This window comes from Lytechinus pictus, chromosome 15 (assembly GCF_037042905.1).
Source record: "Lytechinus pictus isolate F3 Inbred chromosome 15, Lp3.0, whole genome shotgun sequence".
Lineage (NCBI taxonomy): Eukaryota > Metazoa > Echinodermata > Echinoidea > Temnopleuroida > Toxopneustidae > Lytechinus > Lytechinus pictus.
Genome location: NC_087259.1, coordinates 31,198,507 through 31,270,595, shown reverse-complemented (window position 1 = coordinate 31,270,595; position 72,089 = coordinate 31,198,507). Strand labels below are relative to the sequence as shown.

Genomic DNA, 72,089 nt, shown 5'->3' with positions numbered 1-72,089 from the left:
CCCCCCCCCCCTCCACCTCTATTTCCCAGGCTCCCTCTCTCCCCATCCCTCTCTCTCTCTCTCTCACTTCCTGGATTGTAGCCTATTCAAAACTTAACTGCCAAGTGACCGGTGGCTGATGGTAATTTCTTTTTCATTGAATGATTACCAAGAAATTGACTAAATGATGATTTATGAAATAATTTATTGAAAAAACATGAATGTTTGATTGATCACATTGCACATTGAATGAGTTGATTTATTGATAAATTGTTGATTAAATGATTGATAGGAAAAAGTTGATGCCCCAATTCAGAATTCATCATTAAATCAACATTCTGCTCTGGACTTCACGTGTACATGACAATAGCAATCAGTCTCTCAACAGGAGGGGAGGGCGGGAGAGAGGGAGGGGGAGGGGGCTAAATGTTCTTTTGACCCTTATTCCATCAACCTTTTTCTCCCACTTAAGTCCTATCTCACCCCCTATTTCCCGACTCTCATGAACACATTGCTGAGATACACATGATAAAATTCAAATGCTGCCAAAAAAGTAAAATTTGTGTTCACTCATGCATTAAAGTCCAATTTACTAATTTATGAAATTTGCTTAAACAACCAAATCTGGTCACATTTGGTCATTAATTTATCACAATGCCCTTAACTTTGCAAGTTCCAAAGGATTTGGCTCTCTAAAACTGACATATCTTTTCCCCAAAGTGACATATCTTTATTTGGCAGCCATTTCAAAAGTGTATATTTTTTAGATGCACTGTAGTACCGATCTGCGAATGTTTAAAGAAATGACCTCTTTGGAACAAATTCTCATGATGGGCATTTTCACGGTAACTGACATTACACGGCACAATTTTACACACTTTTCATTGTGTGTATGATTATCTCTAAAACAAAAAATGATGGGAGTTTGCTTAAATGGCGCGACGCTGAAGCACGTCTGAGAAGATAAAATTGTCTTCCCGCAGGATCCTGCACCACTTTTGTGATACGCGTAAGCTGCATAGCGCGCAATCAGCATCAAGGAGGATTGCCCCGGAACCCTGCGGCGCGACGCTGATGATAATTTGAACGGATATCCTAAAGCAATAGCTCATAGACCTAACTGGCAACTTCCATCTTGATTCAGGCTGATAAAAAAAAAATTCTTTCAAATCATGAAAAGGACCCCCCAAATCATGAATAAGTTTGTTATGAATGATTCAATAACTTATTGGATTATCCATTGGTATAAAATGATTTGATATTGCTCAAATTATCAGACTTTGTCATGGAATTGTTTATTAACCAACAGCCCCCCCCCCCCACAAAAAAAATGACAGTACAATAATGAAAATTTCATGTTTTTTCTCCCTGTTCAATTCTTAGGAAACTTGTTAAGAATCAGAGGGTAAGATGTCTCAGTACACCCGAAAAGACCCTCCATGGAGTCATGTTAGTGCTGCAAGTGCTGGGCTAAGTAAGTTCTTTTTAAGACTTCTAATACTTGTAGTTGGCCACCTTATCTTTAAATAGGAATCCAAAATATATGTTATGTATTTGATGTGCTAAAGAAATTTCCAATATTACTGGTAACATTCTCATTTCTGTATGGATATTATTATTGTCTAGCTTCAATTTCTTTATGATATTAAGATGTTTCTTAGAGTTAATTTTGATATTATTAGCATCTTCTTTGGAATTGATGTGCATGTACCAAAGCATAGTCTTGATAGTGAGGATACCCTTGCAAATGGCGGTTATTTTTACTTTGTTGATATCAGATCAGATACAGCAGAACCAATCATTATTTGGTGCCCAGGCTGGTGTAGTAGGTACCCCTACTACTGTCTATGGTCAATCTATGGTGAGCAGTGATGGGTTAGCAGGAGCTACAACATCATACTCTACTCCACAGCAAACCATGCAACAAAGACAAAATATTGCCATACAACAGGTAAAAGTCATTTAATTGTTCAGACATACAAGGTCCCAAGGAATTAAGTGAACACTTAACATTAACAACATTTTTAAAGTTGAAGATGAACTATGCTGGATATCAAAAAGTATCTGGCAATCATCAAGTGTAAAAAACTGAAAAAGAAAAGTATCTTGGTATTCCAATCGGTATTACTCATAATAATAATAATAATGTCATATTCTACCCAGTGTAGCAACTTCATTTCCAAAAGCTCTTCTCCCAGCGGGCCCTGCTTATGAATGAAACCTTTGGAACAAGATAGCTCGTGTGAAAACAGAAAAATCAAAGAAACAGATAAACGAAAATTTGAAGAAGAAAAAAGCAGACAAATAATGAGAATGTTATGAGCATTTGAATATTGCAATCACTAATGCTATGGAGATCCTCCCATTGGCAATGCGACAAAGATGTGTGGTGTCACTTGTGAACAACTCTCCCCATTACTTAAGTATATATTTCAATTAAACTGCCTCTTTATCTATCAGTAGATCATGTGTTTTTTCTCTAGGAGAGCATGTAATACAGATTTTTAATGAATACATCATGGATGAAGAGTTTGGATCACCATAAGAAAAAGCAAAAAGATACACTTTGGGTGTATTTTGTAGTTCATCAAAGGGAAAATTGTTCACATGTGACATCACACATCCTTGTCACATTGCCAATAGGAGGATCTCCATAGCATTAGTGATTGCAATATTCAAATGCTCAAAACTTTCTCATTATTTGTCTGATTTTTCTCAAACTTTCTTTGTTCTTATTCTTTGATTTTTCTGTTTCGACACAAGCCAACTTGTTCCAAAGGTTTCGTTTCCCTTTAACATGATAACGTTATTATCATTTCACTCATTTCGCAAACAATTCTAAATGAATAAATGTCTGACTGGTGTTGGTTTATTGACTTTTTACTGGGTTGCAATTAATAGTGCAATCCTTGTGTACAGCGTTGTTAATATATAGTGTACAAATACTTCCTGTATGCACTGTACATCTAGCACGACAAAGATACAGTGTATGCAACTTTTTTGTTTACATCGGATTCATGAGAAACTTTTTTTAGGTTTAACCCTAACTTACCGGGGCAATTTTTTTTAGATTAAATTCCTGGGTGGGGTAAGGGGGTGTATTATGCCCTCTGAGATCTCTGCCATGGATCGTGACAAAAACTTGCTCGAAATTAGATGATATAATAAATTGCACTACATTCATATGATATGAATTATGCTTTAATATTTATACATAATTCCTACTTTTTGCTCTAATTCACTAAATGAAGTTACGAGAAGGCTACTTTTTGGTAAAAATGTTATTTATATCATTCCTAACAGAGTTTTTTTGTTGTAGTTTTTTTAGACAATGTGAAAAAAATAAATAGTAAATGAAGAGTACTTGATTGTTTTAATATAATTTTTTCAGGATAAATTGATATTCTAAGCAAGCCCTGATAATTTTAGAGCATTTTGTTCACGAATGGTGAAAATATGAGGCGATGAATTTTACATAAAGAAAATTAACTCTGTTTCTACGTTTGTAGATGTTGGTTAGATATTTAAAACATTTTGGATGTTATTGCGGAGTTCCGCTGGGCCTGCTTTCTCTTCCTGACTCCCCCTTTCTTACCCCCCCCCCCCCTCCCTGATTCTCAACCTTCTAGTCTGGGGGCTCAGGGAGTTTATTCAGCTGATCGGGTACATAAAGTTTGATGGTCCCAACATGTTGGCATGATATCAGTGGTCAAGAAAATGTGTTGCTGCCGGGTCATATCCTGTACGGAAGGCCCAGAGGACCCCTTTTTTGTCAGCCATCTTGGATTGTTCATGAAAATCAATTATTTTCATATTTTTGCACGAACAATGGAAAAATATTAAATAAATACGCATTTCACAATGATTTAGATAGTAGAAATCGATTGCAATCGTTTTCTGGGCAGTCCGGTTAATATTTTAGTTACATTATTAGTTACACTATTAGTTACATATAAAGGGGTGCTGGTACAGCAAAGCCTACCCCCGTCAGGGGCTCCTGAAATTACCCACCCCTTTTCTTTATTTTACCTTTTTATTAGAAAATCTGCGAATTTGGAGCCCACACTGAGGCAAAAAGATGTTTCTTCTATATAGCAAATCATTTTCATTGTCTTAAAACCACTTGGATAAGAAAAAGTAGTATTTTCTCTATCTGCTACATATAACGAAGTGCTGGCACATCGAAGCCTATCCCCTCAGGGGGCGGCTGAAGTCACCCAACCCCTATTTCACATTTTAACAATTTATAGGAAAATCTGTCAATTTGGAGCCCCCACTGAGGCTAAAGGGTGTTTCTGCTAAAAAGCAATCCATTTTCATTGCGTTAATCCACTTGGAGACAAAATAGTCGCATTTATTCTATCAGTTACATATAAAGAAGTACTGGTACAGCAAAGCCTACCCCCGGCAAGGGCTCCTCAAATTACCCAAACCCTTTTCCGTATTTTACCTATTTATTAGAAAATCTGCAAATTTGGAGCCCACATTGAGTCACAAAGATGTTTCTCTTAAATAGCAAAACACTTTCCTTGTCTTAAAACCACTTGGATGCAAAAAAGTTGTATTTTCTCTATCTGCTACATTATAACGAAGTGCTGGCACATCGAAGCCTACCCCCTCAGGGGGCAGCTGAAGTCACCCAACCCCTACTTCATATTTTGCCCATTTCTAGGAAAATTCTCCATTTTGGAGCCCCATTGAGACAAACAAAGTTTCTGCTTTGCAGAAAAGTCACTTTTATTGTTTCGTCACTCCTGGGAGACGAAAAGATAGGATTTTTTCCATCAGCTTCATTTGAAGACGCGCTCGGCTCGCACACTGAAGCCTACCCCCGTCAGGGGCTCCCGAAATCACCCACCCCTTTTCCATATTTTACCTTTTTATTAGAAAATCTGCCAATTTGGAGCCCACATTGAGGCAAAAATATGTTTCTCCAGTATAGCAAACCACTTACTTTGTCTTTAAACCACTTGGATACGAAAAAGTAGTATTTTCTCTATCTGCTACATAATAACGAAGTGCTGGCACATCGAAGCATTACCCCCTCAGGGCAGGCTAAAGTCACTCAATCCCTATTTCGTATATTGCCCATTTCTAGGAAAATTCACAATTTGAAGCCCTATTAGACCAACTGCGTCACTTTTAGTCACTTTTATTGTTTTGTAACTCCTGGGAGACATAAAGGTAGGATTTTCTCCATCAGCTTCATTTGAAGACGTGCTCGTACACAGAAGCCTACCCCCAACAGAGGCTGCCGAATCCCTATTTTCCCACTTTATTTAATAATTCGCAGTTTTTGACCCCCTCGTTCAGGCAAATTAACATTCCTGCTATATAATGAAGTCAATTCAATTTTTTTGAAGCAACTTAAAGATGAAAGAATAGGCTTTCTTCTATTAGCTACATGCAAAAAACGTGCTGGCGCATCGAAGCTACTCAATTCTGAAGTCACCTCACCTTTTTGCCTATTTTCCCTCTTTATTGGAAAATTCGCAGTGTGTAAAAAAGGTATTTCTGCTATGAAGTAAAACCTTGGATGAAAGAGTAGGCTTTTTATACAAAGAAGTGCTGGCACGTCGATGCCTACCCTCTTCAGGGGCTGCCGAATATTAAGTCACCCCATCCTGTTTGTCCATTTTGTCTAATTAGAAAATTCGTCATTTTGGAGTCACCATTGAGGCAAACGGCGTTTCTGATATAATAGTAAAGTCACTATTATTTTTTAAACCACCTGGAATTTAAAAAGAATGTTTTTTCTATATCAGCTACATAAAAAAAGATGCTGACACATCAACGCCTACCCTCTGGCAGAGTTTTTCCCATAAATTGGCAAAATACGGAAAGGGGGCGGGTGACATCAGCAGCCCCCTGACGGGGTAGGCTTCCATGTGCCAGCACTTCGTTATACGTAGCATATAGAAACATACTTCTTTTTCCTATCCAAGTGGTTTTAAGACAATGAAAGTGGTTTGCAATATAGGAGAAACATCTTTTTGCCTCAATGTGGGCTCCAAATTCGCAGATTTTCTAATAAAAAGGTAAAATACAGAAAAGGGGTGGGTGATTTCTGAAGCCCCTGACGGGGGTAGGCTTTGCTATACCAGCACTTCTTTATAATTATGCAACTGATAGAATAAATGCTATTCTTTCGTCTCCAATTGATTTAAGACAATGAAAGTGGTTTGCTATACAGTGCGTATCAAAAAAAAGTTTACACTTTGAAAAAGCCCTGGGAATTAAAAAATATACAACATGTTGGTAATTTATTCACATATAATCTTGGGTTGGGTCTCATCTATCCAATGAAAGTAAAAGCTTTGACAGAATGTTACACTTGAGTGAGCACTGTCCATTTTTGTAAAGCTCGCAGAAATCTGTTTGCGCAGAAATGCTGGTTTTCACGCTGTGTCAAGGGGAAAGGGCAATATCAAACTTACCCTGCGAAACATTTCTCACAAAATTCGCTTGCACTTTTAGTCAATTGAAATAAAAACGGATACATTCAAGCATTTTGTAACAAATTTGCCACCCAATTTGAAATTTCAACACTTAGTAAGCACAACCTTTACCCATTTTGTGCCAGCTGGATCTGAGGACTTAACTGAATCTGAACAAAAACTTATATCAGACATCTCCAGCATTTTATCACTAAGTTTTTATCATTTAAAATGGGTTTACATTTCATTTTTCATTTAATACTTGTTTCTCCACACTTTTTCCAAGCTTGACGATGATTAACAAAATGAAAATCAAGCCTTAGCCATTTCTTGTAAATCACAGCTCAGTGTAAAGCAAATATCGTCACGATGGCCTCGGTGTGTGGGGGAGTGATGGGGTGCAATGCACTCTTCGAAGTGTTTTGGGCAAGGAAACAAGTTAAAAAAGGTAAAAGATATCTTCAAATCAATTTTACTAGCTAAATTCCACGTGTTCTTCATGATTAAGGTTACTTTTATTTGCATAACTATGTCAAAGTTCTGCGCAAATCATTTTTCACTAACTTTTCAAAAGTAAGTGGTGCTCACTCAAGCGGAAATATTTTTCGACAGTTATATCGTCATTTGCTTAAATGGATCTGTACTAATGTTAGAATGTGGAAAATTCTTCAGGATATTACAAATGTACAATTTTACAGGATTTTTTCTTAATGTAAACTTTTTTTGATACGCACTGTATAGGAGAAACATCTTTTTGCCTCAATATGGGCTCCAAATTCGCAGATTTTCTAATAAAAAAGTAAAATACGGAAAAACGGTGGGTGATTTCGGGAGCCCCTGACAGGGGTAGGCTCCAGTGTGCGAGCACGTCTGCAAATGAAGCTGATAGAGAAAATCCTACCTTTTGTCTCCAAGGAGTTACAAAACAATAAAAGTGACTTTTCTGCAAAGCAGAAATGCTGTTTGTCTCAATGGGGCTCCAAAATGGCAATTTGTCCTAGAAATGGGCAGTATACGAAATAAGGGTTGGGTGACTTCAGCTGCCCCCTGAGGTGGTAGGCTTCGATGTGCCAGCACTTCATTACAATGTAGCAGATAGAGAAAATACTACTTTTTTATGCATCTTTTCAGGTAAAAAAATCACTTATTTATCAAAATATTTTATTCAAAAGAAATGATCAATATAAAAGAGTAACATTTACTCTTTCCCATGGTACAAAAATTATCAATATTACTCAAGGAGAAAGTGGTTAAATTCTTTGAGAAAGAAAGTCTCACAATTCACGAGATTTTGCAGGGACATGAATTTAGCCACGAGAGGACTTGGATAAATCTTGCTCATTTGCTCATTAACACAGGGGCTTGCCGACTGACTGGGGTGGGTAATTTCACGAGCCCCTGATGGGGGTAGGCTTTGCTGTACCAGCACCCCTTTATATGTAAATAACAGCCACCTTTTGCAAACCTCACCGACGCTAATATTAGGGTCCCTATCACAAAAGTTAACGCTTAATCATACACTTGATTTTAAGATTGATTGTACATTATAGTCAATAGAATCAAACGTAGAAAACTGCTCTACAATCATTGCTAAGCTTTGTGTTACAGGGGGGGTCACATTTCCTACAGATCTGCTTTTCGTGTGCAAAATTCTTTCCCGCGACACCCGCACCATACATGCATGTACATTACAACTGATGGTCATCATCGTATATGCCCCCTGAGCCGGCGGCGAGCCTCTACTATGACAGCTGGCTGGAGATATTCGAAATGCAGGGCCTACAATCAATTATGACATGGATAAGAAAGTGGTTTTTCAAACAAATCAAGTATATATTGAGTGAGGAAAAAGTTACTGAATTAAGCCTTAGATATAGATCATTACAGTCCATCGAATCGATATTGCATTTAATGTGGATTATTGGTGGATCACTGGCAATTGATTCCATGGGTCAAATCACCTCTCCCATGTCTCCAGTCGAAACCATTTCGCATGCGTTGATATGTACACGGCATAGGCAATAGGCCTAAACATGCTAAACGTCTGAACACAAGCCAAATTTGTGGGTTTTTTTCTTTTGCTTACTCCTACACAAACGATATGCCTCGCTAGCACACAATGTAATGGGCATTATGTTTTACTTTCCCCAGAAATGGGGGATTAGATTCAAATTCCCGGGGGGACCACTTCCATTGATAAGTGGATACCAGGCGCGACCATGGGGTTTCGAAAAGCACCCTAAACAAGGGAAGCAAGTCTTTTCCAGATTATGAAAATGCCTCTCTTAACAAGTATTTTACTTGTGAAACCCTTCAAGTATTGGAAATATATCCCCCTTTTCAGTATTTTAAACATTGTTTTTTACACCCTTATAACGTTGCATATGCCTATACGTAACGTACTTGCCCACTCTTTCTATTTTTACGCGTGGTCGCGCCTGGTATCCACTCTTCAATGGAAGTGCCCCCCCCCCCCCCCCCCCCCCCGAGCGGCCTTTCGAGCTATGGATGAACCAAGTGTGGCTCTGGAAAGTCGTCCTAAAATGGATATATCGCTGTTACCATAGTAGCAACCAGAATTTTGCACAGGAAACGCAGATTGAATGTTTCCGTTCCAGATGCAAAACGAAAAAAAAATCTCATGTCACACAATTTGCATTGCAGGACAGAGTTTTACAACCATGACGACGGGCCCAAAAGTCTCTTCCAAAATCAACTACCGTCGTAAATAAGCGTTTGCGTTCTCCAACGAAAGGTCGGGTATAAAGGAAAGGCAACTCTTTCGTCTCAATGTGGTTTTCAGAAAATGAAAATGGAATGCTTTTTAGCAGAAACACCCTTTAGCCTCAGTGGGGGCTCCAAATTTGCAGATTTTTCCATAAATTTGCAAAATACAGAAAAAGGGGATGGTGTTTTCGGCAACCCACTGACGGGATGGCTTCGATTTTCCAGCAATTCTTTATATGTAGCAGATAGAAGAAAGTCTACTCTTTAGTCTCCAAGTGGTTTAAAACAATAAAAGTGGATTCACTACATAGTAGAAACACCTTTTTCATCAATGTGGCTCCAAAATGACGAATTTTCCAAGAAATGGGCAAAATACGAAAAGGGGGCTGGGTGACTTGGGGCAGCCTCCTGAGGGTAGGCTTTGCTGTGCCCTCACTTCTTTAAATGTAGCTGATAGAGAAAAGCCTACTGTTTCGTCTCCAAGTGATTTCAAGAAAATAAAAGTTTTTTTTTTACCTAACCGAAGCATCATTTTGCCACATTGAGGGCTCCAAAAGGCAAGATATTTTAATAGTCAAGCTTCGGATAAGGGTGGGGTACCTTCGACAGGCTCTTGCGGGACTATGATTTAAGGTGTCCGAATGTAATTGCTTGCTACATGCAGAGCAATACCTCCTCTAACTTTTCCAAGAGGTTTCATTAACATAAAAGTTGCTTTAATATGTGAGAAATGCCTTTTGCCCTCATACCCATATATGTAATATACACTTTTCTATCGCGACGCTCATTACATGCATTTATGCGTGCTAGTCACACCAACAAAGGCGAGGCAAGACTGATTGAGTCTATTGTACTCTTTTGAAAGGCAAGCCAGCGAGTGCATTGAAGTCGGTATCACTAGTGTGACTAGTGACGGAGGTTGCTCTTTGGTGTCATTTTATCGCAATATCGGGGAATACATTTGGAGGTATTTTCCCCATATCTAAGGAAGTTAAGACATTAATAATGTCATGAAGAATATCAATGTTCTCGTTGATATATTCTCTTTCGTGTTGAATGCTGATATTTTGCATCAATTGTTGATATTAATGACAAAACAGAAAGATATCAATGCACATGCAAATTTTTGCCTAAAAACATGGAAATTTTAGCATAAATTCTTATATTTTTCAAAAAATATTAACTGGACTGTCCAGAAAACAATTGCGATCGATTTCTACTATCTAAATCATTGTGAAATGCGTATTTATTTAATATTTGTCCATTGTTTGTGCAAAATTATGAAAATAATTGATTTTCATGAAAAATCCAAGATGGCCGACAAAATGGGGTCCTCTGGGCCTTCCGTACAGGATATGACCCGGTAGCAACACATTTTCTTGACCACTGATATCATGCCAAAATGTTGGGACCATCAAACCTTATGTACCCGATCAGCTGAATAAACTCCCTGAGCCCCCAGACTATTCCATTCTCCTGTCTCTTAGCCCTACCCTCCCCCCATCCCTGATTCTCAACCTTCAATTATCCTGTCTCCTAGCCCTACCCCCATCCCTGATTCTCAACCTTCCATTCTCCTGTCTCCTAGCCCTACCCCCCCCCCATCCCTGATTCTCAACCTTCAATTCTCCTGTCTCTTAGCCCTACCCCCCATCCCTGATTCTCAACCTTCCATTCTCCTGTCTCCTAGCCCTACCCCCCCCCATCCCTGATTCTCAACCTTCAATTCTCCTGTCTCTTAGCCCTACCCCCCATCCCTGATTCTCAACCTTCCATTCTCCTGTCTCCTAGCCCTACCCCCCCCCCATCCCTGATTCTCAACCTTCAATTCTCCTGTCTCTTAGCCCTACCCCCCCATCCCTGATTCTCAACCTTCCATTCTCCTGTCTCCTAGCCCTACCCCCCCCCCCCCATCCCTGATTCTCAACCTTCCATTCTCCTATCTCCTAAATTATGATGTACGGGACAGTGCCTGTTGGACATCAGATAATTAACACAATTAATTTTCAAAATCATATTTTTTTCTCAAATGTTTGCATTAACATAGCACTACATGTCCCCACAGGAATATTTGGAAATATATAATTTGCATTATCTGCAGATCAATATTTATGTGATGTCCCGTACGTCATGCTAATTAATTATTTCATGGAATCGTGATCTTGACATTCATTAACTCTATATATTCAGAAGAAAAAAAATAGAGGCAAAAAACTTCAGAGTATAAGCTTCAAAGTGACATACAATATGTTAGATTTAGGTAAAGTTTTAATTTTGGCTTCAGAGGGGACAATAGCTTGGACCTGCCCATAATTCAAACAATGAAAACAAAAAGAAAAAGTGAGTGTGGGACATCATCAATTCTCTCATTGCATGTCAGTGAGTTGTGGGAAAAAAATGTTTTATGGAACAAATAAGCGAAACTTTAAAATTTCATATAACTTTCTTAGTTCACTTCCTATTTTGAAGTAATTTTCAGCGTTATGCTTGTTGATTATTCTCTATTCTTTCATATCAATATTTTTCTGGGATGGACTTAACCTTTGAATATTTGGAAGTGCCTAAAAAAGTGTTTATATGTTGAGAGGATATACTGTAAGCCTATATGAAATTACAATTAATGAACATAGGCCTACACAAAACGTGCCCCCGCCACGCCTCCCACCACACCCCCATTGCAGTATTAGTATACAGATTGGCGGAACGCAGAGCATAGTGATTCATGCACATATATCGACGATCAAAAGTAAATTGTGAGCATTACCATAGTAAAATGGGTGCAAAATATTTTGGCTATCAAGACATTTTAAAAAGCAGTAGATTCTATTGAAAAGAGAGTAAAAAGGCGGTAGGTGGTCAAAATGGTTGAAATGCGCTAGACAGCGGTAGAGTTGGCAACTATGTAATGAATGGAAATATTTGCATTTTATTACCCCAGGAATACTTGATTTCAAACGTCAATATTAATTCTCTTTTACCATTACTTGCCATATTTGAATTGCTCATAAAATTCCCTTTCAGATAACAAAGAACTGATTTGAATTAAAAAAAGAAAAATTCAACAAGTATAACACTGAAAATTGTAAAAACTGTAAAATAAGACAAATATGGCATTTCAAAGTTTTGCTTAATTTCACAAAACAGTTATCCTGGTCGATATGCAAATGAGACTAATGACGTCATCCACTCACTATTTATTTGTATTTTATTAAATGAAATATTTTTATTTTCTCCTCATTTAAGTGAAACAACAATTAATTCCTCCCTGAACATGTGGAATAAGCATTGTTTAATGTTTTATATGGCTCAGTCAAGTTGATCCTTAGTATCAAATTTGTAAGAAATGAAATATTGTATAATTCAAACAATAAAAAACAAAAGAAATAGTGAGTGAGGGACATCATCAACTGTTTCATTTTCATGTCACTGAGTTGTGCATATCAAATAAAAATAAGCAAAACTTTTAAATGTCATAACTTATTTTACATCCGATCTTGATGAAATTTTTAGCGTTATGCTATTTTGATTTTTCTCTTTTTATTCAAATTAACATTTATCTGGGGTGGAATTGATTCATTAAGTTTTTACACTAAACATCTTGTAAATCATTAATTAGGGCCTAATTATTTTGTGACATTATTCTATTTGGCTGTAAAATGAAATTAAAATAAAACCACCAAAGATCTAGCCCCTTGAAAACTATTAAGTTCTCCAAGTTAATACTCGCAATACAATCCCAGAGTCACACGGCTAGTCATAGGGACCGCTAGTCAAAGGGACCGCTATTCATAACGTAAGTTCCTCTAACCAAAGGCACGTTGATCATAAAAGGGAAAAGGGGGTCACGAGTCAAATAAGCACCAAAAGTCACAAGGTCATAATCGACCATGAGGGCCATCACTCATAAGAATCTCCAGTCATAATCAACAAAGAGGGCCACTAGTCATAATATTTAAGTACATATATTATACTTTCAACTCTCTAATACGGAGAAGTCCGCTAGTCATAAGGAACTCTAGTCATAATAGCCGCTAGTCAAAGGGTATTATGACCTTATGAGAAGAGGGTCGCTAGTCGGCGGATCGCACTTTAGCCAATAGGAGGATATACATGTACCTCGGGTATGCCTATCTAAACAATTGATTAGAGCGGATATCTTTTATTTTCCCCAATTTAAAACTGGACACTAATTCCTTTTTGTAACCATGAACATGACTGGTATCTGATCGATCAAACAATATTAAAGTGAAGGATGAAATTATTATTTTTTTCTTATTTTATGACCTGACAAAATCAGATATTCTGAACGGCATCTAATCAATAATTAATACGAGTTGAAGTGGGAGCTCATTCTTTAAGATTTAGACACCAAAACAGGAAATTCTATGAACATTTGCAATGATGAAAAGGATGGTTATCTTCACTTGACGCAAGTGTGAATTATACAAGCCAATTTTTGTATTTTCTGTGATATGACAAATTGAGATTTAAAACAAGATTTTCAAGAACAAGGTGTAACCCCTCCCAAAAAAATAAATAAATAAAATATGTGAGCACCATGAAGCACGAACAGAAAGTTTTGATATGCTGATTTGAAGTTGCATTTTTAAGAGCATATTCTTCTAATTATTGGTGCTCACATCAATAATATATTAAGTTATCCTCTTCATGATTTCAAAAGAATACCAGTCTTCAGATTGGAGAATAAGAATTTTTCAGCTCGTGCCTTGCGCTTGCGTAAAGTAAGTTGCATGAATAGGGATTTTGTTCATTATAAAAAACATTTAAGAATATTCACATTTTCAAGTCTGAAACATAATTTTTTTTCTCCAAAATTAGAGCTCAAGCTTCGACTTTACATTATTAATATATGTAAATGTGGATGAATATTTTTTCCCTCACCCCCCCCCCCCAAATATTATGACTCGTGACTCTCCTGCTTTTATGACTAGCGACCATCTGCTACTTTTATGATTAGCAACCCTCTTCTGCTATCGTGACAAGCGACCCTCTTCTATATTTTGACGAACAACCATCATACATTATGAGTAGCCTCTTCTCATTATGACTAGTGACCCTCTTCAACTATTGGTGACCCTCCTCTACTATTATGACTAGCAACCCTCTTCTACTTTTATGACTAGCGATCCTCCAATCTTATTCAGGGGGATGGCCTGTGTTATCATTTCCCCCCAATAATTTATGGTCGATCATAATATATATGATGAAGTATAATAAACTATGATCATGATAATGAGGAGAGGCTGTGATCGTGATTATCGCGCGCTCAAAGCTTTTTGTAGATTTTGCCCTTAATGCCATGTCTGCCGCCGGGGGTTGTCTGCCCCCCCCCCCCCTTAAAATTAAAGTCTCATTTAATGCAACTGACACCCTGGTCATTGGAAACCTTACCTTATCAATGCCAATCTTTTCCTTCGTCGGGCCTTTTGCCGCAGTAACATTACCCCTATGGCGCCCTATGGAAAGTCGAAAACAGCAGGTTTACTTATCTTTATTCAAACCGCTATGTAGGCTATTGCTGGTACAAAAATGTTAAAACTGCTGTTTTAGACTCGCCTTACAGCCGCCGTAATGGAAATGTGACTGGGGCATTAGTTAAGACCAATGCTCCATCGACGGGTCTTAGGGACTGTAAGGAACGCACCATTAGATATCCAGGGGGGGCAGGAAGTTTTTCCCAAAAAAGTTGACTTGCTATATGAACAAAAAAACTTGAATCACCATCAAATCATCTGAAAGGTGCAAAAAAATTGTCTCAATGGAGTAAGGAAAAAAACTTTACTCAAAGAAGAAAGGAAAACAATTTGCATCAACCCAAACTTCCAGCCCCCCCCCCCTGGGTATCTGATGGTGCGTCCCTTAGTTCAGACCAATGATCCATCGTAGGGTCTTAGTGAAGACCAATGGTGAATCATGCTATAATGACAAAAATGCAACACTGAAAATGGTATGAAATGAAAACTCACAAAAATAAATAAAGTAAAATCAATAAGAACAAGAAACAAGTTAAGGTAAGTAAATACTAATGGAATTATAGAACAGTTATAAATGTTCAGACTTTTTTAGACCAATGATGCCTTCACCCATCACTCTTATATTGGGTTGGCCTTACATCTTACAGGTTCCATCAAAATGACAACTAACCGTTTGACATATTTTCCAAGTATATCTTAAGTAGGAGTGACGATGAATTAAAGAGGTTAACATGCAGATGGATGTTCATGCAACATTCCTGACTAATAGATCAATTCAAAATAAATTGAAAAAAGTAACTTTTCTTCACATGCATTAAAAGAGGCAAAAAAGAGTTCAAATTGAAACATAATGGCCCCATTAAAATAAATTTTGTATGAAAATGAATGAACAGAATTAATGCAGTGGATGTATGTGAGAAATCAACAGAGGCCAAAGACCAGTCAAGGCTGATCACCCTATTTTCTATATTTCAACATAACATATAGTACTTAAAACAAAGAGTGGTATAGGAAATTAAGCAGAAAGAACAATGTGGAGATATGAGATAAACAACAATCCGTACGTTTTTGACAACAATATAGTGAAAAACAAAACAAAGACAGAAACACGTCATTTTTTTATTCACGTTTGTTACTAAGCATGACTAAAGTATAATAATGATGTACATGTACAGACTGTATCGTAAGTAGGTGTGGTAAACATGGACAGGCAAAAAATCCCCCCCCCCCCCTGAAAAAAAAAATTGGAAGGGCTCGTAATTAGTGAGGGTCAGTCAGATCAAGATGGGGATGTGGTAAACATGGACAGGCAGAGTTTAGAATCGGGAAGCAAGATCCATTCCTCTCTACCAAAATTAGTACCACATTCTTACTCACTTTGCATTCCTCTCTCTTACCAGAATGAACAAATTTCAAGTCCCCTTACCGTCTGCAGTATGGAATTTTTTTTTGGGGGGGGTGGTGGCGGTATGCCTAGGGGGTATAATATTAATTCCGACATCAATAAATCTCAATGAATCGTGATCTCACAATAAACGAAAAATAAATTTTCAGACATAATTTCGGAGCGAAAGTACATGTACTAATCTAACCATCCATATTAGTGCATTCATTATAAAACCCAAGTGGAAGTCACAGAATTATTTTTATTCCGTGGACAAAGTCGAAAAGTTGCGTCTAAAGGAGCAGTATTGTAATTTCTTCCGCAAATCAAAATGGCAGCGCGCATCGTGCTATCAGGCAGGTTTCATGACGTATATGTTGTGGGTATTTATGGAATTGTCATAACTTTGAAGTTTTATAGATCTAGTTCATGAAACTTAGACATAAGAGCAATCAATTATCCTTGCACATCCTGTGCGAGTTTCAGGTCACATGGCCAAGGTCAAAGGTCATTAGGGTCAACACACTTTGGTCGTGTTTGGAGTATTTGTTGAATTGGCATCATAACTTAGAAAGTTTATCGATCTAGCTCATGAAACTTAGATAAGGGTAATCAAGTATGAATGATATGATTGTTTTGCACATGTCTTAGGTCACATGATCATGGTCAAAGGTCATTCATTGGACATAATATTTTATTATCACATTAGTGTTTTCTTTTGTGAATAATTATGCCATAGCTGTTTTCAAAGGCAGCACTGCTGTTTTATCGATTTGCGTAATGCAGGCGAGACTGCCAGAGGCGTTCCACATGTTACATGTCTCTTTCTTCTAACCAGCCAACTAGATTGTATGTCATGAAATTCATACGTGTAGATGTGATACTAGTTAGAGTTAATCATATCTGCGTACACAGAATGAACCCTCCTTATATAGAGATAGTAAAATTGTAATGAAATAATTATGTGATATTTGTTTCTGTTTTCTCCTGATATATTAAGCAAAGTCAGCAGCCCCTCTCGAAAACTCCTCAGGGAGGGAACATGATACCCACACGCAATCAGCAATCCCCAACCCCAGGCCTCCTGGGCAACCCACCCCTATTGCTACAGCAACCTCCCCAGGGAGTGGTTCAACAACCATCTTTGCTACAGGGCAATACTCAGGCAATGCAGAATCTAGCCGGTAAGTGCTCTCAACAGGAATGTAATATGTATTTCATCAAGATTTTTGCTCTTTAACTCTTAAACTCTGAATCCCATTTTCGTTTACAATCTTTCTTATATGTTATAGTGCTATGAATGTATTTTGAAAAAACTCTGAACTATACATGGCTGTTATATTTATCATTTTTATGGCGATGTTTTAAAACAGACTCTTCCGTCCTTCGGTCAAAATCTGTAACAGGAGTACACACTCAGCTTGAAGGCCTCATCACGGTGGAAGCACCGTGGTGTAGCGGTTCTGACTCTCGCCTTGTAATCAGAGGGTTGTGTGTTCGAATCCCACCATGGTCTAGCATCCTTTGGCAAGGCGTCAATCCACAATTTGCCACTCTCCACCCAGGTGTTAAATGGGTACCCGGTAGGATGCGAAAGTCTATGTAGTATGCCTAGCAATTGAGTCTTGGAACTCTTGTTGGAATGCTCCCCAGGGAGTGGAGAAGGTGCATACATTGTATGCGGGCATGCAAGGATCCAATGACCGGGGTAATAATATATCTGTAAAGCGCTTAGAGACGTCGTTCCGATGTGTTAAGCGCTATATAAATGCGGAATATTATTATCAATGGAACGTTATTCGCCTATACTCAAGCAGCAGGTTATAGCATGAATATGTTGACTGCTATCTACAGGATCACAAAGAAGCTTAACTGTAACCATAGAGCTATTATAGAAGGAGAACCATCTTCCAATTCCTCTGTTAATCCTTTGTTATCGCTTCCTTCGGGCGAAGGAACGATATCTAACATCAATCGGCGAGCCGCCAGGCGAAAGTTAGAGCCCGCTTACATAACGCGATAAGCCCGCTCGTAAAAAATGAGGTCAGAGATTTTTTGAAGGTCCATGCGAGGCACCGCCATAAACCACGTTCTCCCACATAACTTCCCTTCGAGCTCTGTTTTTTTTTTCAAAATCGAAACACGACTTGCTGTTCTTCCAACATCCATATCTCTTTGTACGGATTCCTGATGTATGTCTTTTATGTATGGTTGAACTTCTGAGATGATCCCCTTTGCATACATACCAAATACGTTACAATCTGATTCAACCCAGCCACAGTACGTACGGAGAAAGTTGGATATTAGTCATTTATGTATGTCTGTCTTTCTTGCTTTATTTAAACCTTCTCCTGTGCGCTCCTGTCTTAAAAATTACAATGAGGGGGAAAAGCATACTTCAAAGTTGATTCAGATGGTAAGATTATTTGTTGGTCGTGTATGCCTTGAAAATATAACGACGAATTTACGGGGCATTTCTACGTCGATTGATGCATCATCGAGTATCTTCCGGTGCCCCACGTACTCCTATTTGTGTAAGTTGAAGGTGAGTGTGATGCTTGAGCTCCGAGCTCGCACGCTCAGCTCATTCACACAGTACAGGCCTCAGCTCCGGACCGTTTCGGAAAAATACTAGAATTAACGCACTTGAAGAGATAGATCTAGACCTAACTTTTATGATATTTCGTTGATTATGATCTGTAAATTTTATTTATATTAATATTACCCATTGGGTCCGAATGACGGCGTTTTAAATTGCATTCGATCAACTTTCCCAATCCGATTTAGGGCTGATTTACGGGCGGCATGCGCCTGTAAGTGTGAAAGTGCCGAGATGGACCACCCTTCTGTGAGGGGATTAGCGGTGCCGCGCATGGGGCAAAGCGTTCAAGAGAGTCAGTCCTCCTTCTGTAATAGCTCTATGCTGTAACCATGTCCAGACCATTGGGCGGCGTGCATCATCTCTGCCAATAGTGCTTGTTAGCCCTGGTCAATGACATAACTTTATGTTATGTATAGCGCACTTTCCATCGTGATTAGATGCTCAAGGCGCTTCAGAGCAGAACAACAAAAACTATTTACATACACATGTCTGAACACTAAGTCAGTGTCTATCAAAAAGCACTCTTAAACAGGTATGTTTTCAGGTTGGTCACGTAAGTCTGGGTTTTCAAACTCTGTGGAAGAGAATTTCACAGGTAAGGCCTTGCATGAGCAAAGGCCCATTCCACGCATGATTTCTTAGCAACTGGAATTTGTAAGAGATTAGATGATGAGTATCGTAAATATCTTGAGGGTTGGTAATTATGCATCAAAGATTTATTGTAACTGGGGGAAGTTCCATTGACTATATGAAAAATCAAAAGAAGTATTTTAAAGACTATGTGTTCCTTCAGGGGCAACCAGTGAAGAGTTTTCAATATAGGGGTGATGTGGCTCTGCTTGCTAGCTAGATAGAGTTACAATACGCACTGCTGTATTTTGCAACCTTTGCAATTTTCCAAGTTGAGAATCTGGTAAGTTGTAAAGGAGGCTATTACCAAAATCGAATCGTGAAGAAATGAGTGAATGTACCAGTTTCTCTGTTGCTGAGCGAGTGAGATATTTTCTTATGAAGCCAATATTGCGCAATTGATAATGAACTGATCTGCAAATGCTTGTAATCTGGTTTGACATGGACATGTGAGAATCTCTTGAGATCTACAGTTAGATTAAAATTTTTGTGAAACTTCCCCTGGTTATCATTAGCATCCATTTTCTTAATGTACATTAACTATGTATCAGACTCTGATATTAGCTGGTGTGTTTGCCCATTTATGTGCCTTTCATCAGTAGCCATAAAAGGGCGCTGTTTGTTGTGATTGGTCTTCCGTCAAGGGGTTCTCATAAAAGTACTTGTTTGATATAATTTTAAAGAAATTTTATGATATTGGCTGACCAATTTGATTAAATCCATCAAGGATCCTGAGGTTCAAGAATTTGTGGGTTAAGCAAATTTTGAAACTTCTGCAATTACTTATGTTTGAAAATATTCTGTTGATGATTCATATTAACCCCCAAAGTGTTAATGATTGTATATTTTTTCATGCTTTGTGTATTTTTATAATTCTATTTTGATACTGTTATGTTTTATATTGTTTTTTATGTAAAAGTTCTGTACAATACGGCTCTTGCTGCGAACAGTCTTGAAATAAAATACCATTATTATTATACTTTATTTTGTGAAACGGTAAGTTCTGTCAATAGCATAGCACATCAAAAGACGTTTTTTTAATTATAATAATGATTTTCACCGGTATAATACTCGTTCAGCTTCTCATTTTCATCTTCCACTGACCTCTAATAATCAAATTCATAATTCTTTTAAACATGCAGGATCTAGAATTTATAACAATTTAAATCCTATAATTCGTTCTTGTTCATTTAAAATTTTACTTAAAAGACAATTAGTTAGTGGTTATTCATCTTGATTCCCTTTCCCTTTTCTAAACATACCCTCCTCTCTCCCCATCTCTCTCTCTCTCTCTTCTCTCTTTCTCTCTCTCTTTTGTTTGAGTGCAATGGGTCATGGATGTTTGTTGGGTGTGGGTGATTTTGTGTTCGATGTGTGAATGTGCATTATAATGATTGTCTATTTGAATTGAATTATTTTTGTTCAGTTTAATACTTGTAAAGGGGCACCTGCCTACAAGATTTTAATCTTTTTGGTTGCCTCTTACCATACCGGTATGTTGATTTTTCTTTTACATGAATGTATAAATTATATTTATTTGTTGCATGTGTTGCTGCATTTATGCATTTATATGTTATTTATAACATTGTATTTAAATATTTTTATATGGTTAATAAATGAATTGATATTGAAGTACATAGATCTAGTTGATAAAACTTGGACATAAGAGTAATCAAGTATTACTGAACATCCTGCTTAAGTTTCAGGTCACATGACCAAGGTCAAAGGTCACTTAGGGTCAATAAACTTTGGCCATGTTGTGGGTATTTGTTGATTTCCATCATAACTTTAAAAGTTTGTGGATCTGGCCCATTAAACTTGGACATTAGAGTAATCAAGTATCACTAAACATCCCTTGTGAGTTTCAGGTCACATGACTAAGGTCAAAGGTCATTTAAAGTCAATGAGTAAATTAGATGTTTGGGAAATTAAAACGAAATCTTTACCAAGGTTAAGTTTTTTTAATATCATAACTCTGAAAGTTTATTTTAGTCTTGATTTTGGCAATATTAGTCTTCTTTTTAATATACCTAACTCTAAAATTACCCGACTTAAAAAACTCCAGAATTCAGCAGCTTGCATTGTTTCTCTATCAAATAATCACGATCACCTCACTCCTGTTCTTAAAGACCTCCATTGGTTGCCCATAAAGGATCGCATAGTTTTCAAAATTCTACTTTTGGTTTATCATATTATCAATGGATCCGCACCCGATTACAACAAGTCTCTTATACACCACTATCAACCTGCACGCACACTGCAATCATCCCAATCTAGTCTCTTACGTATTCCACTTTCTAAAAAATCCTGGGGCGATCGAGCCTTTGCTCATGCCAGACCAGCCCTGTGGAATTCACTACCACAGGAGCTGAAGAACTCAAACTCTGCAACATCCTTTAAAGGAGAATGAAACCCTTGAAACCAGCTGAATCCATATCAAAGAGAAAAATCAAAGAAACATATTGTTGAAAGTTTGAGGAAGATTGAATGAATGATAAGAAAGTTATGAGCATTTGAAAATTGAGATCACTAATGCCATGTAGATCCTCCCATTGGCAATGCAACCAAGATCTGTGATGTCACACACATACAACTCCCTCATTACTTTAGTACTTATTTCACTTATATTCTCACTTTTATAGAGTCTATCACAAGGTGAGGTGTTCTCTTTATGAGAGGACAAGTACAGAGGTTTCACAACATTATATCAATGATGAATCGTTTGTCATATGATTAGAATGAGCAAAAAGAGATATTTTGGGGTACATTTTCAGTGTCCAAAAGGGGAGAGTTGTCCAGTTTTGGACACTGAAAATATACCCCAAAACATCTCTTTTTGCTCATTCTAATCATATGACAAACGATTCATCAATGATATAATGTTGTGAAACCTCTGTACTTGTCCTCTCATAAAGAGAACACCTCACCTTGTGATAGACTCTATAAAAGTGAGAATATAAGTGAAATAAGTACTAAAGTAATGAGGGAGTTGTACGTGTGTGACATCACAGATCTTGGTCGCATTGCCAATGGGAGGATCTACATGGCATTAGTGATCTCAATATTCAAATGCTCATAACTTTCTTATTATTCATTCAATCTTCCTCAAACTTTCAACAATATGTTTCTTTGATTTTTCTCTTTTATATGGATTCAGATGGTTTCAAGGGTTTCATTCTCCTTTAAGGGCAACCTAAAATTGCATTTGTTCACCAGCAGGTACTACATGTAGGTTTGAAGACAGACATTTTCCCTCATTTGTAATTTACCCTTTCTTGTACTTCCCTTAGTGTCATGTCTCTTCACTTTTATGTTTTGCTCTCTTCTAAGCGCCTTGAGCATTTAATCAAAATGGAAAAGACGCTATATAAATAATATGGTTTATTATTATTATTTATATATCTAGTTCATGATAAATGGACATAAGAGTAATAAAGCATCAGTGAACATCCTGCAGTAGTTTCAGGTTACATGACCAGAGCTCCCAAATAATACGTTTTGTACGTATTCGGTCCATTTTTGTCTCGCCTGCATAGCAAAGCGAGACTCTAGGCGCTGCTTTTCCGACCGCAACGGCAGCGGCGTCAACATCAAATCTTAACCTTAGGTAAAGTTTTTGAAATGACATAACTTAGAAAGTATATGGACCTAGTTCATGAAACTTGGACATAAGGATAATCAAGTATTACTGAAAATTCTGCTTTGGTTTCTGGACACATGTCCAAGGTCAAAGGTCATTTAGCGTCTATGAACTTAGACCATGTTGGGGGAATCAATATCGAAATCTTAACCTCAGTTTTAAGTTTTTGAAATGTCATCATAAATATCGAATCACGTAATGCAGGCGAGACTTCCAGAGGCATTCCACTTGTTTTGTTTGAAATACGTATGTATGTTTTTCCCAGAAAAACCCTTTTTTCAAAATTTTGAGTATGCCTTTAATTCATGTGTGTTCCTTTGATTTAGTGTCGAGAGTGATTTGTATGAACTAACGAATGTAGACTGCAACAATGCATGGAACTGAATGTACATGTATTTCCGTGGGCATAGATGGGCACTTGCGCTATCTCACACCCCATAATCACCCACTCAGTTACTGACGCCATGAAAAGCCGACATCTTTGTGTTATAAAAACAGGTGGCTGCCGTAATTGTTGTTTCAATATTATGCACATGGCTATGCATTTTGGGGGTAGCAAGATGGCAGATAATCGTGTTCGAGGCGTACACAATATCCATTCAAGCAGATAAGACTTCGGTGGTTGAACGTGCGAAGCGTGAGCGATGTACCGTACGATGCATACCTGTCACAGATGCCAGGCCTAGCGGCCTAGGGATCTAGTGCGCTGGCTTTGTGTTGCTGGTGTTTCAAGTGTCTGTTACATTTCATGGTACTGGCGCTCTAGGCCGCGTTAAGCATAAATGAGGTAGAGTCTAGCTATGCCGTGCATTTTGTTCAATTTTGTTCTGATTTATTGTTATTTGATTGAAAATGAGAATGAAATTAAAATAAGGATGGAGAATCTGATGATGCAAAACACAATTTCTAGGAACGTACTGTAGGTAATGTACATGTAGACCCAAGTTAATTGTTATTATATGAACAATTTTACAATATCTTGATTGAGTTTTTGAAATGTCATATTTCTTGTTTTTGAAAGTATAAGGATCTGGTTCATGAAACTTAGACATTTAAGGTAAAATTAAGGTCAATGAACTTCGTATTTTTATCATGATTTTTTTAACTGACATTTGTGGAGAAAATTACCAAAAACAATGAAAAAATATGCAGGAAATTTCCCTCTTTTCAGCTAATTTTTTTTAAAGTCCCTACCGTGGTAGGGGGACAACCTCCCCCCCCCCCCCCCTTGTGCGCTCAACTTTTCAAATCACTCAACCACAGTATTACCTACTGTTTTTAATAAAATTAATTTACAGGACTTTATAAAATAACTTTATTACACCGACCACATGTTTATTTGTAAAGGAAACATTGTTGCAAGAGCATTTTACAAAGAAAAATACTGAAACAGGGAAAAAAAAAAATTTACCTAAAAATATCTTTTTTCAGGCAGAAAAATCTTTTTTTTTTTTAAATGACAGGTTTGCAGTTCTGCATTACCAAGGCCAACAAATTTTGGTCGTGATGGGGGTATTCGTTGAATTGCCATCATAACTTTGATTCCCCCCCCCCCCTCATATTAGAAGTTCTTAATTCATTCAATAGCCAACATGTGAATCATTCAGAGTCCTCGAGACAAAATCAGACTATGTCATATAAAAGAATTTCAAATTTAAACACATGCCATAACTGTTGTATGGTCTGCCTTGAAAATAATTAATCATACATGTATAAACTGGGTTCCAAAAGAAACTTATCAAACTTCACAAGCGCACTACACAAATTCCACTCAGTCAAAATTAACAAAATTTTGACACAGGCTAGCTTTGTTAATCTTTATTAAGCACATGTTAATAATTAAAAGATTGGTTTAATAACATAGAGGCTATAATCCCTCAAATCAATTGGTTCCGGAATCCAAAGTCACAAAATGTAGTGCGCTTGTGAAGTATTGATAAATTTCTTTTGGAACCCAGTTTACATCAAATAGATTGCATAGTGAGCATCACAAGGACTGTATTTATATCTGTTGCCTTTTCATGTGTGAAATCAAAACTGACTATTAGTGATTTTTTGTTAAATATAATTTTGTCTTTAAGCATTAAATGAATCAAATCCACAATATGTTTCCCCGAAAGGCTTTGTTGTTTTGGTGTTTTGTACCTCAGTGTAAAGATTTATTTAAGATAAAGTGTAATTCCATCTTTTGAAAATGACAATTTTGGTTTTCAGAGAAGGTCAAGTGATCATGATATCAAGCATAACTAACTTTCTTGAATGATTGATATTTATCCATTTTCATTCACTTTGGTTTCAAGAAACTTTTAGAATTCAGAGTAAATATACATTGGTTTGTTTTTGTGATATCTATTTTTTATTTTTTCTTCACAGCTGATAAAAATGAAGACAAAGATATTGAAATAGTTGCATCTACTGAAATGGATGCTGGGCAAAAAGGGATCTCTTCCGAACCAGAAGAGCGTTCTTCTTCCCCAGAGTCTCAATTATGTGGACTTTCTTCTGAATTAATGCTCAGAATGGGTCCTGTCCCACCCCATGGACCCTCAAAACGCACATGGCTCAGAAAATTGCGGCGCGTAAGGAAACAGTTAAACACATCAGGGACAAAATCTTCTAAACAGTCTGTTCAATCCCCTCAAACCAAATCCAATGATTCACGATTTTCAAAGAGCCCCAAAGCTAGGCATACAAATCCTATCCCAGTGGGTCAGACCAGGGCTGAAGCCACAAGCAATGGCAAGATCAAGCACACAAAGCAAGACCAGCACAAATTGGGAGCTATACGTAATAAAAGGCCATCTCAATCCATCCGAACCTCACCCAGTGATTCTCACTCGACCAAGAGGTTCAAAGCTGTGCCCTTGGACTCGAAAACTCAAAGTAGAGCTGAACTCATAAACGTTGGCAAGACAGAGCACAAAAAGCAACCCCAAGATAAGTATGGAGCAATGTCTAATAAAAAGCCACCTCAGTCCAGCCAAAGTACGTCTGGGGATTCTCACTCGACAAAGAGGTCTACAGCTGAGCGTTTGGACTCTGTTTATAAAACTCAAGGCAGACCTGATCCCAAATACTTTGGCGAGACAGTACGCAGAAATCAAGGGCAAGATAGAGATGGGGCAATATCTAATAAAAAGCCACCTCAATCTAGCCACAGTATGTCTAGGGATTCTCACTTGACGAAAAGGTCCACAGCTGAGCGTTTGAACTCTGTCCCCAAAATTCAAGGCAGACCTGATCCTGAATACTTCGGTGAGCCTGTGCTCAGAAATCAAGGGCAAGATAAATATTGGTCAATATCTAATAAAAACCCACCTCAATCTAGCCAAAGTACATCTAGGGGTTCTCACTTGACGAAGAGGACCACAGCTGAGCATTCAGAATCTGTCCCAATAACATGGGCTGAGACTGAAGCCACAAGCAGTTCCCAAATAGGGATTGCTTTGTCTAAAACTGTAGTTCCATCCAAACAGTCATCCCTTGCTGACAAGGTTATGGGGATCCACCAAATTTCGGGAGATTCATTTGAAGAGAATATACAGATTGAGACATCTAGATTACCAGTCATTCCCCATGCATATTCTTCTTCATCAACAACTTCATCAAAACGTCTACCTTCCCCCATTGAAGGAAAGGATAATACCTGGTTTACTAGCCTCAAAAAAGGCTTGGAAACCCCCAATCCATTGTCAAGTTCATTTAAAGGGCATAAACCCATCACATCCCATTTACCTGTCATGTCTGGGTTTGATTCACATTTTCATCCAGACATGATTGGCTGGTTTAGTGGGAAGAGACCCACCCCTACCATGGACCCAGAGCACTCTATACAGTTTGTGGGAGGGATCTTAAACTTCAGTGATCCTGAGTATTACAAGGACCTTAATTTCATGGAAAAGGTCTTGGATGAACTACCAGAGAAAGGCACTTGGCGGTTTGCAGTTGGTGTCCACCCCAAATTTGCCAGTGAATTCACTGAGGAGCATTTTGATAGTATGATGTGCCACATCAATCATCCTTTAGTGATGGGTGTGAGTGAGATAGGACTTGATTTCACTGTGCCTCCAGAACGATGGCCTGATCAAGAAGCTCTCCTAATCCGTGTTCTTAGTGTAGGCTTGTGTGGAATGGTGCTCATTCTCCACTTGCGGGGTACCTCTGAGGATTTGGAAGGTAGGGCGGTGCACAACATGGCTCGCCGTCTCCTCCAGAAACATTGTCACAAGATGCAACGGATGCATCTCCAATCCTTCAGTAGCGACATGTCCCAAGTGCAAAGCTGGATTAGAAGCTTTCCACATTGTTATTTTGGCATCACTGGCTTGGCCCGGTACTTCACCCCAGAGCAAGAGGAGGCAGTGAAGGCGATTCCTCAAGACCGTCTGCTACTAGAGACAGACTCCCCTCATTTCGCTCCCCACCCAGAATTGGATGCAAATTATCCAGCTTTCCTGGGAGATGTGGGTGCAATAGTTGCTGGTCTACGTGGAATCCCCCTGCCAACTTTAATGTCATTGACTCTGACAAATGCAAGACGACTTTATGTGAGCAGATAGACTGATATCCCCAATGGGATGAGACTATATTTTTTAGTACTCTAAAGACCATGGGGGTGGTTACCGGGGTTATATACACTGATTTAAAGTTGGTTTAAATAATATGAATGAAAGGCATTTATGTAGCGCCATCTATCTAGAAATCATCTATTCTGAGGCACATTTTCATTAGAGAGAAACATCTCTATGAAAGTTAGGTTATATGTATCAAAGAATATCAGTGATGAGCTCTCAACTTTTTTGATGTCTCATGCAAGTTTTTCTTCTTCATAAGCCATGTAAAATAAAATCCATACATGCCATTTTCTAATAGAATGTTGAAAATGATTTGTATGTAAATCAGACATGCTACTCAACACAAGCTTCTTTTAGATCAATCATCAAGAATAATAAAAAAGGGGCAATTTATATAAATTTTGTTATATTACATTTGGAGCTGCTCACAGTGAAATCACTTTTGTTGACAATTTAAAAATCAGAAATCTGTTCTTCGTAGATTGCTTTTTTGCCAAAACATTTTAATGATGATATTTTTATTCAAACCAGCTCAATAGCATACATGTAGGAAAGATGTCCCCCTTTGATATCTCTTGGTGAGAAACCTATAAAGAACATATTCGCTTATGTAGCTCTCATCATAAGCCTATGATGAAAGCACAGTGAAAAATGAATTATGCTATAAACAGTGCGTCCCACAAAAAATCTGTTGAGCTAGATATCACAATCATACGTTTAGATCATAAATTTGACATTAATTGTAAGAATGAGAACTCTTCTTTGACTTAAGACCAAATACTTAGTGAATTAATTGTTCATGCATTGCAGAAAAAAGAACAGTAAATCCTGAGACATAGCAGAAAGATTTGCGCTGTAACTCACATGTAATCTGCATCTACTCCAAAGTAGAGATTAGTGAAAGAAAATTTAAAATACAAAAGATATGCTAGTGAGCCATCCATTTCTTACGCAAGGTGCATCCTTAATCTTGACCTATTTTTTGGCTCAGCTTTGTTTTAAAATTTAATTATCAAACTCTTTTAATCATTTACACATGAACTATCCATATCATATTTGGTATCAATATCAAGAATAACTTAAATCTATATAAAAGACCTTGCATCATTTTGCTTTGTTGAAAATAATAACTGGGAATCCTGGTTTCCTTTTTTGTGGGGCACAATATTACTTTGTTTTTCATCAGTTTTTCATCATTAACATAATTTGTGACCAGCCATTCCGACACCAACAATAAGTCACCGGGAAGGTTATGTGTAAATACCCAAAATAGTAATTGGTTTTAAAAGAACAATTTCTTTTACACAATTTTTTGTGGACTGCTTGGAAATTCACATAGATTACACAGTGTGCACATCTCATGCTCGAGTGAACCCCAAAGTCCAAACCTTGTTTTATCTATTTTTGAAGCTGTCACTGAGTATCTTCTGCATTTAACCAATTTTGACAAGTTATATCCATAGGTTCATTTTATAGCTTAGGATTGGCTTTTTATAAACTCAATGAAAATCCCAAAATTAATTTTGGGTGATGTATTGTTTGTTTTGTGGTGGCTGGTTACATTTTTCCCCCACACAAACTGTCACTCATTAAAGGACCGCCTTAACAAATAGTTGACTTGAAGAAGCAGAGAAAAATCCAACAAGCATAACACTGAAAATTCCATCAAAAAAGGATGTAAAAATAAGAAAGTTATGACATTTCAAACTTTTGTTTAGTTTTACAAAACAGTAAACACATCCTGGTCAGTATGCAAATGAGTTTACTGATGACATCATCCACTCACTATTTCTTTTGTATTTCATTACATGAAATATGAAATATTTTAATTTTCTCCTTATTGTCACATGAAACTTAAATTTTTTCCTTCCCTGAACATGTGAATTACCATTCTTTTAACATTTTGTGGTTCAGTCAAGTTGATCATTACTTTCAAATCTGTAAAAATTGGAATATTGTAGAATACAACAATAAAAAACAAAAGAAATAGTGAGTGAGGGACATCGACTCTCTTTATATTTGCATATCACTGTTTTGTGAAAAAATAAGCAAAACTTTAAAATGTCATAACTTTCTTATTTTACATCAAATTTTAATGAACTTTTCAACGTTATGCTTGTTTGATTTTTCTCTGTTCATTCAAATCAACATTTTTCTGGGGTAGACTTGACCTTCCAAATATGTGCGATCAATTGGGTAGTCAGATGCACTTGCGGTGCCATCACTGATATAAACAGAACAGATATCAGATATATATAGTTGTACAATGCCTACTTAGCTTGTAAAGTTGTTGTATGCGAGCAAATGGGAGGCTGAATGTCAAACATTTGTACCGTTGCACACATGACGTACCATCCAAAATGTACCGTTGCACGGCTTTAGGAGGTGACGTCACAATACGATTTAATTCATTGCAATCAGTAAAAATGAAGGTGCAATGCGCGTATAGCCTGCTGGCTAAATGCGCAATGCTGCCCAAGGGCATGTGCGCTTGTGGGATTTTGATTAAATACCTTGCATTAGGGCATGAGTTCTTTGCCAGTTGTTGAACCCCATATATTGTGCCAAGGCAGGCACCTAAGACCATTTAGCCATGAAATCAATATTGAGTAGGAGAGTATTTAAATATTTCAGTCGAGAAGTCTTAAAACGATGAACAGGATCCTTCAGTAAGTGTTAGAGTTCAGGGTTAAGGCATGTACAGTGTAACCCGGCTAAGAAAATAGTATGGGGTTAAGAAAGACAGTCTAAAACCCCCAAAAAGATATGCTTTTGTTCTGGTTACAGGTATTCTTCTAAAACTTCAAATAATAAGTTGAAGTGTGCAGTATCAGACTATAGGCGCCACTTTTCCGACGGCGGCGGCGACAGCAGCGTCAACATCTAATCTTAACCGAATATTATTTTTTTAAAATGACAGCATACCTTAGAAAGTATATGGACCTAGTTCATGAAACTTGGATATAAGGTTGATCAAGTATTACTGAACATCCTGCCCAAGTTAAGGTCACATGACTAAGGTCGAGGTCATTTAGGGTCAATGAACTTAGACCATGTTGAGGGAGTCAATATTGAAATCTTAACCTAAGGTAACGTTTTTTAAATGTCATCATAACTTCATCATCATCATCATCTGGTACAGGAAGAAGGCGGTGGCCTGTAATTCCCGGTCACTCCATCTATGGTTTTAGTCTGGTGAATCTATTACTGTACACATGCAGAGCAGTGGTAGTCATTGTAGATCAAAGCGATGATCCCACCAATATTTATCTACATGCCTTTTAAATGATTCTGTTGTTGGCAAGACGACTATATTTTCAGGGAGGCTATTCCAATCATCTATCACTCTTCTGCTAAAAGACTTGCTGCGAACTCTACAGTACTCTTTCTGAAGCTTCAGGCAGTGTCCCCTTGTTGATCTACCTACTAATTTTGTGAAGAAGTGATCTTGGGGAGATTGATAAGTCTATGCATTAACTGGTGCTCGAAGATCATGTCTCCTCTTCTCCTGTACAGCAGGGAGTACAAGTTCAATTCTTTAAGTCTGTCTTTATATGAGACGTTCTTCAGCTCTCTAACCAGCTTGGTTGCCCTTCTTTGGACCCTTTCGATCCTCCTTGCATCTTCTTTGTATCTGCTATGCCAGAGGACACTCCCATATTCAAGGTGGGGCCTTATTAGGGTTTTGAAGAACAGAGGCAGAGTTGTCCTTGTGAGTTGAGTGAAGGTTCTTTTCATTATGGCGAGGAGTTGGTATCCCTTGCTAACTGCTGATGACACATGCTGGTGACATTTAAAAAGTATATGGACCTAGTTCATGAAACTTGGCCATAAGGTTAATCAAGTATCACTGAACATCCTGTGGGAGTTTCAGGTCACAAGACTAAGGTCAAATGTCATTAAGGTCAATGAACTTTGGCCATGTTGGAGGTAATTATTAAATTGCAGTCATAACTTTCAAAGTTTATGGATGTAGTATATGAATTGTGGACATAGGGGTAATCAAGTATCACTGAGGCTGTTCTCACTACGTTCCTAAAACTAGTTTACTGGAAACTAGTTTAGTGGAAACTAGTTTAACGCGTAGTGAGAACGGTCGAAGCAGTCTTGGAAGCGATCTTCCAAACCAGTTTGGAAAACCACCTCGCGATGTAGTTTTCAAGATCGCTTTGCCTCGTTAAACTGGTTTTAGCGTAAGTAAGGACACGACCGTTCTTCGGTAAGCGATCTTCGCACATTTTGAGCGCGCTACTCCATACGACAGGTGTAGAATGCCTATGCTGCGGTTTCGAATTTCGCGCGAAACATGTCGCCCCACTGAGAGCGTTTCCATAGCAACAAGAGCGCTTTACGTGAAGTGATTTTGAAAACCACTTTCGTGTGATCAAGTGGGAACGCTAGCAAAGCGATCTTCCAAAGTGGTTTCCTGAATCGGTTTCCAGTAAACTAGTTTTAGAAAGCGTAATAAGAACGGCCTCACTGACAAGTCTTAGGTCACATGATCAAGATCAAATGTAATATAGGGTCAATGAACGTAGTAGCCTATTGTATCATTATATGAATGGTGTTTTTTGTGAATAATTATTTTATAGTAGTTCTCAAATTCAGCACTGCTGCTATATGGAATCGTGTAATGCAGGTGAGACTGCCAGAGGCGCTCCACTTGTTTATGTTATTGATTTCTAACAATCACCTTTGCCTCGTAAAATATCTAAAGCTGGATGTGGCAGAACGAGAAGGAACAGGTTTCTCGTCAACTATCATGCCACATATTCATCACTTTCCGCCACATGAAACCAAAGCCCGGTTTGGTTTCATACTGCAGTTCTGAGCACCATAGCTGGCTCACCCTGCTTGTTCGCAGGGCCAGATAGTAACATACTATTAACTGTGCTAGCCCCCTATGGTAAAACGTAGTGTGAAACCGAAGTGACTACATGTAGGTTTAAAACTGATAACCTCAAAATGGGTATAAGAGTACCCGTTTTCTTTGCCAGCAATGTTATCATGGTTTGGAGGTAAAACTTCCAAACAGTTTTCTGGTTTTCAAGAATTTACCTATAGGACCTAATATACTAAAGGTTCTTGTGGGTTAATTGGTTAACAGCTGATAACTTTGAAAATGAAATGAGAGTAGAGATCATTGTAATAATAGTTTGGAGGTAAAACAGTCCTCTACTCCTACTTCGCACTTCTACAGTGGTTTTAATCAAAGCCTGTTCAGCAACTGGATGAGGATTGGTGTTGCTATTCGGTCTATCAGCATTTCACCCCAGAAATTTGCCTGTGAGACCTATGTGCCAACAGGTGACTGGGATGAAGCTTAGCATTGAAGTATAGCATTCTTTGGGAATTTACCCGTAAGAGCTATGATGCTCCCAAGATCTTGCAGATGACCCTTAAAAGATTTGTGAATCATTCGCCATCTACAATCATGTCACAATTATCCTTTGAGGGTTAGTGATTTATTGTGACTTATCTTCGCACATCCCGTTTTATTTAATTTCTTCACTTTTTTTTTGTATTGTAAGCAAATCTCTGCCTAATTACCTGGAAATTTTCTAGGATATATAGAATCGGTATATTTACTTACTACACAATAATGAATGATACCAAAGTGGTTTAGCATAGCAATGCAACCCTTTCTCAGGAGATTTTAAAAATATTGATAATTTTGCTGAATAAATCATAATGCTTTATATATGCTTTTCACACTGCACTTTTTTCCCTTAAACTCAGGAAATTGGTGGGGCTAAGGGGGGGTCTTAGCCCCACCAATTTCCCGGGGTTAAGCTTAGCCCACTTCGTTTTCACACTACGTTTTAGCAAAGTGGGCTAGCACGATAAATAGTACGGTACTATCTGGCCCTGCAAAAAAGCAGGGTTAGCCGGCTTATTGTGGTGCTAGCACCACAATTGCGGTGCTTAGAGATGCAGTGTGAAACGAAACAGGGCTAAGCAAAAGTGGGGCTAAGCATTAGCCAATCACAGAAGTCGAAATTGCACGTTAATCGCGCTCTGTATGGTAAAATCATCAATATTTATGAGCTGTGTGATTGCCCGGGGTTAAGGCGTTAACCCCGGCTAAGCAAATAGTACGGGGTTAAGAATGACAGTGTGAATCGAAAAAAAGATAGTATGGGGTTAAGGATAGTCTGGGGTTAAGGATAGTATGGGGTTAAGGAAATGCAGTGTGAAAAGCATATTAGAGTTCATACATGTAGGAAACAAGAACAAGTCTTACTCGGCAGTGTATGTGCTAAAAAAATGTCTGCCTCTATCAAGATCTGGCTCTCTGGTAGGATGGACCCCTTGCCCAATGTCCACTTTATAGTAATGCACATGTTAGGGTCTTGTGCACATACCTGTGCAGACCCACAATCCCATGATTTAGAAAACGCAGCAGATAAGCTGACATTCCCAAGAGAACTGCTGTACAACAACCCTCTGAGTAACTGTACTTTGGTAAGTCAAAACTTCTTTTTAATACACACTTTTTATAACACCTTAGTATATTATAACTCGGACTAAGGCTGATTAATGTTGGACTTAACTATGCCATGTTATTGAAATCGCTGGTAGCTTTACAGATTCATGTATGTCCCATTCTCGGAATCAGAGATTTAATGCAAAGTGATTATAGCTGGCCTCACTTATCTCTGTTCTGCCAGGGACAATTGATTTGGCACACCACTTTAATTGTTCTATTGAATGGTATGGTGTAGGCTGAGTGATTCCTGAATGGAGCTATGCATTGACTTTGATTTTGCTCATTCATCTTTAGACTCACTCTTGCTTATTGTCTCCTGTTCCTTTTTTTATTTTCAATTTCAAACATGTAATTAAATGCAACGCCCCCACCTCCAGCTTACATTTGCCTGATTTACCATTGTCTTCTCCTGTATTTTCACATTTTATCTCATGTCGCTATGCTTATCTTTTATGAAAATGTATCACACAATTAGCCTTTATGACTATGAGGCGCAATATTAGTAAATCTTTCAATTAAATTCTTTATCAGTACTGAGGTTATCATATTCTGGCATGCCTGGACACATTGCATAGTGGGTCATTTTACAATCTGGGTGACCAAATTGTCTTATGAAAAAAAGTGACTAATAAAAAAATGGTTTTGTTTTTCATCATTTTTTTTTTGTGTCTGTAGTAAACAAATGAAATGCTAATGATTCCTAAAAGTTGTGAGGCATTGATAAGGTCACCCACTTATTTTTTGTAGGGGTTCAACCTTTTAATTGCATGTTCTGTCAATTGCCATATTTTTGGAGAGGACATATTTAGAGAATTGGAACCTCATTTTTGGTTATAAATTCAAGTTGGGAATAAGCAATCGCACTTCAATAATCAATTCTGATTGGCAAAACAATACCTAATGATTGCTAATATTAAAGATATGCAGGCTTGAAATGGGGTGGGGGGATGGGACTGTAATTTTGGTCATAAACTAGCAGATATGTGTATTTTAATAATTTCCTTTCCTCTTGCAAGTTGCTCTATTAGTGTTCAATACCAGTTACCCATTTTAATCATGGAAACGATGTTAAACAGCCAATAAAATTGAGGCATTTCATTGAAATTGTCATAACCTCAAAAGAGACCTATGCTGATAATAACGAGTGCACAAATGATGTGACATAGTAGATTCAAGCATCAGTCGATCTTAGTCATTTGAAATTATCATCTTAATGATACTTGAAAAGCATGAAGTACAATGTCAATATTCTTCTGCTTGGTTGTAATTGATTTTCTATAGGTGCCTATGCACATCAAGTCAGATCAGTCAGCATTCCATTGGACAACGTGACTACAGCAGCAGTGGAAGCAGCAGAGATAGAGACCGTGAACGAGGGAGGGATCGTGCCCAGCAAGAAAGAGAACCAGAAAGGGAACATCGAGAGAGGGAATGGGAACGAGAGAGGAAACGTCGTGAATGTGAAAGGGTGAAGGAAAGGGAGAAGTCTCCAGTGAAGCGATCCAGGTCTCCACATCATTCCAAGTCACCGAGAAGATCACCAAGGCCAGGAGAGTAGTACAACGATACTGTGTTCAGATCCCACGCTTTGCTCTGGATATGTAAGTCATTACACCTTTATTCTTGTTTTTTTTTTAATGATAATGACGATTTTATGGATGACTGCCAATTCAGCTTTGCTGCTCTTTCATCAGGTGCTATAAATATACATGTACAGCGCGTCACCAAAAAAATGTCCTTCTGATAAACGGGCTGAATTAATTCTAAAAGGTAGTATTCTCAAATAATTGTTAATGAGTAGAAAGCTCATTTCATGATTTAACTTCTATGAAAATTTCATTGGTCGTGCTTCAGCGGTTTTAAATACACACTCTGTTACGTAACAGTGGTGCATTTTAGCCTATTCCAAGTTTGCAGTCTTGATGTATTTCTGCATTGTCTATGGCATATTAACCACAATTTTTACATCCAGGATTTGAGCAGGGACATTTCCCTAATCATATAAAGGCTCATCAAATCATAAACTTGGGCATGTTCAGAAGGACAAGAAACATACAAATTAATTTTGTTTGATGATTGATAAGAGGGAATCAGAGCACCAACTTGGAAAGAAAATGTGAATGACGGATGAGTAAAATAAGCTGAAAAATAAAGGGGAATCCATAAGTTAATTACCCTTTGCGAAAAGGAACTTTACCAGAGAATAAATTGACTTTTCTTTCAAAAAGTTACATTGAATTAGCTTAAAGGTCAAGTCCACTCCAGAAAAATGTTGATTTGAAGAAATAGAGAAAAATCCAACAAGCATAACACTGAAAATTTCATCGAAATCGGATGTAAAATAAGAAAGTTATGACAGTTTAAAGTTTTGCTATTTTTCACAAAACAGTGATATGCACAACTCATGTGAGACAGTCGATGATGTCCCTCACTCACTATTTCTTTTGTTTTTTATTGTTTGAATTATACAATATTTCATTTCTTATAGATTTGACAATAAGGACCAACGTGACTGAATCATATATTATTAAACAATGCTCATTCCACATGTTCAGGGAGGAATTAATCGTTGTTTCACTTGACAATGAGGAGAAAAATAGAATATTCCCTATTTCATATACTAAAATACAAAAGAAAAAGTGAGTGGATGATGTCATCAATCTCATCATTTGCATACCCACCAGGATGGGCATATAACTATTTTGTGAAATTAAGCAAAACTTTAAAATGTCATAACTTTCTTATTTTTCATCTGATTTTGATGAAATTTTCTGTGTTATGCTTGTTGGATTTTTCTCTTTTTATTCAAATCAACTTTTTGTGGGGGTGGACTTGTCTTTTAACCACAGTAGCTTATTAACAAAAAAAAAAGTAATGAAAACAAAAGTGCAGTATTAGGCATGAATTAGGCATGAAACACTAACAGACACGACCAGTTGTCCTAATCATTGTGCATCTCCTGTTATCAAACATGAAATGAACTGTCAAATATTGTTTTTACCCTTCTGAACATGCTCAAGATTGTGATTTGATGAGCCTGGTTAGGTCATGGAGATTTCCCTGGTCAGATCAGGGAATTCCTTGGTCAGAATGTTCAAAGGGGGTTGATATGCTAGAAAGTGCAGAACACACAGCAGAACTGCATGCATGCAAACTTGGAATGGGCTGAAAAGCACTAGTGTTACATAATAGACTGTGTATTCAAAACCAATGAAGCGAGACAAATGAAATTTTTAGAAAAGTTAGAACATGATATGAGCTTCCTAGTTCCATACATTTCATTGAGAAAATGATTTATATTTTTAAAGTAATTTGGCCGCATATCAGAGGGACATTTTTTTTTGGGACGCCCTGTATTCTATATTCAAATGCATGTGTGCCCAGTAACAGGCTTCAAGGCAGGAAGGCATAATATCCTACTTTCACCTCTGGTATGAAGGATGAACATCATACTTTAATTTCACAAATCATTACCTGCACTGCATCTATTGTATAGAAAGGAATTTTTCAACTTGCATATATATATGTATTTGTATACATGTATTAACTGTTTGCAGCTCAGTTTACTTTAAGGACGTTCCACAATTAGAGTGAAATCCTTGTCATTTTCACCAAACTTTGCACATTGATACTGAAATATACAGGGTACAAAATAACGATACAGGTATAGAGATCAGAAAGTTATTTTGATATTCACTTTATTCAGCTTTTAACTCCAATATAGTCTTCAGACTTTACAAGAACCGAGTTCACATACAACTACATGTACAAGGTTGAAGAGCATGAAGAGTCAACTGCCAGGTTACTTAGCATGGTACATGTTGTCTACTCTCTCAATACATACATGTATCGATGGTCCTGTTCAGGACACACCCTAAAAACCAAACCAAGAATGTGTCTATTCATAAGCACCTTGCCTGGTGCAGGCATACAATACAGGCTGACCTGTAACTTTTTATCATTCACTTCAGGCTCTACATGTATGCCCAAGAGTTATGCTTGCACCTGTTATTCATATCACTACAATACTTTGGCACCTGAAAATTCCAAATATAAGCAAAAATTAAAGGGATGGTCCGGGCTGAAAATATTTATATCTGAATAAATAGAGTAAAATTCACAGAGCAAAATGTTGAAAATTTCATCAAAATCGGAAAACGAATAACAAAGTTATTGAATTTTAAAGTTTATCAATATCTTATGAAAACAGTTATATGCACATTGTCATGAATATTCATTAGGTAGGCTGATGATGTCACATCCCCACTTTCCCTTTTCTTATGTTATTACATGAAATCATAAATGTTTCATTTTTTCATACATGTGTAAATGATGTGTTCCATTACTATGAAATAAGTTGCGGCAATAAATAACTGATGCACTTATTCAGTTGTCAATCCAATTGTTTTAGTTCTTGGTAGAAAATTTTTGAATAAACCTATTTTCATATAATAAAATACAAAAGAACAAGTGGGGATATGAAATCATCAGCCCACCTAATGAATATTCATGAAGACATGCCTAGATCTGTTTCACCGGAATAATGCAAATCTTTAAAATTCAAAAACTTCGTTATTTGTTATCCGATTTCGATCAAATTTTCATCATTTTGCTCTGTGAATTTTACTCTATTTATCGAGTAGATATATCTAGCCTGGACCATCCCTTCAATTTGCTGTTTATTTTACTAATTTATTTTGCTTGTTACCTTCAAAGTCCTGGGGTATTTTGTATTCTTGTAACCCCAGGGGTGGGGGTTTGGTCATCATGGTCCTTCTTAAGATCTTGGCCGCAGATCGCATGATCGCAAGGAAAATTTGCATGATTGTAGAGAATGGCATGATCTAAGCAGTTGCATCGGTACATTTCACTAAATTCATGTATTTTAATTCATATGAAGGAATTATGCTAATTCATTCATGAAATCATACTTTTTGCTCTCATTCACTTAATAAAGCTCCTAGAATGCTAATTTTTGTCTCGCCTGCATAGCAGAGGGAGTCTCTAGGTGCCCATCATCATTGAAATCTTAACCGAAGGTTAAAGACCCAGACCGGAGCTAAAAGTGCAATTTGACTAATGGGAAATATGTAAGCTACATAGTACAACAGTATAAGTTTTATGCATATTCACCACTTAACAGCTGAGTATTTTGCTTATTAAAGAAAAACTAAAATTAACGGCTTTCGTGGGGGAATAGGACAAAAGGCTCACCATTGCCTTTCTCCTGCCCCAAGACCGAGACGTCATGTTGTGTTATTGTGATTCCATAGGCTTGTACACTGAAAAGGGGGTAATTTTTCTGCTTTTCAGATTCTGAATTGCTATGTCAGGAAAACTGCATGGGTACACATAATCTGATTGGAGATATATTTTCAAAAAACTGTGCCAAATAAGCAGGAAATATAATATGATGGAAAATAGTAAAAAGCCCTAGATTTCAAGAAATTATCATTTACAAGAAAGTCTATTTTCAAAGCCTGATAATGGGAGCTATTGTTAAGCCAAATATCCAGCTGTTAAGTGGTGAAAATGCATAAAGCTTGAAATTTTGTATAGTACATGTAGTTTATTGGTATATGATTTGTCAATTTCATTTTTGGATTCGGTCTGAGTTTTTTAAATATCATTATAACTTAGAAAATATATGGAACTAGTTCATGAAACTTGGACATAATGATAGTCAAGTATTACTTTACATCCTGTCTGAGTTTCAGGGCACATGACCAAGGTAAAAGGTCATGTAAGGTCAATGAAGTTTTGCCATATTGGGGGTATTTGTTGAATTGCCATAACTTTGAAAGTTTATAAGTGAAATGTGGATATTGGGGTAATCAAGTATCACTGATCATCTTGCAAAAGTCTTAGGTCATACGATCAAGGTCAAATTCATTAAGGGTCAAGGAACATAGTATTCCATTGTCATATCAATGGTGTGTTTTGCGGATGATTATTCTATAGTCATTTTCAAACTCTGCCCTGCTGCTATATTGAATCGCATCATGCAGGCGAGACTGCCAGAGGGGCTCCACTTGTTGGTAAAAATATTCTTTATAGCATTTAGTCAGCTGGCATGCCATGATTTAACGCTACTTCCACAAATTAGCCAAGTCTGGTTTTTCATAAAGAACAACTTTCAACTTGATGTGAAATTTCTAATGATCATCTGGACCATATTAGGGATAAAATAGGGTCAATAGAGGTCATTTTTTATATGCCCTGATTGTGTTAACCCTATGGAGTGTCATGTCAAATTGTTTCTTGTTACACTGAACAAAAAAGTGTGCAACACCATACCCTTGACCTCTTGTTAGAGGTCAAGTCCACCCCTACCCAGGAAAATGTTGATTTGAATGAATAGAGAAAAAATCAAACTAGCACAACCCTGAAAAATTTCATCAAAATCGGATGTGAAATAAGAAAGTTATGACATTTTATAGTTTTGCTTATTTTTCACAAAACAGTAATATGCACAACTCAATGGCATGCAAATAAGACAAACGATGATGCCTCTCACTCACTATTTCTTTTGTTTTTATTGTTTGAATTATACAATATTTCATTTTTTTACAGATTTGACAATAAGGACCAACTTGACAGAACCTGTTCAGGGAGGAATTAATCGCTGTTTCAAGTAACAATGAGGAGAAAAATTAGAATATATCATATTTCATATAATAAAATACAAAATAAATAATTGATGACCTCAGCAGTCTCCTCATTCGTATACCGACTAGGATGTGCATTTAACTGTTTTGTGAAATTAAGCGAAACATTAGAATGTAGTATCATTCTTATTTTCAGTGTTATGCTTGCTGGAATTTTCTCTTTTTATTAAAATCAACTTTTTGTTGGTGGACTTGTCCTTTAATGTCTTATGACTGGAAAGATCAAAAGGTCAACAAACTTTAATTTGAAGGCAAAATACACTGAAGATGGTTAGAAGCAGGTTTGATGGGTTCTTAGTGTCTTTCTATTTTGAAAAAAAAAACCTCTAAAATCTCTATACAAGATTGCCTTATCACTAGATAAAAAGAGGCTCAAATATTTGCTCATTTAGGATGGAAATACATAAATAGAGATAGACGTTGATTACATCCAGTGTAGTATCATGGAGAGATTCAAACAAAATTTTCCAATTTAAATTCACTCTGCTGACCCATCTTATGAAATAAATATGCACTCTTTCAAATTTGTGATGTATTTGACAATGCAGACATCTCAGGTTTCAAAATATTATGCAAGAGCTCTCAGCACTAGTGCCTTGTGCTTGTCACATATTGTAAATATCCTTGGGTGCACTGCATCACCATAACACTCATGTGCATTAAGTGTAGTCGGTTTCACAGTACACCATGTATTCTTTTGTGGGCAATTGTTGGTCCTAAAAAAGGACCACTCAAACTCGACATTTCGACAAGCGTGTTCTTGTTGTCTTCCGAAGAAAGAATACCTGGGCTGGTATTCTGAAAACGTTCTTATCTTTGTTCATATCTTTTATCTTATCTCATTGAGATAAGAAGACGCTAAAATCATTGCAAATCGATATTCTGAAAATCTTCTTAACACAATCTTATCTCTGTAAGGACTGCCCCCTTCTTATCTTCAACACACCCATTTTTAAGATATTACCAATCGAAATGCGCTTTATATTGGCAGTTTAACCAATAGAAGCGTTCCTTATGTCAAGAGAATATCATGGGCGCTGCGCGTACACTGTTTCTGGCGCATTGCGCAAAATGGGCATTTCATACGCAATTACGATCGATTGCGAATGATCTGGGTCAAGTCAGGTAACATGCGCTGCGTTGACCGTTGCTGCAGTTGCACTCAAAATGTAAATAAATACGCGCAGGCAAAATATATGCTCTAAAAATTAGTATCGGATCTTGACTCACTTTGTTAAGTATGTTTATTCCAAATTTAAAGGAAAATGAAAACTTTGGAACAAGATAGCTTGTGCGAAAACAGAAAAATAAAAAAAAACGGATCAAAGAAAGTTTGAGAAAAATTAGATAAATAATGAAACAGTTATGAGCATTTGAAGTTTAGATCATTATTGTAAAGCAGATCCTCCCATTAGCAATGCGACAAAGATGTGTGATGTCACATGTGAACAACTTTCCCATTACTTTTGTATATATTTCACTTCAACTGCCTCTTTTATCACATCTATCTGTTGATCATATATTCTTTCTGTAGGAGTGCATGTAATACAGATTTTCAAAGAATACATCATGGATAAAGAGTTGGTATCACCAGAAGAAAGAACAAAAAGAGACATTTACATGATAGTTTATAGTCCATTATTAGGGAAAGTTGTGTACATGTGACATCACACACCTTGTCGCATTGCCAATGAAAGGATCTCCATAGCATCAATAATCGCAATATTCAAATGCTCATAACTTTCTCAACATTTGTCAGATTTTTCTCAAACCTTCTTTGATCTTATTCTTTGATTTTATTCTTTGATTTTTTTTTCTGTTTTAACACAGGCCCACTTGTTCCAAAGGTTTCATTTCCCTTTAAGGATCCTGTATGAATGGCCGTTGGAATTGAATTTTTCTGCATTGTAATCTAGACCCAATTCCATAGTGATTTTTTTAATTGTTGGTAAGTAATAGACCAGTTCGTAGTTACTCTATGGACAATTTTGGTCAAATGACCTTTCATTTCTTTCATTATGATAGGCTGATTTCAAAGCAAGTTATTACGTAAGCTTGCCTTACATAGCAGGATGAAGAAATTGAATAGACCAGGTGACTAGAATAGCACACCAATGAACACTTTATGAAGGTATTTGTTGCATTCCTACTTTGAATGCATATCATAGCATGTTGCACAATGTACTTGGCAAACTGTGAAATACCAGTCGTTCGTGGATGCATTGTTGTTTTTTGTGGATGTAAATGAAAACCACAATTCCAAAGAATATATGAATAATCAAGGCATCAAAGTTGGTGCTTATCTCATTCGATTTTAAACCACCATGTCACTTTAGTACAAATGACCTTCTTCTGATCATGCGTTGAATCTTTTGATCACGCGCAGAAAGGAACTACAAACTGGCTATTTGAGCAAAGCTTGTATTTTACTTCATTAACAATCGATTGCGAATGATATGGGTCAAGTCAGGGAGCATGCACAGTTCAACTTTGAGATAAAATATCGAGCACGAGCATGCGCAGTTTTGCCCATGAAAGTATATCGAAAAATATACGTAGCTATTTGCAGCAATGTGTTTTCGTACTGAAATTATACTTTGTCACATGATTACGAATTGACCGATCATTTGTCTAGAATACTCATGAATATTTATAAGAGGGATATAATAGAGATAGATAGATAGATAGATAGATAGATAGATAGATAGATAGATAGATAGATAGATAGAGATAGAAAGACCTATATACAATTCGGTATTAATACATAGATCCACAAACAGATAGATTGATAGATGGATTTTTTTTTAATAAATAAATCACTAAATGAATAAAATGACAGACAAAAATCAAGATAGATAGACAGATAGCTATGATAGAAAGATGAATTGATAGTATGATAGATAGATAGATAGATAGATAGATAGATAGATAGATAGATAGATAAATAGTTAGATAGATAGATAGATATATAGATAGATAGATAGATAGATAGATAGATAGATAGATAGATAGATAGATAAATAGTTAGATATATAGATAGATATATAGATAGATAGATAGATAGATAGATAGATAGATAGATAGATAGATAGATAGATAAAAAGACAGATATACAGACATATTTAACCAGCCTTATAAATCATTACAGAGATAGATAGATAGATAGATAGCCATTCTTCAACAGATGAATATATCTTAGATAGATAGATAAATAGAAAAATAGATATGATATGAAAAAAGAAATTATAATCTGTTTTATCTTGCTATATTTTAACTTATATTCAGCAGAAATTTTGTAAAGGATCATGTGCAAGATAGTAATAATAATTTAATAATATTGCTTGTATAGGGCATATCACTACCCATGGGCGTTTCTATGCGCCAGCGTCGGAATTACACGGGGGCAACAGGCGATTTCGCCCCCATGACAGCCCAAATCGCCCCTAAAAATTGTCAAAACCCAATGCTTTGGGGCGACTATTTATTTCAGAATCGCCCCAATAAAATAACATCGACAATGTAAAAAATACTTCACATAATTACGTTCTCCAGCGGCGGAGCAAGCGCATCTTTTATATCGCCCTTGCCAGCTTTAAGTTGAACGGTCGATGCAATATCCGAGCCTTCCGTAACACCGGAAGCTTCGCGATTGTAAATAAACGCGCAATGCAATATGGGATGCGGAGTACGCATAGTCTTTAGCACGGGGTTTTTAGAATTGTTGATGCACTTGCTGCATGGCTTATGTACATGTACGCGTGCACGATTAGACTGCACAGCTGGTAACGAGACCACATGCATCGTATGGTATATTATGTGTACTAGGCATGCACAGAATTGTATGCGATCAGCTGGTGATTGTGACAGCGCTGATTATCGTCGAGTCGGAGTGCGAGATGGATAAGTTTCTAATTCTGAGTTCAACCTGGCTCTGCCAAATGGCCAGAGCCAGCGCCAGAAGTTAAGACAAAACTAAAGAATAAACATGCCTGGACATTCATATATGGTGAACACCTTTCTTTAATATCATATATGTGATCTTTGAGTCTATATGAACAAATCCTCAACAAATGCAAACTTACATGTATACAGTAATTACAGTTAAAAATGTTCTGAGCTTTTAGGCGTCACAGTGACTCTTGGAATGTCAAAAGGTAATTGCTGATATGTGATAAAAAAAAGTAGCCCCATGAATTAGAAAATAGCCCCAAGATATTCAGTGGTAGCCCCAATGTAAAAAAAAAGTAGCCCCTAAAAAAAATAATAAATTCCTACCCTGCTATGCGCTTAATATGAAAATAGACAAAGAAGAGAGAGGATTTAAGCTATAATGTAGACTATCTCAATCATAAAACCGCTTAAACAAATCAGTTTTGAGGCGACTTTTGAATGCAGAGTATAAAAAAGTATTTAAAAAAAATTGACGGACATATTCAAACAGATAGATAGATCATGTAAATAGATAAATAGATGATAGATATATAGATGGATAGATAGACAGACATATTTAAACAGGTAAATAGATATTGGATAGAAAGATAGATAGATAGATAGATAGATAACAAAAATCGATAGTCAGATAGATAGATGTATGTTAGTGGTAGTACCATAGAATCTTTAGAAAATTAGCTTAACTCTGCAATGAAAGAAGTATATGAGTAGACATGTAAAAACAGGTTGATATTAAATGATAAAAAAACCAAAGTAATGCTTCTTGGTTCTCGACAACGGTTATCAACCTTGCAGGCCAAAACACTATGTCATCTATTACATGAATACTCTAAGCCCGGAGATGGGTGATCGATTGAACCGTATCTCCTCCCAGGATCCGCCACGCCCAGGCTTCAAAATCGCACCGCGTGTCGGGCCTTCCACTCTTCACAGACTCGCCGCACTCGCAGCCCATGGCGACATCGCACAACGAAGTCGTCGTCCGATTCTTCCACCGAAAATCGCCGTAGACCTGCGTGTTGTAGCCCGACATTCAACCATTACAGACGACCGACGCGCCACGTGGGTTGTCTCGCTCCGAACGCCGCGTTCTGATTGGTCAGCCACGCACAGCCGGGTACTTGATATGATTATGGTATTGGCGTGGGTAGAACTGGAGATTTGTTGGCTCTTTCGATCGTGAAAAAGAGGAGTTTGATGTACGTGTTTATGTAACGTGTACACTTACGGAGAGGTTGCTAAGCAAGAAGTAAGATGGCAACCGCACATGACTGCATCAGTTATTCAATCTGCATTTATAAAGAAGTCAACTTCATTGAATTTGCACAGAAATGTACAGTTGAGGAGAGCGGTACGTATAAGCAGGGATATTGGATCTACCGCTCCGTAGACTGTGTGTCAGTGTGACACTCGCTAAAAAAAAAAAAACATGGCGAGATCTTTGATTTGAATCATGTGTAGAATTTAAAGTGAACGTGAAATGAGATTTTGGCATTCTGTCACAACTGAAATGCACTTTCGCAATTTCGGCACAATATAATTCAAATGTTTATTTCTTTCCCTATCTTAATGCACCTGTCAATCTACAACAAATTCTATTTAACTTAATCACACCCCCAAAACCCGTGGAATTTCCACGGGCTCTGCTAGTGTAATAATAACACTATTTTAGAGCGTGTATCACAGCACAAATGTTTGGGCGTGATAATTGATGATACTTTGACATTCAAAAACTATGTTGATTCAATTGTAAAAGTAATGAAACAAAAGCTTGGGTTAATAGAAGAAACAAACATATATTTAATGTGGAACAACTTAAACGATTATACATAGGGTTTGTTCTCCCTCATGCAATGTATTGTTAAAATGTGTGGTCGTATAGATCTGAATCTAATTATAATACGGTGCAAAAACTCCATAAACGTGCAGCATACATCGTGAGCGGTTATACATGGGAAACCCCATCAGAGCGTGTTTTTCAAATCCTATCCTGGTCTTCTTTAAAAGAATTGTACAGGAAATCTACATTATGTATGGTGTACAAGTGTGTAAATGGATTAGCTCCACATTTATTAAGTACCAAATTTATTTTTAATGATGATGTATCAGTGCGTATAACACGAAGAACTAATAGATTAATGCTACGAGCCCCGAAATTCAAAACGCAGTATTACAAAAACACATTTATACTGGTAGGCATAAGTGAATGGAACTGTTTATCTCAAGACACTCGATCTGCTCAATCATTAGTACTATTCAAACGACTTCTAAATTCCTAATAATATTCGCATATCATATAATTGCATGCGTTTGTTTTCGCTCATGTCAATATGTAATCATAATGTTAAATTAATTATTATAATGTAAGTAAGTAACGAGTCTGCAGAGTCTGCAGAATGTACCATAGTATGTGAGGGAGTGTGTGTGTGGGTTTGGGTGCTTCCGTGTGTTTGTGTGTTTCTGATGAATCTGATGATGGCACAGAGGGTTGGGATTTTTAAAGATTTATTTCTTGTCTATTTTGCATATTATGTACCGTATAATTTGTATACATTTTGATTAACAGGGCCCGATTGCAAACCAGCTTTTTATCTTTGTTAATGTTTTTATCGTGTATAGCTGAATTGGTTACCCTGTATAAAGATGTGAAATAAATAAATAGGTAGAAAGACTGATGTACAGACATATTTAACCAGCCTGATAAATCATTAGAGAGATAGATAGATAGATAGATAGATAGATAGATAGATAGATAGATAGATAGATGGATAGATTAATAAATAAACAGATTGACATATTTGAAGAGATAAATAGATATTAGATAGATAGTTTTAGATGGGTTTGCCTCATGGATAAAACATCCCCAGGTGTATCAATTGAAGCCTGTCTCAAGTAAAGTAAATTCTTAAAAAGGTGTTAGGTCACTATAGTTATGGTGTTGATGAATGAAATAACAACTTCATTTTATTTTTTCGAAAAATGTGAAATTGTCAAGTGCATGTTACGTCCGCGCTACCTCCTTTTGAAGTTCAAGTTGCGTGTGCGGTATTCACACCATTTGTTTTAAGCGCAGAAACGGTCCATGCTGCATCGAAATATTTCCCGCTACATGTATGTTCTTGCTACATCCAGTAGATTGTGCGATTTGTTGTACCTTCTTCTATTTGTATGTAGCGCCAACAGTATGCGGAGTGAACGTGTACATGTAATGGTCGCATAGTGGCAGTAACAGTAGACATGGCCAGAGTTGTTGCCATGTTCTTTCTGTGTCTGTTACATCTATGCTACGTCAATAACAGTTCTTCCTACGCTCTCGGCACACTAGCAGTTTCCACTGCGTCATGGCAATTTTTCTTTGACGTAGCAAGAACTGCATGGATGTTGCGTTGGTATAAAGGGGGTATAAGCATGGAATGCGTACCTTTTGCTTAAGACATGCCTCCCCACGGTTGAATCCGTGTTGGTCTAGCAATAGATTAAGGGATGTATCCTAGTTATTGATAGTAAATCATGAAAATATTGATTTTCTTATTTACGGAATAACTGGATACATCCCTGTTAACCCTCCCACCGGCCCCTCGCCTTGCATGGCAACATGTCTCAGTGTTCTTGCTCGTAAGAGGAAGATTGAGTCTCTTTGCATGAGTTACTGGACGTGACGCTCAGGGGGATATGAATACCGCACAAGGGATTTTGGGTGTTATTGTCTTCGGTGTAGCCATGCATGTGGATGAAAACAATAGATTAAAGGGATGTATCCAGTTATTTAGTTAAATAACAAAATGAGTATTTTCTTGATTGTGTCCTCTACTGTGTTGCAATATTTTCATCTACATTTAATTCTGCAGTATCAATGTTGTATAACATGCTATGTTTTATGGAAATCACTGATCTACGTAAAATTTTACTCTGTCACTTTTGAACAGGATGAAGATAGCAAGGAGGATGATAAAGATGGAGTAGAGGAAGAGAACAAAAAAAAGAGCATTGAAGATGATGGTAAGATGATCCAGCTCTAATGTCATTAGTGTTTCTTAAGTGGCTGTCTCAGAAATAGTGGCAGGGTACCAGCAATTCATTATGTTATGCAGGGCACCAAAAAAATATGCTTTCTGTGTTGTTAACTTATTATTCATATTATTTTGTGTCAATACCTATGTAAATTCATTCAGTAACTAAGAATACTTTTTAAACGTTTTAGGCTCCAGCTTTACATATATCACAATCAAGCCTAGCTGTACATCTTTGGCAAATCATTTGCAAATAGTTATAATCAACATTAATCTGTTACAACGTATGGTCTAAGACCCTTTTTGCTCATGTGTCTCTTGCAGATGAAAAGAAGAAGGGAGATAAGAGTAAAGATGAGAAGAGCAAGCCGAGAGTGATGATTCTATCTTGCATCTACTCTGATCAGAATCATTGTGGTTATATCTTAGAGAGAGACTTAGAAGAAATACTGTATACCATTGGTGTCATTTATCAAGGGCTCAGGTAGGTTGATCATTGATCAGAATCATTGTGGTTATATCTTAGAAATTTAGAAGAGATCCTTTACATTATTGGTGTTCATCTACCTATCGAGTGAGTGAGTAAAACTGTATACCTCATAAATCACCAATTTAAAGGAAATTGAAACCCAAACTCTAATACCACATAATATTATTGAAAATACAGGATAATCAAAATTAATCCACTTATTATACCCCATCTGATTTCCCAGTGTGGAGTACCAAATCTTCTTCGAAAGAAAAAGGTCCTTGTTTGTCCATCGATGCGACGAGGGCCATCTAATCATCCTGGGGTTTAATCATTAGCTTGATGGGTCCGCAGATGGCTAGTGAGGCGAATCTGTGCCCTAAATAGTCTCTGGTAGTGTGGACAGGGAATATTGGCTGCTGCTACAGGGTTGGCAGTCCTTGCCTTCCTGGCCTGCCTGCGGGCTACAGCCACTACGGTCCAATTGGCCTCACATGCTTCAGCACCCTTATATACAGCTGTTCGCCATGCTCCTCTGTCTTGGGCTTTCTGTTCCCATGTGTCATGGTTGATGTTAAAAGACTTAAGTGATTCTTTTAGTGTGTCTTTAAAGCGCTTTTTTGGGCCTCCATGAGAGCGTCTTCCTTTCTGGAGCTCGCCAAACAGACGTTTCTTTGGAAGACGTTCGTCCGGCATGCGAGCTACATGTCCTGCCCACCGGAGCTGAGACTGCATCAGGACGGTGTAAATGCTGGGCAGGTTCGCACGAGTGAGGACCTCAGTGTCTGGTATCCTGTCTTGCCACTTGATGCCAAGAAGTTTTCTCAGACAGGTAGTGTGGAAATGGTTCAACTTCCTGGCATGGCGCCGATATACTGTCCATGTTTCACAGCCGTACAGCAATTTGGTAAGAACCATGGCCCTGTACACCTTGATCTTGGTTGTCGTTGAGATTCCTCTCCTGTTCCAAACGTTCTTGTATAGTCTGCCAAAGGCAGCGCTTGCCTTAGCAAGTCTGGCATTGACTTCATCGTCAATGACAACATTTCTTGAGAGTGTGCTGCCGAGGTATGTGAACTTGTCCACCACATTTAGACGCTGTCCGCTTATTGTGATGTTGGGTTCAACGTAAGGCTTTCCTGGAGCTGGTTGATGTAATACTTCAGTCTTCTTTGTGCTGATGATAAGGCCTCAGAGAACTTGTCAACACTATGCTGCATGACAACCTCTGTAGAAGCATTGAGGGCACAATCATTAGCAAACAGGAAGTCATTGATAGTGTCAGTTGAGACTTTTGTATTTGCTTTAAGCCTCCTTAGGTTAAAGGAGAATGAAAACCTTGAAACCAGCTGAATCCATAAAAAGAGAAAAATCAAAGAAACATATTGTTGAAAGTTTGAAGAAGATTGAATGAATAATAAGAAAGTTATGAGCATTTGAATATTGAGATCACTAATGCCATGTAGTTCCTCCCATTGGCAATGTGACCAAGATCTGTGATGTCACACACGTACAACTCCCTCATTACTTTAGTACTTATTTCACTTATATTCTCACTTTTATAGAGTCTATCACAAGGTGAGGTGTTCTCTTTATGAGAGGACAAGTACAGAGGTTTCACAACATTATATCATTGATGAATCGTTTGTCATTTGATTAGAATGAGCAAAAAGAGATGTTTTGGGGTATATTTTCAGTGTCCAAAAGGGGAGAGTTGTTCATCTGTGACATCATAGATCTTGGTCGCATTGCCAATGGGAGGATCTCCATAGCATTAGTGATCTTGACATTCAAATGCTCATAACTCTTCTATTGCTAGTCCTATTTTACTCAAACTTTTGTTGATCTTATTCTTTGATTTTTCTGCTTTCACAAAAACTAACTTGCTCCAAGAGTTTCATTCTCCTTTAAAGACAGAGCCATCAGTCCTGTACCTGATGCCAGTGCCCATGTTTGTATTGCTGAAGGCATCAGTCAGCATGGCTGAGAACATGAGACTGAACAAGGTGGGAGCAAGGACACAGCCTTGTTTCACTCCGTTGGAGACATGGAATGAGTCAGAGGTCTCACCGTTGTCCTGAACTCTTGCCAGCATGCCATCATGGAGCTGTCGTACGACTGCGATGAACATTCTGGGGCAACCATACTTTGCCATGATTCTCCAAAGACCCTCTCTGCTAACAGTGTCGAAAGCCTTGGTAAGATCGACGTAGGTGGAGTAGAGGTCAGCATTCTGTTCCTGACACTTCTCTTGTAGCTGTCTAGCAGCAAACACCATGTCCAGAGGCGTCGATCCTGGGGGGGCAGGGGGGGCGATCGCCCCACCAATGAAAATATTGGGGGGGCAAACATATAATTTTGCCCCCCCAATAATTCCGGATATGCATTTAAAAAAAACAAGATTGTAATGTTCAGCAAGCGAGATTGAGATACACAACTCGTTCTTTATTTAAAATCGTGCTCAAAATGTCCGCTTTTCAGATTGGAATATAAAAATTTTCAGCTCGCGCTTCGCACTCGCATCATTTCTGTAGCAAAAAACCATACTTTTCATGATTAAATTGGTGAATGTAAATGTCCCATTTTCAGTTCTAAGCCTCAAAAGAACTGCTTCAATTTGCAATCATCTTTTCTTGGATATATAGCTTGTTCTTTATCAAAAACGTCCAGTAAACTGTCATTTTTTCAGATCGAAATATCAAAATTTTCAGCTCGCGCTTCGCGCTCGCATCTATTCTCTTTTAGATACAAATCTTAATCATTGGTACCAAAAATGCTTAGAATATCAAGTTTTCAGCTCAGAATATAAAGAAATTTGAGCTCACTCTCGGCACTCGTACTATCTGTGTAGTGAGATACGTGTCTGTGTCTCATGAGTCATACATATATATAGATATATACATATATATATATATGTGTGTGTGTGTGTGTTTGTGTGTGTGTGTATATATAATATATATATATATATGTATGTGTGTGTGTGTGTGTGTGTGTGTGTGGGTGGGTGTTTTGTACGATCGAGCGCCTTTAATTTTGGAACGTTAATGATTTCGCCCCCCCAATCTGAAAAATGGATCGACGCCCCTGAGATGCTCCGAGTGATGCATTTGGGTATAGATTACACCTTGTACTTGAACCTTTTTTCATACACTTTTAAAAGTAATTCCTTGAAGGACAAGTCCACCGCAACAAAAATTGGTTTTAATAAAGAGAGAAAAATCATACAAGCATAACACTGAAAACTTCATCAAAATCGGGTGTAAAATAAGAAAGTTATGAAATTTTAAAGTTTTGCTTAACTTCACGTAATAGTGATGTTCAATCCTGGTCGGTATGCAAATGAGGGGACTGACGAAATCATCCACTCGCTATTTTTTTTAATTTAATTACATGGAATATGAAATATTCTAATTTTCTCCTCGCTGTCATGTAAAACAAAGTTTTATTCCTCCCGGAACATGCGTAATTATCATTGTTCAATATTTTGCGGGTCTAACAAGAGGGTCCTTATTGTCAAATCTGGAAAAATGAAATATTGTATAATACAAACGATAAAAAACAAAAGAAATACACCTGTAGTAAGGGACCTTACTGCATAATTATAACTGTTTTGTGAATAATAAGAGAAACTTTAAAATGCCTTAACTTTCTTATGTTACATCCGATTTTGATGAAATTTTCAATGTTATGCTTCTTTGATTTTTCTCCTTCAAATTAACTTTTTTGGGGTGGACTTGACCTTTAATAATAATTAGTCACTTTTCCGACATAATGACTCCTAAAGTGGGTTCGGTTTGATGGTGTAAGTGGCAAACCCATATCGGATCAATCTGACGATCCACCGGCCCCATCCGCTTTCGGGCCAACTCTTTACATTTCTGTGGATTTGTACACTCTTAACATAATTGGGCAAAAAAGGCCAAACTTTTAATCAACCCTGGGCAACATATATACTGTCCACACAACTATTGGTAAAATCCGTCCAAATTGGGTAATAAAAACTAATAATTGGGTAATACAGTTGCTCAATTGGATAATAATTGCCCAGAACATTACCCAGCACAGTGGACAGTATGTTGCCCAGCATTTTAAGTGTTTGCGTGCATGGGGGCACGAGGTAGAGTTACCGAAGATAAGCTAAGTCTTCAACCCTTTTACATTGACATGAATGATAGCACTGTTACAATCGACTTAAGACCCATCACCCATTTACCCAACGAACAAAACGGAGTACCATTGAGATCGAAAAGTCCCTTTCCAGTATACCAGGAGTACAGGTCCTTCAATTTACCTGTCGCGTGTTTAATCAACTACTCTTGCAAACATTTCTTTAGAGAGCATGAAAAGGCAATGTATTCCTCCTCTTCTTTGTGGAATCTAAAGAGGCAAACATACCCCCATACCTCTGTCGAGTGATCTATCCCCTTACTTAAAAAGGAGCATCGTTATGAGTGTACGTTAGCTAGTGGGCGGAGAATTGAGGTGAAAATTAAGGGCAAGGTGAAAATATTTTTCTACCCATGTCTTTCTTTTTCTATTTAAAATTTTGTTTGCAAGAGAAAAAGATCCGTATTGCTCAGACTCTGAGCTCGGACAAGTCACCTTAACCATTCTGTGTCGGGCCTCATACCGCATCGAGTTTTTCAAGAGAAAATTAACTTTACAGTAACTCGTCAGGGAAACGTATAAATCTTTATGACTTAAGAGCCATTAGTTAATATGAAGAGAGAAATGTTTGACTATATAGTTTTTCCCAAAATAAGATATTTAATGAACAAATATAGAAAAATTCCACCCCACACAAGGAAATAATGTAAGCCTCAAAGGTCGAAAAAGGGATTAAAGACGGTTAACTTTGTAATGATTGCGGAATGCTAGAAAATAAATATTGTCGATGTGATCGTTTATAAGAATATTCCAGATGCAGTTACTCCCCCCCCCCCTCCTCCTCCCCTGTCGATTGACCATGTACATGTATATACGCGCAAAGTAATCAAATGGTTTAGTTTCTAAATATTTGCCTCATGCCATGCTGTCGATCGCATTGTTGATATTGTCCCCTTTTTTTGGAGCGTTCCCGGGTCCGACTCCACCCGCCACGACCACCATCGCCTTACCTGTGATATGTATAATACCCCTCGGATAGTTAACGAATCCCCATTCATTCGTGAGATAGGTACAAACGTGGGCTGATCAGTAGGAAGCCCCTGGCGCTGTAGAAGTTTGCCACCAATATCACCTCAACATCCACCCTATTCTCTAAGAAGCATGTTACTACTGAATTAAACTACTAACGATTTCTAATACCAGGGCGAGACAACAAACGCGGCGGCGTTTATAGATAGAAGTGGATATTTTCTTGGCATTTTTAATTTTTGGAATGTAGAGTGAAAAACAAAATACTTTCTTACTGGAATTAAGTGAAGGGGGCCCTAACAAGATGGGTTGGAGGAAGGCGTTTTTACTCCTGACCGTGGCGCTCCTGGTATTGATGATGTCACGTACATGTAAGTTCGATTTTCCGACATATTTCTTCAATTTTGGCGTGTTGCTTTTAATCATGTGTTTTATTTGGTGGTGGGAGGGGGGCATTCCTATCAAGATCCATTCAGGAGAGGAATCATTTTCAGGAGCAAGGGAAACTTATCGGCCAAAATCACAGCCAGTCTTTAAAAATAAATGTTTTTTCTATCACGGGATATGACTATAGGCAAATTAAATCGTTAGATATCATTACCCAAGAAAACTAAACATCCTTGAAGTTAAATGTACCATCAGGACAGATTTTACTTAACATTTGAACGCAAGTGTGCCTACTGTATGAAAAAGTACCATTTAATCTTCTGGAATATATATCATAAATGCCCAGAGATAATCAGGCCAAAGCACTTCCATAAACATGCATGCTCTCAATGGATTTGTTGAATTTTCACGTTTCGTTCGTTTGATCGATGGCTTAATTATTATTCTCATTTCCCTCAAGAATATTCACAATTATGAGGTCAATACATATCTTTATTGACTTAGCAAGGGTGCGATATCGTACTGAATTATAAACGTGAACGTCTCAATCTTTCAGTAAAGTCCGTGGCCGCAGAAATAGTTTTAAAAATAAAGATCCGACCCGCTGTAGTTCGTTATTAACCCTTGAAAATAACTTAAAGATGTGCGTGCACAAGTGGCCCGTTATGCAACATAATGGAAAGGAACCACTTTACCGCATTCGTAAGAATATGTCAATTTGTCAAAAACGTATGATATACTCATGCATCGTTTCAAGCAGAGGCGTCGATCCTGGGGGGCAGGGGGGCGATCGCCCCACCAATGAAAATATTGGGGGGGGCAAACATATCATTTTGCCCCCCCCCCCCATAATTCCGCATGCATGTGCAAAAATAAAATAAGATTGCAGTGTTACACAGAAATCAGCAAGCGAGATTGAGATACACAACTCGTTCTTTATTTAAAATCGTGCTCAAAATGTCCGTTTTTCAGATTGGATTATAAAATTTTCAGCTCGCGCTTCGCGCTCGCATCATTTATGTACCAAAACCCATACTTTTCATGATTAATTAGGTAAACAGAATGTCCCGTTCTTAGTTCTAAACCTAAAAAGAACTCCGGCTCCGATTTGCAATAATCTTTTGTTGAATATATATCTTGTTCTTTATTAAAAACGTCCAGTAACCTGTCAATTTTTTCAGATCGAAATATCAAAATTTTCAGCTCGCGCTTCGCGCTCGCATCTATTGTTATTTTAGATACCCATCCTAATCATTAGTACCAAAATGAATCTTTCAGGTCAGAATATAAAGAAATTTCAGCTCGCTCTCGGTACTCGCATTATCTGTGTAGTGAGATTTATATCCTCCACATGAGTTACTGCTACAAACAGTCCTAAACAGGTACCATTCCTGTTTTCAGGTCAGCATTCTAAAAAATTTGAGCTATATATATATATATATATATATATATATATATATATATATTGTTCTACCATTGTTCTACCATTTTACCATTGTTCTCTTCATCCATTTCTTTACAATATTTAAATAAAAAGAGTTGCCACCGCTGCTGTACATGTATAACTTTACACATTTGTATACTTTCTCCCATACGTGTACTGTATCAAAGCAATAGCTTTGATCCAGCTGAGGCATGGCGGCTTGTCATTGTTCAAAACCCACCTTCACCCGACAAAGGAAATTATAATTGGTATAGTGTCGAAAATCTGTCTATCTGACGGTCAATCGGATCGGGGTCGCCCTAGCCACTAACCCGTCTCTGTGGTCTAGTGGTTAAGGCACCGGCGTTCAAAGCTGGGGGCCCGGGTTCGATTCCCGGCAGAGACATTTTTTCGGCATCACCAATTTTTCCAAAGGGTAGATAGCTCTGGGGAACCTTGATTTAAGCTACGCCTACCATTGTTCTCTTCATCCATTTCTTTACAATATTTAAATAAAAAGAGTTGCCAATGCTGTTGTACATGTATAACTTTACACACACACACACATATATATATATTTTTTTTTTTTTTTTTTTTTTTTAACTTATATATATATATATATATATATATATATAATTAGGCCTGTGTGTGTGTGTGGGTGAGTTTGTTTGGTGTGATCGAGGGCCTTTAGAACGATTCATGATTTTGCCCCCCCAATCTGAAAAATGGATCGACGCCCCTGACCATGTCAACAGTGCCACATGCTTTTCGGAAGCCACACTGGCTTTCAGGTAGGAGGCCTTGCTCAAGGTGTACGATGAGGCGATTGAGTAGGACTCTAGCAAGGATCTTGCCTGCGATGGACAACAGAGATATTCCACGATGATTGTCACAAGCTTGGCGATTTCCTTTGCGTATGTATAGATGTATGATGGAGGCATCTTTGAAGTCCTGAGGTACTGTCTCACATTGCCAAAAAGGTACAGCCAAACCGAAAAAAAAATAATAAATGGGGCAGAAACAGTGGTCTCGAAATTAGACTAGTGAATAGTAACGATATGTCTTGTATGTGCCTAAGTTAAAATTGAAACACTGACTTCCGAGTTTCTTTAGTTTGCGCACAGTTGAAACTCAGAAGTCAGGGTTTCAATTTAAATGGGACCATATTATTCATGCAGACACATAAAAAAGTGGTTGCAGCTCACCAGATCGAGACATATCGACACTGAATAAAACATATCTTGGCTTATACTCAGTCTTTTTCAGGCATTCAAAGTTATATATGGGGTAACTATCAAAATAAGAAGTCCTATTAATAAAATAAAGATGATATACATGAAAATTAATCAGCAATGACCAGAAATTCAAGCCAGTAAGAATTAATCTGTGCTTGTGGTCAAGCCCCCCCCCCCCCTTATGATCTCAGCTGTCAATCGCGTAATGGCGACAAAAATCTTCACATGCATTGCCCATGGCATAATCTACAAAATTGTAATATCAATTTGTAAAATCTCATTCCTAATTAATTATACTAATATATGTGTCAAATAAATTTTGCTCTGATTAATTGAATTAGGCCCCAAAAATGCTAATTTTGTGTTAATAAACTCTTTATAGGATTCATTGAGCTGCATGTTTAAAAAATGTGCATAATTAACCCTTATTGAACTGGGCTCTTTTGCTCAAAGAAAATACAGGGCGGTGGGGGGGCCTTGGAGACCCCCCCCCCCCCACCTCAAATCTCGTCACCTGGACCAATCGCCGCAAAAAAAATGCACGCATCTCAGAAATCGCACATGGAGATGAAGAGGTGTCAAATTTCACAATTTTTTAAAATCAGTTATGATAATACATGCAAATGGTATTCATAAATCGTGTTTTTATACGTCCGTCCTAGACGGGAGGTATTATGGCATCACGCTCGGTGTGCGTTCGTCCATCCATCTGTCCGTTAGCTTTTCCTTGTAAATGCGATAACTTCCGTTTAACTTAACCCAGGCTCATATAGTTAGGTGTTTATGATACTAGCATGGATCCCAGGAAGCCTATTGAATTTTGAGGTCAAAAGGTCAAAGGTCACAGTGACATGCTTTCATCTTTAATACCCTTTTAAAGTCGTTATAAATGCGATAACTTCGGTTTAACTTAACCTATTCTCATTTAATTTGGTGTGTATGATACGAGCATGGATCCCAGGAATGCTATTGATTTTGAGATTAGAAGGTCAAAGGTGAAGTCACCACCTTCCACTTTCTTACATTACCAATAACTGCATTTTTTGTGTTATAGGCGGCCGTATTATGTGCTCTAGTGACACTCTTGTTCTTTGATAACTTCATAAACAAAGCTTCTTGTAAATTGTTTTTTGTTCTGAAATATCCTAGAAGCCTGGTTAACATGCACAGAAAAATATCTGAAATCAACATTCTTTTGTATTTTATTGTTTTTGTTACATTTTTAGTACTTTATTTTGATCAATACTGTGTCAAAATGAATGATAAACAAAGCCAAATATATTGAAAGATTACTGATTTACAGTCCAAATTGAAAATATCACTTTCCTATTGGCTTTTTGTACACAAAATGGGGAAAAAAATCACTTTTCAGGTTGACCTTTGTCACAAAAGGTCGCATGACTCCATAACAGATGGTCCGATTTTTACAAACTTGGTTCCAAAATATGTGCAAGGCTTCAAAGATCAAAGTTATAAGATCGTTCGGCACGAGGTGCAGTGGTGTGGCATGAATGATAAAAACTGAAGGCCCCCCCTGCCCTGTACAGTTTAGATGAAAGTGTTTTTTATGTTCTGCCATTGTTTAGATATTTAGTTGGGAAGTCAGGTGATAAAATATTACATTCAATAAAGTTTTTTTCTCTGGGATTGCCAGCCATTGTAGTTTCAACACTGAAGGGAGTGCATTTTGTGGTGGGGTTCACTAACTTTTGAGCACAACTGTATATCACATCAACATGATATCAAATTATTTGTGAGAAGATACTCATTCGGGACATTTATAACAGTGTTGTGTTCATGATAAGGACCATCATTAACTTGGTGATTTTCAAGGTGTAAAGTTTTTTCTGACTTATTCAGTAGAGAACAATTATGATGATCCTTCAGAAGCAAATACTGGAATTGTATGTTTATATTATTGTTAGTGGTGAATCATTACAATAACTTTTGATGGTGTTGTGTGCACCAATGAGAAATAAATATATTTGAACATGATCGCCCCATGGAAATATGGGGGCAAACATTTTGATTTCCCCCCCCCCCCATAATTCTGAGAACTTAAAAAGATAAACGTGCAATGCAAAATTTAAAAGGCATGAAAAGCACTTTAAGAAACATTAAACTTGATATAGATATATTATCAAACATACAAAATTGTATTTTTTTTTTTTTTTTGTGCTCTGCACAGAAAAATTCTATATTATAATTTGGTGCGCAGAGCAATCAGCAAAAAAAAAAGATATTTCATTTACCCCCCCCCCCCCCATCCGAAACATAGATTGACCTCCCTGGCAGGAGAGATAGATTAAGTATAACCTTCAAGCATTGAAAATTTAATCATTGGAACTATAACAATTTGAAAAGGGTTCACAATTTTGTGAACAATATAGAAGAGTTCCCCCAACCCCCTGTTCTTAACAATTCCATTCTTTTTAATTGTTGTTTGTGCTTTTAATTTTCTTCCTCTCCCGTTCTGTCTTCTTTTTTTTACAATATGGCAAAAAGTAACCAAATAAATCATTCTTCATGAGCTTATTATGATGATTATTTAAATAATCCATATTATAGATGCATTTGAAGGGTGTTTTAACAGGAAGTTTCTTCTTGCTGAAGAAAAACATGCCATGGCTTGGATTTAAACCAACGACCCTCTGTTTGAAAGACAGAACCACTAGACCACAACCCTACCATAATTTATCCTGCTCATAGTGAAAATCAATTTAATCCTTACAATCCTTACAAGCGCTCATTTGCACATGCCTCTTCCGTCTTATGGAATGCACTTCCTAATTATATGAGAAATATACATGATTGAGATAAGTTTAAGACTTCCCTAAAAAAGTATCTGTTTAACTTGTAATGAATTCAGTGCCCAACACTCTTTACTGACTTTCTAATTTTTTTCCTTAATTTCATCCAAGTGCATAGGGACATGCATTGCTACATGTATGTGTTATGCGCTATAAAAGAACTGAATATTATTATTATTTAAGACAGTGTTTGGGTCTATTATTTACATGTAATCAGGTAATCAAGTGATCCTTGATAGTATGTCATCCAACAAGAAAGGATCAAAGACCATGGCTCCTGATGGTGTTACCATGGTTAAGTATGGTGGAACAGTAACTGACATTGCTAACCTATTGAAACAAGTACAGAAGGCTGATCAAGAGCGATCTATGGCAGAGAAGAAGATTGAATCTTTGGAGAAACAAATAGGTATGTAGTACCTTCATTGAAGATAAAAAAATTGATGACATGCCTTGATAGTGATTTTGTTTGACATTGTTATAAGCTACTGAAATCCTTGCATCTGATTGGCTCAGGACAAATTAGAAATCACTGACATCTCTGGACTTGCCTTTAATATTTGATAGATGTCCCTCAGGGGTGGTATTCTGAAAATCGTTTCAACTTTGGTGTTAGATATCGTGTTATCTCTCTGATTTAACACGCCCCTAACAAACCCCCAAATCGGTATTCTGAAAACCATGTTATCTGCTTGTTATCTCATTTCGTGTTTTCTTTGGCTCCTCCCACTCTGCATCTATTTAATCCAATCAAATGCGCTGTTAAAGAAACAAATTGCGCAAAAATTTCAAGGAAAAGGGGAGTGCGCGCTCGGTGACACGAAGCCTGCATTGTGACATCATTTGGTAAGCGCATACAGCTAAATAAATGTTAGAGCTATATAGAAAGAGACATGGGGAGGGGTGATTGTGACAATTAAGAATGGATTATTTCAGACAGCATGGATACAAAATTATGACAGGAGACAGAGGCCTCGATCGATTGTGGAGCAGGCAGGGGACGATCGCCCCTAAAATATGGGGGCAAGCATAATTTATACATGCCCCCAATAATTTAGAGAATTTGAAAAAATAAATATGCAATGTAAATTTTGAAAAGCATGAAAAGCATTTTAAGAAAAATTAAACCTGACATAGAAATATCAAACCTACAAAATGCAATGTTTTTTTTTCTTTATTAAAATTTGATGCGTATAGCGATCAGCCAAAAAAATAAATTACATATTTTGCACTATTTTCTTTGATTGACACACAAACACATAGAGGGGTCATTCTCAGAAAAATGCACCAATTGATGGGGGGAAAAAATTGTTAAAATGAAGTCTACAGAATGGGTTGAAAGATGCATATTGTGAAAGTACCATGTAAGAGAAAGTGGCAACAGAAAAGGGGCAAGTCGCTGTTGCGTCAATTTGAAGTACTGACCGGATTAACTCAAGCACTGTATATCAATGTTACAGAGGTTAATCGTTAGCATTGCCCACTTATGTTACTCAATTATATCACTATAGAAATGCACACAATTCAGTTTAAGTGTGGTATCAACAATTTTATCTACCGAAGCCAAAATGTTGCAAGATAGAAAAAAATATTCAATATTGTTTTTCAGAAGCAGGATTTTACCAAATAACATATAACAAAAGTACCATAAAAACCATTGCACATCTTTCATTCAGTTTAATGTTCATAATTTGAATGAGGCAACCTTAAAATAACTTTTCATCCATAACCTGAGATCCTAAGCAATGCATGACCAATTCTGGGAATCCAAAGATAGTTTACCATCAAACCCTCTCGATGGCATTTACCCTTGTCAATCTTCGTTACGGAAGTTAAATCAAGTTACAAATTGTAATACTAATTTTTTTAGCTTAGGAACATCCATATTTAGGTATTCGTATAACATTTTTTAAATAAATAAAGATGAATGTGGAAAGCATTGCTTAATTTTGCCACCCCCCAAAAAAAGAAATGTTAAAAACAGAACAGGAAACAGACAACTGTCATTTTTGTTGTCGTTCTTGTTCATAGTTGAAATGAGAAAACTGAATAACCAGGCCACAGAATTGTAGTTCATCTTAAAAGTTTCTGGCCCTAAGTAATCCTAAGCAAGATCCTAAGTAATGCATGGCCAATTCTGGGAATCCCAAGATACTTTGCCATCAAATCCTCGAGTGGTATTTACCCTTGTCAATCTTCGTTACGGAAGTTAGATTAGGTTACAAATTGCAATCTATTTTGTAAGCTTAGGAAAATCCATATTTAGGTATTCGTATAACCTTTTTAAATAAATAAAGATAAATGTGGAATGCATAGCTTAATTCTGCCACCCCCCAAAAAAAAAATTGTTAAAAACAGAACAGGAAACGGACAACTGTACTTTTTGTTGTCGTTGTTGGAATGAGAAAACCGAAAAACTGGGCCACAGAATTGTAGTTCATCTTAAAAGTTTCTGGCAATAAACAAAATATAACAATCGCAGGCCCATAACCAGGATGAGTTCGCTGGGTTAGGAGGAATCCCGCCGCTTGCCAATAGCCAAAAAGATAGAGAAAAAAAAGGGAAAAAAACAAAAAGGACATGGGGAAATGAATAATAAAAAAGGAAGGTGAATGAAACAAGAGGCTAAAATTTCACGTTTGTAAGTTAATATACACAAATTATTACTGGAATCTATATGATCTAATCGCCATTTTTTTTCTCCATTATTTTGTTTCATCGAGATACGCATCCTGTTCGTGATTTAAAAAATGATGAATAGCCAAAATGTTTGATTATCGAAATACGTACTCATTCCTAAATTCCAACAAACCGTGAGTGTTTGAAATATCCCTTTCCATGTATTCATGTCAGTAGGCCTATATCAATTCAGCGCTTTTCATGTACATTAAAGGGGTCATCCGGGCTGGAAAAAATATGATCTGAACAGATAATAATCAGACAAACAAAATACTGCAAATATGATAAAAATCGAACAAGGAATAACGAAGTTATGCCATTTTAAAGATTTGCATTATTTTAGTGAAACACTTTAGTCTATGCATATCTTCATTAATATTAAAAGAGTTAATTGATGGTGTACATATATATAATCCCCACTTGTTCTTTTGTATTTTATTGCATGAAATTATTTTCTATTCAATTTATATCCTCTTTATTTGAAAGCGTGCTTAAAATGTCTGGTTTTCATATCGGAATGACACATATTTTCAGCTCGCGCTTCGCACTCGCTGCACATCATTTCCTTAGCAAGACACCCATTCTTTTTTTATGAATACAAAAAGTTAATAGAATGTCCTGTTTTGGGGTCTAAACCTCGAAAAGCGCACGTTTTACATTTGCAATAATTGTTTATTGGATATATATCTTGTTCTCAAATTAAAACTTCCATAAATTATTTTTTTTCAGATTAAAATATTAAAAAATTCAGTCGCATCAATTATGATACCCATCCTTGTAATTGGTACAAAGAGTGTTTAGAATGTCAAGCTTTCAGTCAGAATACGAAAAAAATCAGCTAGCACTTTGCACTCGCATTAATAGTTTATTCAAATAACATCCTGACCATTTTTACACAAAAAAATGCTTCGAATGTCAAGTTTCCAGGTTAGACTATACAAAAATTTTAGCTTGCGCTTCACGCTCACATTTTTGATTGGTGATATATTAATCCTTCTCATGAGTCATTGCAAATAGTTTTCTTTCTCTTTCCTTGTCCATGAAAGCTTAAAGGACAAGTCCACCCCAACAAAAAGTTATTTGAAAAAAAGGAGAAAAATCCAACAAGCAAAACACTAAAAATTTCATCAAAAATTGGATGTAAAATAAGAAAGTTATGACATTTCAAAGTTTCGCTTAATTTCACAAAACAGTTATATGCACGTCCTGGTCGGTATGCGAATTGGCAGACTGATGACGTCAGCCACTCACTATTTCTTTTGTATTTTATTATATGAAATATGAAATATTCTTATTTTCTCCTCCTTGTCAAGTGAAAAAAAGTTTTATTTCTCCCTGAACATGTAGAATTACCATTATTTTAACAGTTTATGGTTAAGTTAAGTTGGTCCTTTCTTGTCAAATCTGTAAAAATTGAAATATTGTATAATTCAAACAAACAAAAAAGAAATAGTGAGTGATGGACATCATCGACTCTCTCATTTGCATATTGCTGAGTTGTGCATTTAACTCTTTTGTGAAATATAAGCGAAACTTTAAAATGTCATAACTTTCTTATTTTACATCCGATTTCGATGAAATTTGCAGCATATGTTTGTTTGATTTTTCTTTATCGACTCAAATCAACAATTTTCTGGGGTGGACTTGACCTTTAATTGTTTCTCCTTCCCTTTCTCTCCACCGTTTCTGCCGTCTCCAGCATTAGACAAAGCCATGACACCTGTTCTGGAACTAGAATCGTACTATCAATCTCAGCAAAGTACAGCAGAGAAGTGTATTAACTTCCATAACAATTACTGAAAGAACTTATATAGCAAAGGAAATTAGAAATTTTAAGTTCTAAAGGAGATGCCAATATTCAAAATTTGTAGTATGAATTATTTAAAATTCCAAAAGCATTAAATATCGTGGGAAATTGTTTTCGTTGGTAATTTTCCCTCTTTTCAAATAATAATTTGACAAGAAAGAATAGCTATGATTTTTATGGGTACCTAGGTGGAGGGTACCTTATATGATTTATATCTGTATGATCCGGAGTGATTCAGTAAAGCACAAATTTGTAGCATATTCAAGAAAAAATGTTACGGAAGTTAATGTCTTTGTGCTTTATGGTCATACGTGGTCCTTATTTAGCTGCCCTACCTTTAAAAACTGTATTTATTATGAAAGGTGTCTCTTATTCTATATAATACTGAATCCTTAACAGAACTGCCAAAGTGCATATTTTCTTAAGGTGCACTTCGGATGTTAAAGCTGTTTACGGTAGTCATACATTTCATTTTTTAAGAAAAGTCCTTCATTTCCATGTAATACAGGAAACACATATGATAATTCCCTATCAATTATTTATTAATGAATATCACTCTACTTGCAGACACATTATCATATTATGCATTTCTTTGCATGTTCATGTACTGTAATTTTTTTATTCTAATGTAATGTGTATGTACTTTTTATATTGGTCAAATAAATAATAATAATAATAATAATAATAATATAATATCAGTCAGTTTGAAAGGGAGAAAAAACTTGTTGCAGTATTCGTTACGGAGGTTAAAATGAATTTGGGACAAAGTTAAAAGTGAAAATAATCACAAAGTAATCATCAACTACTAGGATAAGCGCAATATGTCAGACGTTTACACCAAGCTGCCCTCACCAGACATTAATGACTGAAGCCATCGTCCGCCATCTTAGGCGCATCAACACAGCAAACAAAGCCGTTTGTTAGCCCTTTTCCATTCACATATTCTTTTTATTGCTCAAATAGTGAACTGATTTTTTTGTATAAGCCTTAATTCATGAACGTTTTACTATCGATCATTTCTTAGAGTTATTCGCTCCCTTTTTGTCTCGCCTGCATAGCAGAGCGAGACTATAGGCGCCGCTTTTCCGACGGCGGCGGCGGCGTCAACATTGAAATCTTAACCAAGGTTAAGTTTTTGAAATGTCATCATAACTTAGAAAGTATATGGACCTAGTTCATGAGACTTGGACATAGGGTAATCAAGTATTACTGAACATTGTGCCTGAGTTTCAGGTCACATGACCAAGGTCAAAGGTCATTTAGGGTCAATGAACTTAGACCATGTTGGGGGAATCAATATCGAAATCTTAACCAAGGTTAAGTTTTTGAAATGTCTTAACTTCGAAAGTGTATGGACCTAGTTCATGAAACTTGGACATAAGGGTAATAGTGTATCATTGAAGATCCTGCCTAAGTTTCAGGTCACATGACCAAGGTCAAAGGTCACTTAGGGTCAACAAACTTTGACCATGTTGGGGATAGTTGTGTAATCGTTATCATAACTTTGAAATTTTATGGATCTAGTTGATGAAACTTTGTGTGTTTCAGGTCACATGACCAAAATCAAAGGTCATTTAGGGTCAACGAACTTTGATAATGTTGGGGGTATTTGTGGAATTATCATCATAACTTTATGGATCTACACATGTAGTTCATGAAACATAGACATAAGGGTAATGGGGTTGTTTTGCACATGTCTGAGGTCACATGATCATGGTCAAAGGTCATGTTGGGTAAATGGATATATTATTTTATTATCATATGAGTGTTTTCTTTTATGAATAATTATTTAATAGTCTTTTTCAAAGTCAGCACGGCTGGTATATCAAATCGCGTAATGCAGCCGAGACTGCCAGAGGCGTTCCACTTGTTTCTTTTTTCCTACTCTTCACTTTGATTTTCTCAAGTCTCTCCCTATTCTCTTTGCTCCTTTTTCTTTTTTTCTTTTTCTTTCTATTTATGAGCTGCAGTCGATCAATCTCAGTGCTTCATGTAGTCTTAATTGACGGTGACGATAGGTTGAAATATATATCTATTTCATCATGTTCTTTATTGATTTTTATTCATTAAGTTTTTTCTTTCCTTAAAAGCATATGCATTTGGCCAACACTTGCTTTTAAAATTCAAGTTGACGACGGATGAAAACATAATGATTTTTTTCTATAATTATAGTTACTGATATTCATTATACTTTTAAGTATATAATTATTATTCTACCATTAGACCATATTACTTTAATTGTCTGTTATTTTCACTATATTCAAATATGTTACTAAAACTTCATGAATATTATTATTATTGCAGCTTGGTTCCTCCAAAAAGCACCGGTTTTCCTTGTATCCCTATCATTAAAATTTATGAACAAATAGTACACACATAAACCAAGAGTCTGATACAGGGTTATAGCGCAAAGTTAAGTTGAAAAACCTCAGAATTATATAGTATTAGTGGAAAATAGACTGAAAGCACATGCCTTAGTGCAAAACCGGCGTGTTTTTGATGGTCCCAAGATGGCCGCCACTCCGCATCGGTGGCTTCATTTCTGAATATCCAATCAGATAGTATTCAGATCAGTGGTATCAACACACACTTAATAGGGGACATCCCGATAGACCGCGGGTCCGATAGACCGCGGGTCCGTTAGACCGCGGGTCCGATAGACCGCGGGTCCGATAGTCCGCGGGTCCGATAGACCGCGGGTCCGATAGTCCGCAGTGTGTGTAAAATTATGATCAGATATATCAAATGTCATCGAGAGGTCCAAAGGTCAAATGATACAAGGCCATGGGGTTCTATCAGGTGCAGATCCATGGGGGGCCGAGGAAGAACTGCCTCACCCCCCCCCAACCCCCAGCTCAAAAAAAGAGGGGGGAAGAGGGGAAAAGGGAGAGAATAAAAAAGAAAGAGGAAGATGGGAAAAGAAGAGAATAGAAAAGAGAGTAAGAAGGAGAAAGGAAGAGAAGAGAAGAAAAAGGGGAAAGGAAAGACAAAGAAAATGGGAGAAGAAAAGGGGAAAGAAGAGAAAAAAAGAGAGGAGGGAAAAGGAAGAGAAGAAAAGAAAGGAAAAAGGGAGAGAAGAAAAGAAAGGAGAAAGGAAAAGGAGGAAAAAGAAGAAAAAAACGAGGAAGGAAGAGAAGAATATTTAAATAGAGGAAGATGGGAAGAAAGATAAGAAAAAAGAGAGAGAGGAAGAGGGGAAAAGAAGAGAAGAAAGAGAGAGAGGAAGGGGGAGGGAGAGAAGAAGAAAAAAGATTAAAAGAAAAAAAAGGGGGAAAGGAAAGAAAAAGAAAAAGGGAGAAGTAAAGGGGGAGAGAGAAAAAAGTGGAAGAGGGAAAAGAAAGAAAAGAAAAGAACGGAGTAAGGAAAAGGGGGAAAAGAAAAAGAAAAAAAGAGGGAGGAAGAGAATAATATTTAAAGAGAGAGGAAGATGGGAAAAGAGAAGAAAAAAAGAGAGAGTAAGGGGGGAGGAAGAGAAGAAAAACGAGAAAAGAGAGAGGAAGAGGGAAAGAAAAGACAGAAAAAGAGAAGAAAAGGGGGAAAGGAAGACAAGAAATGAAAGAAAAGGGGAAAATAAAGAGAAGAAAAAGAGAGAGAGAGAGGAGGAAAAGAAGAGAAGAAGAAAAGGGGAGAGGAAGAGGGGGAAAGAAAGAGAGAAAGAAAGAGAAAGGAATGAAGGGGAATGAGGATAAGAAAAAGAAAAAAAGAAAGAAAAGGAGATGGGAAACGGAAGAGGGATGTTGACCTGGACGTCGATTTGATGGCGCCAAAATGACGTTCGAACTATGGGGCGCCGAACTGATGTTTGAACTGGGAGGGGGGCGCCAAATTGATGTTCGAACTAAGAGCGCTAATTTGAATTTTGACCATAATGCGACAAATACATGTTTCGGAGAGGGGGAGGGAGGGCAAAGTTATATTTCACATGGAGGCGCCAAGTTTATGTTTAACCGAGGGCGCCAAATTGACCTTGAACTTAGGGGGCTTCATGCAAATTCATTTTCGACCGGGGGCGCAACATTGCTCGTATTGCCTGTTTATAGTGAAATATAATTATGTCCTGCCCAAAAAACTTAAAGTAATGCGGCTGAATTAAAATATCCCGTTTTTACGATAACAGACAAAAACAATGTTTTCGAGTTTTAAGTCTGTTTAGCGAGATAGATACCCTGTTGAGGGTCACAAAAAAGTGTTCTTATCAAATTCAGCTCGCGCTACGCGCTCGCAATATTTGATTAATGAGGTATGCATCCTCTGCCTCAATCCCACATGTAAGTGTTAGTGTTTTTCAAGTCAACATACATAGGCCGATCCAGGGGGCAAAGATTTTGCCCCCCCCCCCCCATGGTGGCGCAAAAAAGGGGTAAGAAACAGAAAAAAAAAAAAGAGAAAAAGGACAAGCAATTAAAATAGGAAATATACCTTAGTCCTTCTTAAGTCAGTATATAAAAAAATTGAGCTCGCGCTTTGCGCTGGCATAAATAGATTGTTTAGTTATATACGCATCCCGACCTTACAGTTTTTTATGCGAACGAGAAGCACAAGCTGAAAATATTTGATATTCTAACCTGACAACTGAAAATGTATTTTTCATTCCATCATTATAAAAGTTTTCAGCTAGCGCTTCGCGGTCGCATTCTTTCATCATAACAACTACTAACATAGGCGGATCAAGGCGGCCCGAGGGCAACCCCCCCCCCCCCCTATTGACAGAGCAAATAAAATGGGAAAAACGGGGAAATAAAAAAGGGGAAAGAAAAGAGAAAAAAGAAGACGAAACATAAAAGGAGGAAGACGAGTAAATAAAATAAGGTAAGGAGAAGACTTGGAAAACAATTTTTAAAAATATTTAATATCACTATATATTAAAGTTTCGCTCGCGCATCGCGCTCGCATTGCCTGTTCGATGAGATACATATCTTGCTCAATATGCTGATATGTAGTTTAAAATATCAAGTTTTGATATCAATATACAAAACATAATTCAGCTCGTACATCGATCTTTCATTATTTTGTTTTATTTACCAATTTATGTTTTTAAGTGCTCTGAAAAATGTCCGTTTTATAGGTTTTTGCATGGGCGGAAATCTGTCCCAAAAGGTAGGGGGGGACAACAGGGGCTGATCCAGCCTTCGCCAATAGGGGGGGGGCGAAAACATTTTCAGTCATATGTTAATCCCCGATCGGCAGCTCGAAGGTAATTTTTGTCTGTTTCATTGAAGGAGTAGTCCTCATGGTCACTTTTTAGCTTTATCCTTATAAATCAACATAAATATATGATATCATTGTCCTTATTTATATAATGCGAGCGCAAAGCGCGAGCAAATTTTTTTGGGAAAATTTATGTATTTTTTCCCTAAAATTTATGTATTTTTCCCTAAAATTTATGTATTTTTTCCCTAAAATTTGAACATTCTGGGCAATGTTTGTTATCCTGAAAAAGATGTATATACAACTAAATATTTACCAAAACCGCGAAGTGCGAGCAGAGGTTAACTGATGGAAAAGGTACCTGTTAAAGACTGCTAATTAGCCATGAAGACGTTACACATTTCAACAATCAAATAACGTGAGCGCGAAGCGCGAGCTAAAAATTTTACCTAAAGACTGGAAATTCTAAGCACTTTTTGTAACTTAAACATATAATAGGTATATAACTAAACAATTCATGCGAACGCGAAGCACGAGCGGAAGGTTTTGAAATTTAGACCTAAGAACGAGACACTCTGTTCATGTTTTGTAAATCATGAAAAGGATGAGTAATACATGGGGTCTTTCTTACACCCGGTCCTTACATTAATAAAGCGAGTGTAAAATGCAGCCAGAAAATGTTCATATACGTTTAATTTGAATTGATCGAAAGGGTACTTGTTAAGGACTGCTTGCACTTAGCCATGAAGACGTTACATATTTCAACAATCAATGCTAGCGCGAATCGCGAGCTGAAAATTTTTGACATTTTTTCAAAAAGAATCGAAAATTTTAATCAATTTTTGTAATCGTGAACAGGGTAGCTATATAACTAAACAATTGATGTAAGCAAAGCTTGAGCAGAAAAATTCGAGATTTAGACCTAAAAACGGGACACTCTACTCATGTTTTGTAAATCATGAAAAGGATGAGTAATAGAGGATCTTTCTACATTAATAATGCGAGCACAAAGCGCGAGCAGAAAATTTTTGATATTGTGATCTGAAACTGGATAATGATTTAAATAGAGAACAAATTGAATATCTGAATAAACATGAGCGTGTTTTAGATTTAGACCTAGAATCTCGGCATTTTACACATCTATCAGCGAGCGCGAAGCTCGAGCTTAAACTATTTGATATTCCGATCTGAAAAAAAGAGTCAATTTCAGCTATATATTTCAAGCACTTTGTAGGAAAATTGTGAGGTGGATATGGATCACACTTAATAAAGAGCTGATATTTTTCATTATTATTTGAGTTTTGACATAGGACCGAGACATCCTTAGGACAAGTCATATGAAAATGATGACTTTCTTCCTATTCATCTTACTAAGCGCAAGATGAAACAAAAGGGACAATTTAATCATTAAATTGATATCTTATTTATTAATGCATAATGCGGGCGAGAAATCTGATGATATTATGGCCTGAAAACTGGACATTTCAAGCACTTTTGTAATTAGGAATAGAATGCATCAGTTAAAACATTTTAACCATCAATGCGAGCGCAAATCGCGAGCAAAATCTTTGATAAACTGTCATGAAAATCAATATTGAGAAATACATAAATCGCCAATCAAAATACGAGTAGCACTATCTGCTACGTTTTGACAATCAGACTTGAAAAGGGATATTTTCAAACTAAATGGAATACACAAAAATAATAGGTACTGAATAAATCGAATTTTGCGAGCGCTCAGTGCGAGTAGAAAATGTCAATATTCAGACCATAAAAGCTGTAACTTTTACAGATCACTTGTTTAAAAATCCGTTTGTAAATCACACAAAATAATGAAAGTTTGATTTCCGAGGTGAAATGTATAATGTATATTGACTTCCAAACATGATATTTAAGCTCCATATTGAAAAATCACCTAACAGGCAATGCGAGCGCGAAGCGCGAGCGAAAATTGTATATAGTGACATGAAAGATTCTTTTTATTTTCCAAGTTTTCCCCTGATCTTATTTTATTCACTCTGGAAAATTTGACAAGCAAAAAAAAACAAAGGTTTTCGCCCAAAATGTAAGGTAATTTAGTCCAAAATACACGTATTATTTCGAATGTGAATGATGCATTTTTCTCCATCATAAAAGACCAAAAATAGTAGGGGGGACATTTGATATTGTGTCCCCCCTACTATTTTTGGTAGGGGGGACACGTCCCCCCTGTCCCCCCTGGGATTTCCGCCCATGGGTTTTTGTATTTCATATAAGATTCTCTAAATATACCTTTTCAGGTGTCTCGATTGTAAAAAAAAAATGATAAAGGCCTATGAGCTAGCGCTGTGCGCTCGAATTTTGATTGGTGAGTTATGTATACCTATTTATTCTATAACAATTAAACTACTTAAATCCCCCCATTAAAA

At 37.1% G+C, this 72,089-nt stretch overlaps 2 protein-coding genes and 2 long non-coding RNA genes across 4 annotated transcripts in view; all 4 read left to right on the top strand.

The window, feature by feature from the left end:
* Positions 1-1,931, top strand: part of LOC129277667 (uncharacterized) — a 10,410-nt gene extending 8,479 nt beyond the window's left edge. Inside the window, exons 2-3 of the long non-coding RNA XR_010295961.1 lie at positions 1,363-1,453; positions 1,758-1,931. This is a non-coding gene — a long non-coding RNA (uncharacterized LOC129277667). The remainder of the gene's footprint in view (positions 1-1,362; positions 1,454-1,757) is intronic.
* A 15,095-nt stretch (positions 1,932-17,026) lies between these two features.
* Positions 17,027-28,558, top strand: LOC129277586 (putative deoxyribonuclease TATDN2). Its single transcript, XM_054913743.2, has 2 exons — positions 17,027-17,206; positions 25,268-28,558. The coding sequence occupies exons 1-2, from the start codon at positions 17,065-17,067 to the stop codon at positions 27,451-27,453; spliced, it is 2,328 nt and encodes a 775-aa protein (XP_054769718.2). The 5' UTR covers positions 17,027-17,064; the 3' UTR covers positions 27,454-28,558.
* Positions 28,559-29,174: 616 nt separating this feature from the next.
* On the top strand, positions 29,175-40,604 carry LOC135156790 (uncharacterized). The gene is made up of 3 exons (XR_010295819.1): positions 29,175-33,933; positions 35,240-35,559; positions 40,532-40,604. It is a non-coding gene; the product is annotated as an uncharacterized LOC135156790 (long non-coding RNA).
* Positions 40,605-45,710: 5,106 nt separating this feature from the next.
* On the top strand, positions 45,711-49,075 carry LOC129277587 (cell division cycle and apoptosis regulator protein 1-like). The gene is made up of 3 exons (XM_064110068.1): positions 45,711-45,928; positions 48,504-48,576; positions 48,912-49,075. The coding sequence occupies exons 1-3, from the start codon at positions 45,845-45,847 to the stop codon at positions 49,073-49,075; spliced, it is 321 nt and encodes a 106-aa protein (XP_063966138.1). The 5' UTR covers positions 45,711-45,844.
* Positions 49,076-72,089: the final 23,014 nt, after the last annotated feature.

Bases quoted from the DNA above. Each gene is read 5' to 3' on its own strand.
- LOC129277586 (XM_054913743.2), top strand. From the start codon at position 17,065: ATGATACCCACACGCAATCAGCAATCCCCAACCCCAGGCCTCCTGGGC. The intron at 17,207-25,267 runs GTAAGTGCTCTC...TTTTCTTCACAG, and splicing joins GGCAATGCAGAATCTAGCCG to CTGATAAAAATGAAGACAAA.
- LOC129277587 (XM_064110068.1), top strand. From the start codon at position 45,845: ATGACTGCATCAGTTATTCAATCTGCATTTATAAAGAAGTCAACTTCA. The intron at 45,929-48,503 runs GTACGTATAAGC...ACTTTTGAACAG, and splicing joins ATGTACAGTTGAGGAGAGCG to GATGAAGATAGCAAGGAGGA. The intron at 48,577-48,911 runs GTAAGATGATCC...TGTCTCTTGCAG, and splicing joins AAAGAGCATTGAAGATGATG to ATGAAAAGAAGAAGGGAGAT.